This window comes from Oryza glaberrima, chromosome 9 (assembly GCF_000147395.1).
Source record: "Oryza glaberrima chromosome 9, OglaRS2, whole genome shotgun sequence".
In the NCBI taxonomy this organism is placed as follows: Eukaryota; Viridiplantae; Streptophyta; class Magnoliopsida; order Poales; family Poaceae; genus Oryza; species Oryza glaberrima.
Window position 1 is genome coordinate 10,555,931 of NC_068334.1, and position 71,709 is coordinate 10,627,639.

General features: G+C 42.3%; 5 protein-coding genes across 5 annotated transcripts in view; 4 read left to right on the forward strand and 1 right to left on the reverse strand.

The window, feature by feature from the left end:
* The first annotated feature begins 14,382 nt into the window (after positions 1–14,382).
* LOC127783723 (probable LRR receptor-like serine/threonine-protein kinase At1g51810) lies at positions 14,383–26,442 on the forward strand. The gene is made up of 12 exons (XM_052310903.1): positions 14,383–14,579; positions 14,882–15,425; positions 17,414–17,883; positions 20,849–20,990; positions 21,069–21,140; positions 23,917–23,994; positions 24,118–24,275; positions 24,356–24,668; positions 25,129–25,136; positions 25,235–25,303; positions 25,418–25,607; positions 25,796–26,442. The coding sequence occupies exons 1-12, from the start codon at positions 14,510–14,512 to the stop codon at positions 26,157–26,159; spliced, it is 2,478 nt and encodes an 825-aa protein (XP_052166863.1). The 5' UTR covers positions 14,383–14,509; the 3' UTR covers positions 26,160–26,442.
* Positions 26,443–33,890: 7,448 nt separating this feature from the next.
* LOC127785388 (syntaxin-72-like) lies at positions 33,891–35,832 on the forward strand. Its single transcript, XM_052312823.1, has 9 exons — positions 33,891–34,040; positions 34,117–34,242; positions 34,390–34,552; positions 34,766–34,851; positions 35,013–35,081; positions 35,186–35,230; positions 35,314–35,376; positions 35,470–35,546; positions 35,638–35,832. The coding sequence occupies exons 1-9, from the start codon at positions 33,891–33,893 to the stop codon at positions 35,651–35,653; spliced, it is 795 nt and encodes a 264-aa protein (XP_052168783.1). The 3' UTR covers positions 35,654–35,832.
* A 115-nt stretch (positions 35,833–35,947) lies between these two features.
* LOC127785387 (probable protein arginine N-methyltransferase 1) lies at positions 35,948–39,396 on the reverse strand. Its single transcript, XM_052312822.1, has 9 exons — positions 39,072–39,396; positions 38,407–38,417; positions 38,083–38,238; positions 37,512–37,575; positions 37,272–37,414; positions 37,043–37,130; positions 36,794–36,909; positions 36,550–36,700; positions 35,948–36,454 (listed from the first exon to the last, which is right to left on the reverse strand). Exons 1-9 carry the CDS (start codon positions 39,295–39,297, stop codon positions 36,249–36,251), a joined length of 1,161 nt encoding a protein of 386 aa, XP_052168782.1. The 5' UTR covers positions 39,298–39,396; the 3' UTR covers positions 35,948–36,248.
* Positions 39,397–40,327: 931 nt separating this feature from the next.
* On the forward strand, positions 40,328–43,467 carry LOC127785462 (uncharacterized). The gene is made up of 8 exons (XM_052312917.1): positions 40,328–40,675; positions 40,797–40,862; positions 41,486–41,552; positions 41,636–41,736; positions 42,133–42,177; positions 42,257–42,562; positions 42,656–42,758; positions 43,229–43,467. Exons 1-8 carry the CDS (start codon positions 40,511–40,513, stop codon positions 43,309–43,311), a joined length of 936 nt encoding a protein of 311 aa, XP_052168877.1. The 5' UTR covers positions 40,328–40,510; the 3' UTR covers positions 43,312–43,467.
* A 27,288-nt stretch (positions 43,468–70,755) lies between these two features.
* LOC127785150 (uncharacterized) overlaps positions 70,756–71,709 on the forward strand; it is a 4,860-nt gene continuing 3,906 nt past the window's right edge. Inside the window, exon 1 of the mRNA XM_052312572.1 lies at positions 70,756–71,100. Coding sequence (XP_052168532.1) covers positions 70,936–71,100 — 165 coding nt within the window. The 5' untranslated portion in view covers positions 70,756–70,935. The remainder of the gene's footprint in view (positions 71,101–71,709) is intronic.

Genomic DNA, 71,709 nt, shown 5'->3' on the forward strand with positions numbered 1-71,709 from the left:
TGAATCAGGTATATAAACTTTTAACTTATAAACTTTGGGTCTATAAACTTTAGGTGTATAAACTTTAAATGTATAGAAATACTATATATAGAAAATATTTGAATTCAAATTCAAATATAAATCAGATATAATTCAAATTCAAATTTGAAACAGGTCTATAAACTTTAGATCTATAAACTTTAGGTGTATAAACTTTAGATGTATAGAAATACTATATATGAAAAATTTTTGAATTCAAATTCAAAATTGAATCGGATATATAAACTTTTGAGTTATAAACTTTAGGTCTATAAACTTTAGGTGTATAAACTTTAGATGTATAGAAATACTATATATAAAAAATATTTGAATTCAAATTCAAATTTGAATCGGATATATAAACTTTTGGCCTCTAAACTTTAGATGTGTAAACTTTAGGTGTATAAACTTTAGGTGCATAAATTTATTAAAATAGAAAGTAATGCGGTGCCAAAAAAGGAAACCAGGTGGAAGGAGGGAGAGGGAGGAGGGGGGAAGAATCCGATCGCTATGGGCGAGTGAGGGCGATCCCTCGTTCAGTAGCATTTCCGACTAGTATAATCCTTCTCTCTACTCCTTTATTTTTAGTCATTCCCACTTCCACCTTCCATGTTTAGTGATGGACCCAAATAGTGGGTAACCAAAGCGGGCCTTTGTGGACCGGTGGTTTTCTAACCAGTATCCTTAAATACTTTAGCGTACGTACATGGAACCAATGCAAATAAAAAGTGTAGGCCCACCACTGCTTTCAGCTCATTATATCTCCAAGGGGCATGGGAACCCATCAAATCAAATTAAAAAAGATAGTACTCTACCTAGTTAATACTATCTCCATCAGAAAAATCAAAATAAAAATATAAGAAATTGCGGTTATATATTTTGTGTTGCTATATTTTTTATATTTTGGACAGAGGTAGTAAATATTCCTATGCATGCCTGGTCTACTGACAAAAAAGAAACCATTTGTGCCGGTCTCTCCCAACCCACAGTATCTATAGATAGAGTGTCTAGAGGAGAGAGGGCATATTCATTTAGATATAATCTTCTCAAATTAATGTATAGTATTCATGGCAGTGTCTATAGAGAAAATAAATTAAATACCTTCATACATGTGCAAGAATCGGCTATGGCCAAAATCCTAAAAATCATATATATCTATGATGACACGCGGGGAGGCCGACGCAGAGGATCAGGATATTTCAGAAAAATGTTTGGGGAAGAAACAATTTATCACTACAACGTTGAGTTTATTTACTACTAGTTTCTAGTGTCTTGATGCACAACCGAAATCCGCACTATTGGGGAAATCCTCATCTCTCCTGGTTTGTAACCCCTTAGTCGCGGGTTACAAACCGGGAGAGAATCTGGTTTCTTGCCTGTGACACCATTTTCTCTTTTTTTTTCTCATTCAATCCCTTTTTAATTACTGTGCCACTTCAGAATTTTGGTTAGGTGACACAACCTAATAAATTCTGTAGACACTAGCTTATGTGATGGATTGGGACTGCCTTAAAAGGGTCATTAGTGTCCGATTTTGAACGGCAAAATGCCTTAAAGGGTCATTAGTGTCCCATTTTGAACGGCAAAACTTGGTTGCACTGATGATGGAATGAAAACCAACATTCCCAAGATTCCACAAGTAAAAAAGAAAGGAAAGTCACCTGATGAATCCGATTTTATCGAGTGCCGCACCCCAACCCCCACGAGATCCATATCTAGACTCGACAACATCCACAACTTTGCACATCATGAAATCAACATCTATGGATCAAGATCCTCCATAAGTACAACAGGGTCAAGAAGTAGAAGCAACAGATCAACTAAGATACTGGTGTCGTCGAACCTAAGTCGTCGTCGCGATTCGTTGCTAGATCTAGGCCACGGCATCAACCATTTAATGGAGCAGCAGATTAAGGAGGAGAGGGAAAGCAGGCTGGGGAGGGCACGACGATCCATGAATCAAGACGGCATCAATCGGACGATACTAGTATAGAAACGATTTTTTCAGATGAGAGCCCCCTGTGGTAGGTTATATACGGATGGTAACTTGTCACGCCCGTAAAAATCAGCTTGTATTTTTTTGCATACTACTCCTTAATAGGATCACATGCAAAAATCAATTATTGCCAGCTCATTCCTGTCAACTTCTATCGCTCGCCCCTCCCTCCCCGGTGCTGGATTTTTAAAATTCTAGACCTTTTTAAAAACTTATTTTACAAACACAATTAAGAGAAAACATTCTTTTTGAAAAAGACTTAAGAGAAAACTTATTACAGGAATATACCCTTTTCGTGATGCCAGTGTGATACGCATTGTAGTCCAACATGAAAATGCTAATGACATTGACGTCATGCCCCTCGCTCCTCTACAGAAACTAATTCACCGATGTAAAGGGGGTTGACATCAATGACAGTTGCCGAGGACCTATTTGTAAAAGAAATTATGACCCCTTTATATAAGTGACTTAGCTTCCGTGGGTGGGCGATGGGATGACGTCAATGTCACTGCACCGTCATATTGAACTACGGTGCTAATAACGTTGAGGTCACGAAAATGGTCCGTTCTTTTAGTAAGCTTTTTCAGAGGTCTATTTGTAAAATAAGTTTACACAAAGGACCAAAAAGTAAAAATTTATGCTCTTCGGTGAGGTAAAGTAGGAGGTGTGGGACCAGCTAGGTCCAGAGACCCTAATGGTCGAACATGTGTCAAAAAGTCAATAGTATCGTCTATTAATAAAACTAAAAAAATAAAAAAAGTCTAAAAAGTAAAAAAAAATTATCGTAGGAAATACTTTTCAGAATGGTCTATTAATAAAATTGAAAAAATAAAAATTCTAAAAATATATAGTAGTAGTACATAAATATCGCCATCAAATTATTATAATGAAAAATAATTTTTGACAATATATTGTACTATTGCAATGATAATTTTTCTATGACTTATTTTATTCAATATTTTTGTTACAATAGGAAATGTGGTGTGGCCACAAAAAAAAAAGTTCTACCGGCACAAATTTAATTTTTTTGCAATTTGCATAGTATATGGCTATGGTTACTTTTCACTATTTTCTATTGCCACAATCAACGAATTCATTGCAATAAAAAAATTGTCATCTCATAATTTAAATTATTTTTTTCATATGGATACGGATTGGGATAAATTTTATATGAAAATTATAGCTCTCGGCGAGATCTACAATTTTTTGGGTAATAACTTTTTCATTTGAAATATTTTGAATACTGAAATTCAAGGTTAAAATCTCTATTAGGTAGGCTCAAGTGGGAAGATATGTATTTTCTAATACAATTGATGTGTAAGTGAGTTGGTAAAGGATATTTCTTGTGTTTGAATCCTAGCCATGACAAGGTATCAAAAAGAGATAGTAAGGATTATAGTTTTAATTATTTATTACAATGATGTGAAGTTTTGCAATATGATTTTTCGCCACATGTTTTTTTGGCAATATCGAAATTTGTTATCATTAAATAAATATTATTGCAATAACCTACTACCATTATATTTATTACCATGGCTAACGATGATTTTGAAATGGTGGCAATATGTATCTATTGCCATGATGTTGACTTTAATGCTACGATTTTTTTGGTGACAAATCATTTTCCTAGTAGTGATATACTACATCCGTTTCAGGTTATAAGACTTCCTAGCACTGCCCACATTCATATAGATATTAATGAATCTAGACATACATACATATATATGAATGTGGGCAATGCTAGAAAATCTTATAATATGAAACGGAGGAAGTATCATTTAACTAGGTTACAATTATCTTGACTCATGACTAGACCAGGGTTTAAATTCTGACTTATGTCCACAAATGTTACACATATCCCACTACAAACAAGCTCTTCGCGAATGGCCAAAAACACTTTTCGCATGTGGGTGGAGCAACCACCTGACTCAAGGTGTTAGTGAAAATCAATTTTCACCTATGGGAGGCACATCAGCACGTGAAAACTGATTTTACTGTGCCTTCATCGTGAAAAATGAAAGATATTTTTCCAAAAATTAAAATAACAAAAATATTTTCCAAAATTTTTAAAACAAAAATAAATCCAAAAATCCTAGCCACCTTCATCGTGAAGCCACCGCCATCGCCACATCCCACCACCATTGTCGTAGCTAGCAGCCCGCTAGTCACAGTCGACGTCGTCGTCACCATCGTGGAGCCGCAAATAGATCCAGGAGTGGTCGTCAGATCTTCCTTGGCTTTTCCTCGTCCACCACCGGATCCGCCTCCTGTTTCATTGCTCTTGCATACACCACCCTTCCTTTGTCTTCCATCGCAGCTTAGAGGCCGCAGGTGGTGGATGCATGCTTCCTGAGGCCACCACCAATGGATCCATCATTCACAAGCAACGGATTTGCCACTGCTATGACCGCCACCGCTGCATAAAGATTGCCGCTGCCACACAAAGATCGCCTTGCTGCTGTCTGAAGCCTAAAAGCACATAGATGTCACGTAGAGGGGTGTGAATAGGCGTTCCTAAAAATTAGCTCGAAACTTCCTAGCAGTGTTTCACGGTTGAGCAGTGAATGCCACCCGAAACTTCTGGAGTTCTTCTTGGGAACTTTTGGTGTTCTAGCACCTCGAGACTGAAGTCTTGATTCCCAAATAACCCCAAGACTAATAGAAGTGCAATAGTTAGCTACAACAGGCAGATTATAGAAAAAACACAGAGGAAGGCACAGTGATCATACAAGAGGAGACAAGAGATTTTTTTCCCGAAGTTCCTTGGGACATTGAGACCGAATGTGGTTTAGTTGTCCACATTCAAAACGATGAATCAATCCTCCTCTTCTTCTAAACCTGACAATACTTACAGCTCGAGAAACTCTGTTAGCAACCAAAACCAAGTCATCACTGATTTCCTCTAGTTGATCATAGGACAAGGCATTAAAACAGCAAGTGCAGCCTTAGGAGAGGTATCCAAAGAAGATCCAGATGAAGACACAAAAGCAGTAGATTTTGAATCAGTTCTTTTTGAAAGAATAATCATCTCATAAGTTTTCAATTTGGTGTAAAGAATATCCAAAGTCAAGGTGTTCATATCCACCGATTCCTGAATAGAAGTCACTTTAACATCCCAAACTTTCATATCAAGACCATTCATAAAGTGATGAGCAATCTTAGATTGAAAGTAATTAGCATCATAAGAAGCATCAACAAATCTAAGATCACTCAAGATTTTATTGAAACGCCCCAAATAATCATCCAAAGACTCACCAAGATTCATTTCAAATTTAATGTAGTCCTTTTTGAAAACATCTTTTCGCAACTCCTTGATATTTAAAGATCAAGTATGAAAATCATTCAAAGCTTTCCAAATCTCATTAGTAGTTGCAAGATGAGAAACACGATCAAAATCGGAGCGAGAGATCCCATTAAGAATAATATTTAGTGCTTTGAAATTGTTTTCAAAATCAGTATTTTGAGTAGCAATTTCAATACGATCAGGAATCACATAAACATTGGCAACTTTCAACTAGATATCATAGTCTTGAGATGTAATGTAAGACTCCATCATTTTCTTCCAATAATCAAAATCAACTCCATTGAAGATGTGAGATTTGTTTGTAAATTTTTCAGCCATGGCAACAAATCTAAAGATCGGTAAAGATCAAATAGAAAAACACATACCACTTGTAGGATCGAACAAGATCAAACAAACCTACTAGAGTGGGGTGAATGGCAGGATAAACCAAAAACCCAAAATCTTTTGCGGAATAAAAGATTTACCTAGAATGGAATAGATGATGAAGCTTTGTTGCCGCCAGTCGAACTGCTCGCTTGCCGCCAGTTAGACCACCGAAGCCTCGCCGGCCAGACCGCCTGGACACCTATGGTCAGACAGCCGCTATCCCACCAGCTAGACCACGTACACCTGCGGTTAGACCGTCGGGACCCAGAAAACACCGGTAGATGACAAATTTCAAGATGTAGATTGAAACTCTCGACTTTATTGCATCAACTAGTGTTTACAAAGTGCACCAGCAGCACTCCTCACCAAAATCTCGAACTAAACTCGAAACCCTAACTTTCTCTCAACTCAAGTCTCTCTAAAACTGATACAGGGAGGCCACACCCTCCCCCTCTATTTATACATGAGGTAGGTTGTGCAAAGCCCACAAATCTAACACAACTTAGGACTCCTAACCACGTAGGAAACCCACTCTTGCAAGTATCCAACTAATCCCTTTCCTTATCTCTATCAATCTTCCCGAATTCGGACTCCCTTCCAAATTCGACTCCTCCTTCAATATGTGCACACTCCCTCTTGTATACCATATAGATTCTTCATCACCACGTGCATTGTTCTCTAGCCTTTTAGTATCCCGCATGATCTCTTGATCCTTGGACATCAACTTCTCCCAAGTCGACTCCAATCTATCACCGGCAAGCAACACCTGCACATGCAACAACCAAGAAACCATATTCCGAGCACAAATTCATCCCAGCTTGACTCACAATAGTATAACAATAGTATCCATGTGCATAGAAATAATCTAGAAGTCAAATCCCCGAAGGAAACATCCAAATCCAACAAGACAACCCGAAACCGACAACGATCAGGATACTGCCGGTCAGACCATTGGCTTAGCCGGTCTGACCGTCGCAATACCTGTGGTCTGACCGGCAGCACCCAGCCGGTCTGACCGCCATGGGTCAACCGAACACAATCACTTCACAAAATCAACCTTCTGCCAATCTTCAAAATATCATCAGCAAACCACCAATAGTTTCATTACAAAATCTAAATCAATTCCTTCAATTTACAAATTGTTCTACACTACGCCATTGGGTTGGGTCTTCTTTTCAAAAATACCCAAAATACCCTTATGAATATACAAGTTTAACAATCGATTTATCTCATTAGAAGTTTCAAAAAAATATGTAAACTTTTGTGTGGCCTCCTTACTGTTGATGGTCGTTAGTGATCAGTTTCGACCATCAATATTACCAAAATAGAGGAGAACTAGTTATCAATATTACCAAAATAGAGGAGAACTAGTTATGCTTACAATGCATATTTGAGTTAGAATAATAATATTCCACTAGTATTAGGTTTACTAACCTTCTGCAGAGAATAAACATAAAATGGAGGATAATCGACATCAAAACAGACGATCAATCAATCTGACGATGTCGAGAATCAGACTTATGCATGAATGGGCCAAGAACTCAGAAACGACACGTCAAATCGCACCAATAGATCACGTGCGCATACTCATGCGCACATCACACACGCGAACGGCCCAAAATTCACAAGTCTACATAAAGAAGCAGAAGAGGAGGCCACCTGCCGAGATTGGGCCAGAAAGGCCCAGCCCCTCCCTGGCACCGTTGGATGCAGGGTTTCTTCTGGATGGCGTGGATCACTACCCAATGACGGTTGGAGGGCAATTCCGACCATTCCAACTACCACAACCGTCATTGGTAGCCTATTTAAGAAGTTCCTATTCTCACTTACTCTACACACTTCAAGCAAGAGCTCTGTCATATTCTCTCAAGTTTAGTTTAGTAGTCTCAAGCTAGTGGAGTAGGAATAGAATATAAATCAGAGTTCGGAAGTCATCGAAAGAGTTCGGGTATGGCTCCAGTAGCTCTCCTTTCCACTTTTGTAAGATTTGTACTTTATTTAGAATATTCTTCTTTATACAAGTCTGGTATTGAATTACTTTCCGAGTATATGAATGCCAACTTTACTTTATATTCATGTTATACCGATTATACTGCTAGCTTATCTGGGAGATGCATAGGTACGTATATAGTGTTTGCTTATGCAATTACTCTATCTCATGACGATGATATTAGAGTAGTATCTGGTAGTTTAGGCGTGGTGTCTAGATTATGGGGTATCATTATTTGAGGTTATATACTGCGGATGAGAGGTGGGCCGCTAATGATGACTGCTCAGTACGGGTATTCCTCTGCTCGTGTATATAGTCCTAAGTTACTTTCCTGGGTAGGGTACTCCTCCGTATTTAGCCCCAGTTGTATGGTCATGAAAGGCTGTCGTAAGGAACTCGGCAATCAGGGGTGGCTTCTTGAAGTACCAGGAGGGCATCGGAAAGAGGTTATTGGCTAGTTAATCATATAAGTAGAATGTATGTATAATATGTATACTAGAAGTATAGGAATAGATTCTTTTTCTATTTTCTTTTCACTTAGCTTAGATAATTTAATATGAGAATGAGTAATTCTATGCTTGTGTGTCACTCTACCCTTTGAATTATATTAATCCCTACTTAGACTATGATTATTACAAGTAACATATAAATTATTAGTATGGTTCTCTCTACTATAATCTTACCACGGGATTAAATAAATACGTTACCCTTGAAAATACTCTCGGGTGAAATGTTACAATGGTATATCCGTTCGCTTGCGGATAAACTCTATAACCATAATATACCAGGAGTATTTCTGTGCCATTGCTGGGAATTATATTTCGTGTAATGTCGTTAAGAAATACCAACAAGCATTTCTGACACCGTTGCCGGGGATTATATTTCTAATAATGTCGTTAAGAAATACCAACACTTACACAACATGGAAATTTCTATATAAGTATCTAAGTTTTTTACATTTTTTTAAAAATATAACTTATCCACTATATGCTAAATAAAATACTTTTTTTTTGTTTTTAATAAATCATCTTTCATACACTACACAATATATTTTTCTGCTATTATCTCTTCTATAAGCAAATTTTCTCTCATATATCACACAAAAATATTTTTTTCTAAAATCTAAATATACCAGAAAAACCTTGAAATTTGTATACAAACTTCCATGTTATGTAAGGAGGCCACATAAAAAAGTTTTCTTATTTTTTTGAAACTTCTAATGAGATAAATCAATTATTAATCTTGTATATCTAAGGGTATTTTGGGTAATTTTAAAAAGAATGCCTAACCCAATGGTATCTTGTAAAACAATTTATAAAGTCGTCGGTATATTATAGAAAGAGGAGGCAGTGTCGATGGTAAATCGTTGAACTCGAATAAACTCAGTGGTATGGAATAGATTCTCTCTAAATAAAGGTGGCGATGCGCCGAAAGTTGTATTGATTGGATGTTCCTCCTTTTCTTACATGATCTTGGGTTTATATTTATACCCAAGGTATAAAACCTGTCTATTATGGACATGACTCAAACTTTGCTAAAGATAAAAGGAAAAACAAACAAGTCCATATGGTGGACTCTTACTATATCTCTAATTCAAACCGACATTAATATTCTAATTAATATATACAATTGTTGTAAATGGGCTCTATCCTTGTACATTAATATTCTAATTAATATGGTGGACTCAGCTATCTCAATCTTGGCCCAAACCAAGCCCAAGTCAAACTGTATTGGCTATCTTTCCATATCGGCTCAATCGAATTCTATTCTATTTCCAGCTGATGCGTAGTCTATCTTCAATCTGACTTGATTTCATACCAAATCCGCTTTGATTTGTTTCTCCTTTCCCGAGTCTGGTGCCAAATTCTGCTATTAACAGGGGTGAATTTTGTCATATGGTGGGTGTGTTTTCTTACATAATTCACCTGCATAGTCACATTTACTAATTCTAGTTGAAATGGTTAGTAATAAACCCCAACCACTAAGTTTGGTATTATATTTTGTATTATTTTGTGCATGATTTGATGGTTAAAGTTTGCACTTAGGAGGTGTGTACCAACAACTGAAGGCACCCATATCATAGAGAAATGCCATGCAACACCATATGGAGGCCACTATGGTGCATTCCACACACATGCAAAGATGGCAGAGTGGATTCTTTTGGCCCACCATGTATGAAGATACAAAAGAATTCATTCGGAAATATGCAAGATGCAAAAAGCATGGAGGTATGATCGCTCATGATGCGATGCCCCTAACATACAATCTTCAAATGGAACTGTTTCATGTATGGGGCAACGACTACATGTGACCTTTTTCAAAGTCCCATGATTGCGAGTACATCCTAGCCCTTGTCGACTATGTATCCAACTGGGTAGAAGCAATGCCATGCTGAGCTGCTGACGCCAAGCGTGCCTGCAAGAAGTTCCACGAGGTCACCTTCCCTCGTTTTGGAACACCGCGGATGGTAATAAGTGACGGAAGGTCTCATTTCATTGATAAGACCTTCTAGAACTTCTTTCTAAAGCTTGGAGCACAACATAGTATTGCAACTCCATACCATCCCTAAACAAGTGGGTCAAGTAAAAACATCCAACAAACAGATCAAAAACACTCTGCAGAACACCATACATGAGATGGGGAAGGCATCGAAGAACAAGCTACCTGATGTACTCTAGGAATATAGGATGGCATACAAGACGGCCATAGGCATGTTACCCTACCCGCACTTATATGGAAAAACATGCCATGTACATGTCGAGCTGGAGCATAGGGTGCACTAGGCCAACCGGACATGGAATATGGACATATAGGACAAGCCGGATGACACATGCAATTGCAATTGGAGGAATTGGAGGAATGGAGGGACAAAGCCAATCACAATGCCAGAATGTATAAGGAAAGAACAAAACGATGGCATGATAGACGAATCAAGGTGAAGTAGTTCGAGGTAGGAGACAAGGTACTGCTCTTCATCTCTCATGTGAAGCTCTTCAGAGCAAGTTGCTACGGCCATACACCGTCATCGACACTTCCTCACATAGTGTAATCACGCTTTGGAACAACGAAGATAATGCTTTCAAGGTAAATGACCACCATTTAAAAGTTTTCCTAGAACGGGTAGAGTGGTTAGGATGGGATATAGACTTAGTAGAGTTGGTTGATTTTAATGTGCTTTCCAAAGCCCAACATAAGCCTATTGGGCTAGACTATATCCAGCCCAACTCCCTGCCTAAGCCGGGGTGACCTGGGGCCTAGAGTGGTTCGGTTGAACCAGTCTTGCTGGTGGCCCCCTTGTTGTCCCCAGTAATCCACGAAGATATGGGCATAGAATTGTCCACTTTTCAAATCTTTCATCCGCCACATCTATTCTCTTCTTCCACCTCTAAGTTCATCTTTCATCCCTTCTCAATCTCTCCAAATTCCCCAAATCCATCACAATCCCATGGCGGGGAAGGCTTTAATCTCCTTCTCCAACTCCAATTCCACTTTCCACCTTGAGGGAGATATTGAGCTCGTCAATCAGGCATTCCCGATGCTTGAAGATGGCGAACCACGCATTCTAGAATCCTAGGCGATCTTGCCTCCTGTCAGGCGCGGCGAGGGGTCAAGCGGCCACCACGATGGATCGGCCGAACTGATCGAACCCCGTTTTGGCCATTCTGGTTCCCCGTTCGATCGTGTGCTCACCTTTGCTGAGGAGGATATAAAGGGGTATGGCCTAATCGTCAAGCTTCTACCAGAGGCCAACAACGGGCAAAATCGGCCCAAAAATCTGATCAATGCCCGTTTATTCCAGTGGAATGACGCTTCGCAACCGTCCCTCTGACCTGGTGAATGCCATGTTGAAATGGTGATCACCAAGTCGGAGGATGTATGTTGCCACCGGTATAGTCAGGACACCTCGTCCTACTCACCAAAGAGCCTATGGCTTTCCGTATCCATGGTGCGCAAACACCCACAAGATACGGGAAGGTTCTAATACTCACCATCATTCCCACTAAAAAGATGAAGATGGCGGCCTATCAGGAATCCCCACCTATCAGACGCCACATATCTCCACCTCTGATCAAGAGGTTGACAGGAGAGTTCGAGAGTGATGGAGATAAATATCCACATGAGCCTACGGTGGCTTGCTTAGCCTCCTCTATTGCTCAGTTGCCCGCTGAGAACCGAAGGCTTAAGGACAACGTGGTAGAGGGACATGTCGAGCTTGCCAAGCTCAAGGATGACCTTGCTTCCCTCCTATTGGTATTTGGTATGGCCATAGATAAATACTATTAATGGTATTTTATCATCTAATAACAACAACAAAATACTAATCATAAAAAAAATTAAATAAAGTTGGAGACAGAAACTCATGGTTGCGCTGAAAAATAGGACGGAGGGAATACCAAGCATCATTAAACTATTCATGGTACGAATCGGCAATACAAATTGGCAATATCATTATATACCGTCCACACGAGATTGGGCATGAACCGACAATGTTACTTAATATTTTAGCTCAAGCCGAACCGGCATTTTTTTAAGAAACACATTATGACAAACGCAGACATTCACAACGCGCGCACACTCATCCCTATGAAAACACACAAACATAGACCCTACCCCTATGAGCACCACCGAAAAACTGGGCCAGCATATCGAGATTAACGAAGTCACCACGACGGGTACATCACATACCACTGAAAGGATAATTAGGACTTGAACCCGGGTGGATAAGTTCCATCATAAGGAACCTAACTAGTTGAGTTACACTCACTTCGCGGCAATAAGTGATGGTAGATAACAATAGAACAAAGTATGAAACACCCTGTGAACTATCGTGACAGTACAAATTACCCCATGAACCACAAAATTAAACATTTTTAACCCTAAACTATCTATACTGGATGAATAAATCATCTGATCAAATCCGGAGTGGTTTCGTCCTATGTGGCATACACATGGCAATCCAATCAAGGCGAGCATTGAGGGGGCGCAGCGGGCTGCGGGAGTGGCAGAGAGGCGGGTGGTGGCCAGGAGGCCACTACGGGCGAGGGATGCAGCACCCCTCGTCAGCGCGGCAGATCATGAAGGTGGGCTGGTGCCCATTGCCGTCGGCGTGCTGGGCTGGCCTATCTTGCATGTGGTGGCCATGGTGCCCGAAGATGGAGTTGTTGGTAGATGGTGATGCTAAAGCCCTCATGGGCCTTGTAGAAGATGCGGACGGTGGACACAGAGTCGTTGCAGGGTACGTTGGCACTGCCGCCGACATAGGCCTCACCGCCCTAGGGGACGATCTTCCAACACTGGGAAGTTGTGCGCCTCCTAGAACTCCGTCGCTGGTGCCGCTGCCAAGCAGGGGCGGATCCCACGTAATTCATGGGTATTCAGCTGAATACCCATGAATTTTGGACACAAACCTAATATATATTGACCAAAATATATATGTACCACCATATAGTCTATCTAGATTTGTGATATTTATACCCTAACAATTCAATTCCACCCTTTTCTAGCTCTCCTTAGCCCAACAAGATCAATAGTCTTCCTAGTCCCTCCCTTTCTTTTGTAATATATTCATGCTAATTTGATTTTCTTGTTTACATTTTGGTTGTGGCAATTAATAAGCAATTACTTTAATGCCTACTTCCTCCGTTTCATAATGTAAGACTTTGTGTCTAGATTCGTTAACATCTATATGAATGTGGACAATGCTAGAAAGTCTTACATTATGAAACGGAGGGAATAGTTATCTTTGCAAATTGTATATACATCTATATATTGCCCACTTAGTTGTTTTTCTCTACATGTTGTTGTCTAATTGATATCAATTGTCCTACGGAAATAAGTTATATTCCTTTGCTAGCTACTAGTTTCTTCATGGTTTATGACTGTTTTCCTTCATTAGCAATAAATCAGAATATCTTTGCTATATAAAGCTGTCCACCTATGCTATACAATCTCCAAAAATTCCGAATTCTTTGGTACTCTTCACTCATACTTAGATCAATAGAAAATTGTTTGATGCTGATTATAGGAAATTGTAAATGTTTCTATATATTTTATTATATATGTGCACAATTCGTAGTAAAGGTTATGCATCAAAATGATGTATCGTACAGTCAATGCGTCAATAGGTATCGATATATCTGCTATTTTAGAATTCCGAATACCCATCACATAAATCCTGGATCCGCCACTGCTACCAAGCTCACCACCCGGGATCGTGTTGGCTCCTCGTCGACGGCGCCTTCGACTCCCGCCTCCATCACCAGCCATCGGATACTGTCCACCGTGCCACCATGGACCAGTCTCCACCGCCACGCTGTTCCCACAGCCGCTGTTCTAGGACGCCGCCTGGACTTCACCATTGCCCTGGGGGGCTGGCCTCGACGCTTCTTCACCGCCTACACCGGCTGCCCACCGTTGGCCACCGGGTCGCTGCTCCCGACGGCGCCGTCGACTCTGCTGATGTCCTCCCCACCATTTTTTAAAAGAAAAATGCAATCTGGATTGTCACGCATATGCCACGTAGGATAAAACCGCTCCGAGTTAAGCCAAGGGGGGTTATTCGTCCGGTATAGACAGTTCAGGTTAAAATATTTCGGTTTTGTGGTTTAGGGGGGTAAATTAATACCGTCACGATAGTTCTAGGGGTAATTAATACTTTTTCCTTAGCTATATATAGCAGTATACGGTATATATGTACATACCGTCAGAGTGTGTTACTGTGTGTGTATACATAGAGAGAGAGACACACGGCAGGAGCTAGGTATACAATGAGTTGGGCCATTTGCATGTGAAGCGATCCAGTTTTAGCTAATTAAGCACGGCTCGGCTGCCGACGATGGCCTTCATCGTGCCTTTCTTCGCGGCATTCGTGTTAGCAGTGTCTCCGGCGGTCGGACAGCGGCCAGGTTATTTTGTTTCTCTTTCGATCAGTCCATTCATATAGAATAGACGAATAGTAGTTAGATCGAATGATGGAAAATTAATTCCTGTACAAAATACTCAATTAGCAGAACATGAGAGATATTTGTACGTTTGTAATTAAACGCGGCGTTTCTCAGTTCATTTGGGCTTCATATATACATATATATATTCATCTCTTCTCTCCGTGCATATATATATATATATATATATATATATATATATATATATATATATATATATATATATATGTATGTATGTATGTATGTATGTATGTATTTGTATGCAGGTTTCTTGAGCATCGACTGTGGGCTAGAGGCCAACTACAGCGGCGGATACACCGACGACGACGGAAATTACGGCATCGTGTACGTACCCGACGGCGCATACGTCGATGGAGGAAAGAACGGCAGGGTCGCCGCCGAGTATGAGAGCGAGAATATGCGCGCCGACCGGACCCTACGGAGTTTTCCCTCCGGCGTGCGGAACTGCTACACGCTGCCCACCGTCGCTGGTGCCAAGTACCTGGTTCGGGTGGTGGCTGTCTACGGCAACTACGACGGCAAGAACAGCTCGTCGGTGTTGCGGTTCGACCTGCACCTCGGGGTAAACTACTGGAGCACCGTAGTTCCCGACCAGGTGTACTACGAGGCGTTGTTCGTGGCGTGGGGAAACCTGGCGCCGGTGTGCCTTGTGAACACTGGTCAGGGTACGCCGTTCGTTAACAGGGTTGAGCTGAGGCCACTCGAGGATGCGCTCTATCCGGACCACGTCAAGGCCAACCAGTCTATGAACACGTATCTACGTTACACCATGGGGACCATAAATATTGCGTATGTTAACGTTCTTTAAATTTCATGACAGTATTGTTAGTTCTATAAATATATGTGCATGAAACCTTTTGTCCACTGTAGTATAAATCATTTAGGAGATAGTAGTGGTATATTATTGGTCATAATTAAAGCAATATATGTAGTAACTAGAAAAAATGCCCGTGCATTGCAACGGGTAAAAACATTTTTGGAATGCTATACATCAAGTGGAGCTGTAGGTCCCCGATCCCCCCATCAAATCTGGCCAAATCCTCCGCATCAAATCCAGTCAAATCTTTCTCAATCTTTAAAAAAAATTTTGAGGGGTAACAATCTTTAAAATTGGTTGAGGGTTTTTATACACTTGTTCCCCTTTTCATTTTTATTAAAATCAGAGTGACAAAACTCGGGATAAAAACAATAGTTTTTAAAAGGAGATTAAATTCAATGAATTAAAGCAGAGTTAGAAGGGAAAATCATGAGGAAAATGGTGAGGGAGTAGTGGGAAATTGATTTTTGGCAATCAATTGGAGGAGGGAACGCATACAGAGGTAGATCAACGTGGCGGCGACGTTAGTGTTTGGCCGCGCGACGAAAAAAACATGGCACAGATCCTTATTGCGTGCGGAAAAATGCAACTAAAAAAACAGCAACAAAGAAAAAACATATGAAAAAGCTTGGAAAAAAAGGCCCAGAAAAAAGTGAAAAAGCAGATGGAAAAAAAAGCAGAAAAAAAGACGGACAAAAAACAGGCAAAAAGGAAAAAAGAAAAAGGATGAAAAAGGACGGAAAGAAAAAAAAAAGCCCAATACACTTTTTTTTCCGGTTTTCTCCATCCGATTTGTTTTTTAGTCCGATTGGTTTTTCTGCACGCAGTTTTTTTCCCTGGTTTTTTTCCACGCGGTTTAGATTGGTTTTCTTGCACGCGGTTTTTTTCCCGGATTTTTTCCACGCGGTTTTTCCGTCCGATCAGTTTTTTCGTTCGAGTGGTTTTTTTTGCAGCCTTTTTTGGCGACAGAAAAAAAAAGGAAAACTGACAAAAAAAAGGAAAAAACAGCGAAAAAGAAAAAAAAAGACGGACAAATTTTTTTTTAAGGAAACCTTGCGTATTTTTTAATTAGATATAGATATAGATATAACTAACTTCTGAAAATGGAAACGGAGCTGTACGTATGATCTTTCCTTGTGTTGGGAAGCGTGTCGTACAGTCTAGGTGCCCATCGTTTGGCTTATTTCCAAATAAGCCAAAACGGCTTATGAGGAAATAAAAATGAATTTGTAGGTCAAACTTTTATAAATGTGTTCTTCGTGACTTAAAAGCCAATGTTAAAAAAGAAGCTACGTTGAAAATATCTCAAAATAAATCTCAAAATTAAGCTTGAAAATTCAAATTTTGGCTTTTTCTTTAGCTGATTAGGCCATTTGATGGGAGCCATAAAATTTCAATCCTAATTTATAAGATTGCTTGGTATATTCATCCCATTTGGAAAATAATAGCCATGTAAGTTGTTAGATATTGTTCTGGTAAATGAAAAAAAAACAGTGGTATAGAAGGATAATAGAAACCAGTCAATTAACAAATATATTCTCTAGTGTAATTGTACTGTTACTACGTATATTCAATCTGCCCAAAAGTATAAGGGTACCATCTTTGTAAGATTATTAGGGACGGAGTGAAAAAACCTATAATGCCTTCTTACTAAACAAGGGGTTACCGACGAGTCGAAGGATGATTGGGGTTAGTTTGAATGCAAAACAAATTAATGAGGATCGATGTTTCGATGAAGAAAGTAATACTGTGAACAAATTTGTGGAGGGAGTATTTAGAGTGCACCACTTATCTCATACGTATATACCTACGAGGTAAGAGGGCGTGGAATATACTTATTCTCATCCACCCATTAATTCTATTTATCTATTATATGTATTCTTCTATTAACCCTAGTCTTGCTAGCATTACTGATTTATCTTTACTTTCCAATGTTTAATCTTAATTTATATTTATATAGGTATCCTTTGGATCCATACGATCGGTACTGGTTGGCAGAGGACAGTAACCCAATGTGGGGTTATCTTAACTCCAAACGGAACATCCAGCCGGAATCCATCACGGAGGTGCCCTCCGCGGTACTCCAAAAGGCCGTCCAAGTGGCTGGGAACGGCAGGATGCTCAACATTACATGGGAAGACAACACGCCCGATCTCCAGGTCACGGTGTTCCTGCATTTCGCTGACTTCCAGAAAAGCCAGCCCCGTCAGTTCAACATCTACTTCAACAGCTATGACAAGCCGTATCTGTACAGCCCATCGTACCTGGCCGCTGGGGTCGTCTACAGCCCCAGTTGGTATGGTGAGAGCGATGGAGAGTTCAATGTCACTCTTGTGGCCACTGCCAAGTCCGTGCTGCCCCCGATGCTCAATGCATTCGAGATCTACACCCCCATCAAGCATAAAACTCCCATGACCTTTTCCAAAGACGGTAAGAAAGCTGCAAATCTCAAATGCACAACCACACATATAGAACATATTGCTACATGAATTAACCGGATTAAGATCCTCTGCAATCAAATGTACGGTGCCTAGCTTTGTCACTGACATGTGGGCCCAGGGATCATCGGGCCCATATGTCAGTGACAAAGTCCTTCGACTGCGGATGATCCTGGTCCAACTTGCATCCACTGTAGGTATCACCGTTAAACGGTTGAACGGTCCAACTTACATAGTATGTCTATATAATTGGTTATGACCGTGGAGCCATGGACTCAATACACAAGAGATCAAATCATGATATGGTCGTGTGTGTTCATACACAGTACAAAGGCAGGAAATTATTCTTTCTTCGTAAAAAAGGAGAGAATTGAATAGTCTCTCTCTCTCTTAAAAAAAGTAGACTCAATTTGTTGTTCCATGTTGTGTTCACATGCCTTTTAGTTTAACTAGCATGGTGGACTGTGCATATTACATGGCTAACACAATTATATTATATTATTCTCATATAATACTTCCTCCGTTTTATATTATAAGTAACTTTGACTTTTTTCTTAAAGAATTTCTTTTATGTTTGATCAATTTTATAGAAAAAAAAATACAGTAGCATTTTCAACGACAAACAAAAATATCATTCAAAATATATTCAATATTATATTTAATGAAACTTATTTGATGTTCTAGCTATTGCTATTTTTTAAAAAAATTCAGTCAAACCTAATTAAGTTTGACTATAAAAAAGTCAAAACGATTTATAATATGAAATGGAGGGAGTAGCATATATATACTTTCATATTTTATTATTAAAATGTAACATAATTTTAAATTATGTACTAACCTAACCAAACTAACCAATGTGTAATATTCATATTGTATTATATATTAGAGATTATTATTATTATTTATTTATTTGTGAACTTTATTTATTTTTAAATTGTAGTCCTGTATTCATATGGACTCTCACTCCACCTTTAATATTTTTTATTTTTAATTGCAAATTTCATTTATTTTAAAATTGTTTTTTAATATGGAATTTAGACTTTTTCCAATATTCCTTTTTAATTCATAATTTTAGTTATTTTTAAATTGTATTCCTATATATACTCTAGATTGTTCTCCCAATCTTCCTTATTTTTTAACTTCAAATTTTGGTTATTTCTAAATTGTATTTCTTTATGTACTCTAAACTCTACTGTTTTTTTTTTGAATTCCAACTTATGATTAGTTGTAAATACCTAGATGAACTCTAAACTCTTCTTGCAAAATTTCTTTTTTTTAATTCCGAATTTATCTTATTTATAACTGTATTTCTATGTGGAGTCTAAACTTATCTTTCAATATTCCTTTTTCTTAATTTTAAATTTAAGTTATTTCTAAATTGTATTTCTATATGAACTCTACACTTTTCTTCCAATATTTCTTAGCTTTTAATTTCGAATATAATGTTACTTATTTCTGAATTTTATTTCTATATAGACTCAAAACTCTACCATTAGTTTTCTTTATTTTTCTAAATTTCAATTAGTTTTAAATTCCTATATGGACACTAGACTCTTTTTTTGGTATTCTTTATTTTTAATTTCGAATTTTTGTTATTTATAATTTGTATATGTACTCTAAACTCTTCTTTCAATATTCTTATTTTGTTCCAAATTTATTTTTTTTCTAAATTTTACACTATAGGAACTCCAGATTATTTTTCCAATATTCCTTACTTTTAAAATTTTGAATTTTAGTTTTTTTCGTAAATTGTATTTCTATACGGACTCTAACCTCTAATTTTAGTTTTCTTATCTTTTATTTTTGAATTTTAATTAGTTCTAAATTATATACATGTATGGACTCTACTCTCCTCCCTCAATATTCCTTGTTTTTTAATCCCAAATTTCAGTTATTCTTGGACTCTTTTTTTTCTCCGATTAATATGAGAATTTATATGCCATAAGAGCAAACGTGGAATCTATTTTTTCTATTACTTAAATAGATAGATAGATTAGTCTCTTGTGGTTATTCACATTAGTTATGCATTGTTTGCTCAATTAACAAATATCTATCTAGCTACGTATCTATCTACTTATATTGTTAACTAAGATAGCTTGAAAAGAAATCACCATGCTGACTAAAAGGCCTAAAAGTTTCCATAATAATCAGAGGAAAAAAAAAGAGAAATATTTGCACGGTCTAATGAACATTGACCCATAGAGTTATATAAAGTATAGATGTATTTATGAGAAGTTTGAAAATAAAGCTTATAATTATATATAAAATATAATCGTACTTTGTAAGATGTACCGCCTTGGGGATACAGTTTTACATATAAAAAGGGATACAAGAGTTGTGTATTCAACATTTAAAATCGTATAATTAATTACGTAGGAATATCCCTGAGTAGTAGTAAGTATACGAACCTCAAAATTTGGAGATATTTAATTGTACTGTGATGTAACCTGCCATTCGCATAGGTCGATTAATTGTAGGGGAATTCGTCGTTACAACGATAAATTCGTACAATTCAACGGAGACCTACTTCTCTGGTGGCCAGGGGATCCATCGATCTATTTAGCACTATGGGAGTATCTAGCATCACACAACTAAGAGTGAAAAAATATGCAACAGTTGAGTGTGAGGGATGATAAATTGATGCATTAATATATTTGTAATCTCTCGCAAAAGAATATTTGTAATCAAACCAAGCCAATTGTAGGCTACAAAGTGCACTTAAATATGTAAAAAGAAATGCACTGTTTGGAACACGAATTTGTTTTCCTTTTTATCTCAAAGTGCACTACACATTTAGTTTTGAGGCGATCATTTTTGTTATGCTACATCATGTTGTGCATCTCAAATTTTATCCACATTTTTTATGCATCCTTAAATGCACCTTTATATTTGGTTGCACGGTATCATAATATACTGTTGTGTAGCATAATATAATTTTATTTCCTATTATGTACTAGTTGAGGCCATCATGGCTATTAAACTTGAGTACGGGGTACTAAATAAGAACTGGATGGGTGATCCATGTTACCCAACCCAATATGCATGGGAAGGTGTGAAATGCAAAAACTCAAGTGAAAATATTCCAAGGATAATATCTATGTGAGTATTATTCTCCAGATATTACGTATTATATTACAACCTCTGTCTTATGTTTGATTACTTCAAATTGATGTGCAGCGATCTCTCCAACAGTAACTTGCATGGGGTGATATCCAGTAACTTCTCTTTGCTCACAGCTCTCGAGTGCCTGTAAGTGCGTTTCGAATTGCTAGGTCTCTGGTTTTTTTTTTATTGTGTTTGAATTGCTTTTACATGATTGGGTCCCCCATCTGCCAAGAGCAAGTTTAATGGTACCGCTAACTGTAAGCCCATCTAATACTCCCTCCATTCCATAATATAAGCCACAACTTCCATAATATAAGGCATGCATACATACATACAATTAACTAGGACCTCTTCTCTATTAAATTATTACTACCTCCGTTTTATGTTATAAGACTTTCTAGTATTGCCCACATTCGTATAATGTTATAAGACTTTCTAGTATTGCCCACATTCGTATTGATGTTAATGAATCTAGACACACATATATGTCTAGATTTATTAACATATATATAAATGTGGGCAATGCTAGAAAGTCTTATAATATGAAACGAAGGAAGTACTTTTTTAAACCCTCCACCCTCAAGATCTCTAATTATATTTCATGCATGCATTATATTTATTAGGGTGGTCCAAACTAGAAAATGATAATAATTGTTTTTTGGTCTTTAGGTTAAGGGTGGTTGTGCCTTATATTTTGGAATGGATGGAGTAATAGTATTAGAGTTCAATAATAGCTATAAGGTTGTTTTTACTTTTCTTCTTCTCTCTCTCTCACTTATTTAATGCATTTATCTTATAAAAATCTATTATAAATCTACTTACAAACATGATAGAAGATTGGTTAATCATTATTTTACGAGCTCATATGTAATATTATATATTTTTTCCCTTGATTGTCTCTTTTAACACTTTCATTATCTCTTTATATTTAATATCTATAAATTAGAGATACAAATATATATCCATTTTTTAATCCGTTTTAGAGGAAATAATGTGGAATATGATACGAGATGAGTGCTCCGACACTCCTTGTACCTGGCTCTAAATTTGAAGGAAAATATGGGTTAAAATATGAGAATGCATCGACCGTAATTTTAGCCATAATCCGACCGTATCCGCGCCATTTTCACTCCTACTGGCCTATCCCTACCGCTTGGCTCTCTTATGCTCCTCTCTGCTGCTTCTCTCTATTGCGAGGCAGGGATCCAAAGGAGTGAGAGGCTGTGGGGCCTGTGGACTTGGTCTACAGATCATTGAGGCACTTTGGGACTGCACTGCTGCTTGCTACTATATCAGCTTGTTTTCCAGTTCAACAAAGAGTGGGTTTGTGTCGCCCACCAATGCTCGTCAACCTAATGAGAATGTGCTCCGACATTGGCATCGCCTGTAGCTTCGTTTTCCCACCCACATATTGTTGGCTTGATCACCCGATCGACCGTCTCACTATGACGACTACTCCCTATGACCGATCGTATTCAAGCGCGTGTCTACGCCATCAAGGCCATAGTGCCACTGCCTATGGCCCACATCTACTGGCAGGGGCGGATTCACAATGGGGGCGGAGGGGTCTTGAGACCCCACTACTACCCTCAGGACAGTGGAGACCCCCCTAAGCCCCCACTAATTTTTTTTCCATAGATCTATAGGATGTGGGGACTGGAGGTTCGATTTATGCTGATGTAGTTTATTCAGCCCCCACTACTATTTTTTTCTAGATCCGCCCCTGTCTACTGGCTGTTACAGTGCTAAGAGGTACACTTCTCAGTGTAGCCTCACCATCAGTAGACTTTCTGCCACTACATCGATACGAAGCTGTAGCTGTGTTACCCCTTCGGGTCACAACATAGCCGCTTTCGTCGATTTTGCCGTCATTCAAGCCTCGAAATCCTCATCATCTGCAGTGCCCATCTTCTGCTGCTCAGGTTCTTCTGCATCTACATCGAGCCCATTGCCGTGTCATCTAAAGGTTTCCAATTATATCGCTGGTCTAGGATGATGATCCGACTGCCCTTCGGATTGGTTACCGACATTGTTCCAGGCCATTGGTCCTACTAATTCGTCTTCATCTTTGTCTTCCTTTCACCCACACAGTATCGGCAACACTGCTGCATGCATCCGTCTTGAGTCGTCCTCGGGCCTAGCAAACACGGTGCGGCATCTTGTCCTCCACGGTCCAATAGCATCATCTTCTTCGGCGTCATCTTTCTCAACGACTACCATGATCGTGTCACCGTCTTCGTCTTCAGTGCATCATCGCGTACCTTGGTCAAAGGCGTCGTCCCGCATGCCTATAACCATTTCATGGCGCCCCTTGCACCCTACGACTTGGCTAGCTCGCTCATCATTGGCACCCAACTTCGCCTGTATTGACCATGGCTATGCTATGCACAACTTCATTGACCATAGCTTCTTTGTGCCCTTCGCTTTGGCTACCTCGATAATGGCACAAAGGGGTATCATGTTGAGTACTCTCGCTAGTTTTTTCTTGATTCTAAATGCATGCTCACACTTAAACTACAGGGGATGTTAGACTATCTGTTAGTTAGAAATAAACCTAGGATAAGATTAATTTATATGGACTCCATTCGTTATGTCTATATCGTTACTTACTCTATGTATAATTCTGTATATACCGGCCCCTAAGTCTCAATACAATTATCCCAACTACGTTCTATGTCTCCCCTATTCTATTCAACAGTCAATTGTAATTGTCCTATCTAACGAATTTGTCTTACTGCATTATTTTAAGTGGGTTGATACATGATTTTCGACCAAGTTTTTCCCTCCTTTATTAAATCATAGTGGGTTGATACAACATTTTAAGTGGGTTGATACATGATTTTCTACCAAATTGATAATGTTAGATTGTTTCCAGATCAGGACATTACTTAACGTCTAAAGTTCATGTCACTTTCCCCAGAAATTTGTCAGGCAACCAATTGAATGGACCAATTCCAGATTCCCTATGTAAACTAAATGCAGGGTTGCTCGTTTTCAGGTGCGGGTATTCTTGTCTGTATTGTACTCACAACTCATAAATTGAATTACATATATATATTAGGCATGTGATGATTCCTTTTACAACAGCGTGATCACTGAACTAATTGATTTGTAATATCAGTTATGAGTCAAATGGAGATATGTGCAACAAAACAACAAGCCTGACCCGATCAAAAAACAGAGCAGCTATCTTAGCTATCTCAGTAGCAGCTCCTATGCTGGTTGTGATCGCACTTTTTGTTGGGTATTTGATGTGGAAAGCAAAAAGAAAGCCCAATAGTATGTATGCTCTTCACATATTATCTGTATTGAAATATATTAATTATTAATGTTTTTTCATTTTTTTTCTGTGCAACCAGCTTCTGCGTACAATCCTCCCAGAGTGCCAGAACCGATGAATGCTCCAGTAAGTGAAAAATATCACTGGGATCATCTGGAAAAAAATGAAAACCGCCAATTCACCTACGAGGAGCTGGAGAAGTTTACAAATAACTTCCAACGATTAATTGGACAAGGAGGCTTTGGGTGCGTGTATCATGGTTGTTTAGAAGACCATACTGAGGTTGCTGTGAAGATCCATTCCGAAAATTCACGGCATGGGTTTAGTGAGTTTTTAGCCGAGGTACTAAACTCAGTCGACAAGGAAGTTGAAGAAACTGTAGAATACAAATAGTATTTATTGAGAATAAGAATTACTCTCTTTATTTCACATTATAAGATGTTTTAGGTTTTAAATATATTCATGCATAGATGCATGTATGTGCTTTATATATGTGTCCAAATTTATATAGATGTTAAGAAATCTAGATGAGGAATGGGGATACCAAAATATCTTATAATGTAGAATGGAGGGAGTAATATTTTCTTCTAACTATTTCCAAAAAAGTATACAGTAACATTTATACATTATTTGAACTTGAGAAGCCACCTTGACTAATTTGAACAAATGTCAATATCTGAACTAAGATTTTTTTTTTTTGTGGCATTCTACATGTACTTGGGAATACCTGTAACAGAGTATTTAGTTATAGTACTGAGTACTATTTCTGAGTACTGACGGCTAGAACATTTGCTAGTTTGAATTATGTCAATGAAACGATCATACTTTCATTAACTAATTTATTCTATATAGCATTAATTGTAATGTAATAGAATTGCATAAAGTGCTGAAATTGACATGTGAAGTTTTTGATTGGGTTCTATTATAACTATCTGCATTCCATTCCATGCATATGAAGATAAAACTGGTGTGGGCGAATCCTTGAATTGGGCATCGCGTGTGCGAATTCTGCTAGAAGCTGCACAAGGTATACCGCAGCAGAAAGAAGCAAGATATTAGTAGTAAATTTCTCTTAAAAATAAGTGCTAAAACTCAAGCATTCTTCTTCTCACTACTGTTTTTTGGCATGTGATACATTTAGGCCTAGATTATCTGCACACAGGATGCAACAGGCCAATAATTCACCGTGATGTGAAAACAAGCAATATTCTCTTGGGTCAAAATCTACAGGCTAAAATAGCAGATTTTGGGCTTTCTAAAGTTTATGTTAGCGACATGCAGACTCACATGTCAGCCACGGCCGCTGGATCAATGGGCTATATTGACCCACAGTACGTGCTTCTATGTCCATAACATATCTTTTTTTTATATATCTACTTGTTATGTTTGGATTAGTGAATTTTACTTAATTCAGTTCGGAAGATATTGGAGTACTATTATTGCTCATATATGTGCGTCAGTCTCCAGCCTTATCACTTATTGCAATTAACTTATGCTTCTTAATGCAATGTGTTTTTAGGTACTATCTAACTGGTAGGATTACGGAGAGCAGTGATATTTATAGCTTCGGTGTTGTTCTTCTAGAGGTAGTCACTGGTGAGCGTCCGATAATACAAGACCAGGGCCACATCATCCAACGTATAAAAATGAAAGTTGTGGCGGGTGACATCAGCTCCATTGCTGATGCGCGGCTCAGAGGCGACTACGATGTCAACTCCATATGGAAGGTGGTGGAAATTGCCATGCTGTGCACAGAACCTGTCGCTGCTCAAAGGCCAACGATGGCAAGCGTGGTTGCAGAACTGAAGGACAGTTTAGTGCCAGATCCACCACCACATCATGCCGTCGCTATGTCGCCTACATTTGGTCCGTCGGCAAGATGAAGAAGCTGTACGCCTGTACCTCTATATATACCTGCCTTCGGTGCATCTAGATGGTCTCTCAATAATGGGGCATGATGCATGAATCCTAGCTATACATGTCGAGAACGCTATTGAGTCTTGTGATGAACGATGTCATGTTATTAATAGAGTACATTATTCGTGCATGCTGATGTGTGGATTAGCCTACATGTGTGCACGGCCGGAACAGTAATGTTGCATTAATCCTATACCGTTACCGCATGCATTCTCCTCTGTCAGGTTTTTGGTCCAAACCTTCAGTCTTCAGAGATGAGTACTCAAGCTCTTCATCATGTATATACTGGTCCGTATTACATTTTCCAGTCCAGGACCAACACAGCTGGACAAGCTCTTTTAGGATTAATAGTACAGCCAACTATTAGTTCTAAATCAACTATAGTCAACTTAATAGTCAATTTATACATAATAGTTACCTACAAACATATACTACACTATTAATACATAATCACACCTGTCATACATACATTTTGTCTTGGAGTCCGTGCTGCAGCTGGCTACGAATCTGTAGCCCGCTACTCTTCTCTCTCTTCTTTTATCTTCTTGATATGTATTTATAATTGGCTTATAGTATGCTATTGTACTTGCTCTTAGGGTGTGTTTAGTTCACGCCAAAATTGTAGATTTGGTTGAAATTGGAACGATGTGATGGAAAAGTTGAAAGTTTATGTGTGTAGAAAAGTTTTGATGTGATGGAAAAGTTAAAAGTTTGAAGAAAAAGTTTGAAACTAAACAAGGCCTTAAGCTGAAATGAATTAACTGAATCTGGTTTTCGATCAGGTGTACTACTGCAGCATGCACTTCTCAGCTATGAATTCTGAACTATGGCCCTGTGTAGTTCGCAAAACAAAAACTTTTCGCCCATCACATCGAATATTTAGACACATGTATGGAGTATTAAATATGGATGAAAAATCAATTACATAATTTGCGTGTAAATTGTGAAACGAATCTTTTAAGCCTAATTGCGCCATGATTTGACAATGTAGTGCTAAGTAAACATTTGCTAATAACGGATTAATTAGGCTTAATAAATTTGTCTCGCAGTTTTCTGGTGGAATCTATAATTTATTTTGTTATTAGACAACGTTTAATACTTTAAATGTGTATCCATATATCCGTATATCCGATATGACATCCGGGCCTATGCTGTGGACTCTCAAAGTCAAGAAAGGAATCGTGTCAAGTGCAGCTTTTGGGTGTTAGGAAGGGTGGGGGTGGTGAGGTTGGTCCATAAGAGGGGGTGTAGGATGGAAATGCTAATGGGCGATCGATCGCCCTGGGATGGGATAGCAATCAGATTCGCTCCACTTGGTTTCCTTTTTTTTACCGTATTACTTTCCTATTTTAGTATAAAGTTTATACACCTCAAGTTTACACATCTAAAGTTTAGAGATCAAAAGTTTATATATCCGATTTCAAATTTGAATTTGAATTCAAATATTTTTTATATATAGTATTTCTATACATCTAAAGTTTATATACCCGTTTCAAATTTGAATTTGAATTATATCTGATTCAAATTTGAATTTGAATTCAAATATTTTCTATATATAGTATTTCTATGCATCTAAAATTTACACACCTAAAGTTTATAGACATAAAGTTTATAAGTCAAGTTTACATACCCGATTCAAATTTGAATTTGAATTATGTCTGATTCAAATTTGAATTTGAATTCAAATATTTTCTATATATAGTATTTCTATACATCTAAAGTTTATACACCTAAATCTTTAGACCTAAAGTTTATAAGTCAAAATTTACATACCCAATTCAAATTCAAATTTTTTATGTATAATATTTCTATACAGAAATTTTTCTAACTTTTGATTTTTTTTAAAAAAATTTGTGGTGTACTGGAGGAGGAAGGGGGAGAAGAGGGAGGAGTACAAGGGGAGAGGGGGTGAACTGATCGCCGGGCGATCGCCCACTAGATCTCCCCGGTGTAGGATAGTTATTCTATGGGTTAGAATAGATTCCCTAATAATCAGTGGCGAAGCTATAGGGGGTGTTGGGTTGGGCCTGGCACCCCCATTGGTCCACAGACAGTATAAGCCCATCTGCTCCCAACCCTAATTTAAAGACGACCGAAGTAATTATCAGCTGGTACATTAGTACTTGAGAAATCTTAGCTAATTAAAAGATTGGTATTTTTCCATTCGTCACAATATCCGAGCCAATCCGTTTTTGTCCGTCACATCGATGTGAATTTCCCCGCTTCCCTGTCTCAATGCCCTTATGAGAAGCTAACCGAATCGAAAACATAAACACAAAAATTACAACCAAAATTCCCTCGAGATAACCCAATCTTGTAAACATTTCCCCCCGATCCCCATCCACGATTACAGATTATGAAAAATCACACATCCACAGTTGCCCAAATCCCCCATCCACATTTATAAGTTAGGAAAAAAATTCCACATCCACAGGTCAAAGATGAGAAGCACCTTAGAAATCAAGAAGAGGAAATTTACATTGATTCAATTATCCGTCAACGTCATCAACAACAGCAGAACCAAATCATGGATCAAAATTCTTCTGTCATATTAGACATTCAACAAAATAACAGGAGAACCAAACGGACTCACCGCCAACACCATCATCAATCTCCCTCTCAGCCGTGGTCACCTTCGATCCACACCTACCATGCGGACCTTCAATCCACACCTGCCATGCGGCCATCAAGGAGAAGGGGGAGGCTGCCGCTGCTCGTCGGAGGATGAGGCCGTCACCACCACCATCCACTACTAGCTCTAGGCCGAGGCCGTCGCCGCCGCCACTGCTGCGTTGTGGATCGGGCGGCCCTTGGCTTCAAGGCGGCTGGATTCAGTGTCCGCCGGCCTCTAGGTGGCCGAATCCAATGGGATTCAGCACACTCCTCCCTCCCGCCGCGGGATTTACTGGCCACGAGTCCAAAGGCGTCAGATCCGGCGGCAAGCAAATGAATCGGGGCGGCGAGCTGAGGGGAATGACGAGCGGCGATGAGGACGAGGAAAGAGCTCCTATTTTTTGTTTTTTTTTCTCTAACTGCTCATGCGGATAATTATCGGGGGGCGGCGAGGAAACGACGCTCCTTTTCTGTTTTTTTTTTCTCCTACCGCTCAGGCGCTCACACGCAAGCTTCCCACTTTTCTAAGACAATGCATTTTTTTTACTCACTCATGCGTGTTTTGATCATTAAGATCAGATTAGCCTTAACTGTAGATTACTGCTACTGCTTGACACACACATATACTAGCTGTGATGCATTAGCTAGGTTTGTATATGTGTTTTTTTTCACATCTTTTGGGAACAATGATTTACACATTAGCACATTATTATTTTTGCATGTTTAAGAGTACACCTAATTAATTGAATCAAATGTTAATACTCCCTCCGTTCCTTAATACAGGGCGTACCGGTTGCCAACACAAAGACCAATAAAACAGTTTTAATAGCAGTTGCACCGATTAATTTTCTCCTTTCAACGTGTAACGTTTCGGTAACTACGCTAGCATTAACCACCATGCTGCATGCGCCTGACTCCTGCTCTTTCTTTGCACCAGCATGCACATGCATTATCTCACGCGCTTTGCCCGCCTGGCATAACGCCATCATCAATACTTGCATGCACAAACAGTAGCCCCGCCTTGTATTATGGAATCCGGTGGAAAAGCAGTTACGCCCTATATTAAGGAACGGAGGGAGTATGATATTTTAGAGAAAGAGAAGTGATCATCCATAAAATCATCCAAACAAAATCTCTTACAAACCATATCTCTCATACAGGCAACCAAACAAAAATCATATTAACCAGACTAGATAAATGCAAGCAACCAAACATATGCATATGTATCTCCTCGGTCATGTCAAACTTAGCCTGGATGAGAGATGGGCCAGGGTAAGGAGATGCGAGCAACCAAACACACGTGGAGGATGGGTAGCTTTTGTTGATGCATGCCGATGTTTCTTTCATTCAAGGATGTTCTGTCCGAGTACTGATACACGAACTTTTATCCCTCCCTACTTAAAAGAAACGGATTTTTCCAATCGTCACACTTTTTTTCATCCGTCGCCTACACAGACCATGTTGAATTGTCCGATTGAATCATCCAACGGTTTAACTCGCTTCGGTAATGACCCCTCACAGTTAGAAGGGAATTATCCGCCTTGCCATTCACTTAATGCACCTGCTCCTCCCTTGTCCCTTCTCCGGTTCTCCTTTCTCTCAATCAGTGATGGGTTGGTACCGGCACTTGCGTCCTCTCCCTTGACTGCCTATATGTCATCTACGCGTGACACAATCGCTCTGTACGCGAGTCCAGGTATAATTTTAGAAAAAGGAGATCGCATACTTTGCCACGCGGGAGTTGAAAAAGAGCGAGTATTTCAGTTTGCAATAGTGGTTTTTATCCATCCTAATTGTCATTGAAATTTCTTATCAATATTTAGCCTAATAAATATTTTTTATGTCTTTTACCCGTAGCGAAGCACGGGTATTTTGCTAGTAATCAGAAAAAGGGAAATTGGAGAGACCGATGTTTCACCGAACCAACATCCAATGCATCGCCTTGGCTTCGTCATGAAGCCTGGTCGCAGCGATGTAGTCACTGATCGACATCGCTACGCTTCACTTTCGCGCGGCGCGCTCTCCCTCGTCCGGCGCTGATCGCCAATCGACCGATCGCGTGCGTCTCGCTAGGGGTGAAAACGGTACGAAAACAGACGAAAACCTTCGTTTTCATTTTTTTTGGAATCGGAATCGCAATCGGAATCCCCGGATACGAAAACGGAATCTATGACTATTATTGAAACCGAAAACAGAACGGAGCGAAAATGAACCGGCGCGAATACGGTAACGAAAATTTATCGAAATTAAAAACCCCTCAAACTGATAAATCAATTTAATAAATTATCTATGTTTAAAAGAGTAATGTTGTTGATAAATCCCAATGTAGGACAAAAAATATTCTTATGTAATTTTAGATTTGCATAACCAATATTTAAAAAAAACAGCCAAACATCATGGTATTCACTATTTAGTGCTTAAAAAAAGAATAGGGTATTTCAGTCATAAATTTTCTAGTAATTCCGAGAAAATTTTTGGAAATTCTGAGAAAATTTCTGAAAAGTTTCTGACCGATTCCAAGTTCCGACTGAAACTGCCCTTATCATTTCCGATTCCGTTTCCAAGAAAATATTTCTGAATTCGTTTCCGTTTCTGAAAAATTCCGAAAAATTTCCGACCGACATATTCCGTTTTCGAAAATAGGTTCGTAATCTGGAAAGTTTCCGTACCGTTTTTACCCCTACATTTTACCCCTACGTCTCGCCACGCCGCCACCATCCGCCGAGCAGCCGGCTGAGGCCCCGATCGAGCAGGAGCAGAGAGCAGGCACAGCCCATCTACCCAAGCGTTATGTTTAGGGTTTAGGGTTTTGTTCTTTCTCAATATCGCGATGCCACTAATTGGCTACTAAATTCTTGCCGTTAGTTTTCCTAATCCTCGACCCAAATATGTAGAATCATAGAATGAAATCATCGATAATCAATAATCGATTTTGTGATTCCTTCTTGTTTATAATTTCAGCCAGTCACATTAAAATTGCTAAGTGTGGTTAGCCAAGATAAAGAGTCTTGCTTGAGATACAATTTTCTTTTGCATGGCAAAACACTAAACATATATGTTGCCTTATTTTGGTGCTTATGAGATGTTGGAGACTTGAGTTAATAGACGTAGACATATTATACATGTTCACCATTGTAAATTAATTAGCTCTCGATAATAAAGAATGCATATTATACGTGATATATTATACATATGGGAAACCAGATAAATTTTTTTTCAGACTAGAAAAAAATACCCGTGCATTGCAACGGAAGAAAAAAATTACAGCAAAGAACAAATTTGGAGGGTTTAAGTTTCGTCATGATTTGAACAAAGCATATCCTTTACGTGGATTTACCAATTAACTTATTCAAAAAAGTCTAAATCAGCTCTCATATTAGCACGACACATGTGTGGTATCTTCACTAAGCTAACAAATAATGTAGTCGCAAATTAAAGTTTGCATCAAATATCGCAAAACATAATACATCAAAGAAAATATAGGTAGTTCAATTCAATCCTAACATGTGCAATACATTAACTCCTTCACCCAATTTCATGTGATGTCAAACCAATCGATCAGACACATTTATTTTAGCGAATGCATAAGAATACAAGAAGAGGCCATACTCAACTTAGCGGGTTCTCTCTTCCGGTTCACAGGCGTCGAACCCTCCATTACAAAAAGAGCCCAGGAAATGGAAAGCACATGTAATCAACTGCATATGGATTTGAACACTATCCATCGAAGTAAGATTATGTAATCATTTGACTTGAAAACTAATTATTATTGAATTTTAATTACCACTGTTTTGCCAAACAAAATTTGGAGTGGGCCTTCTACTGTTGAGCGTGCATGGCTCGTGCACATGATATGGGCTCGGACTTGTGCGCGGGCGACCGCAGGACCGATCTGGACGCGAATCATCTGTGTGGAATTGTTTCTCTCCTACTCCAGCATGGATGCATGCACCAATCGACCATCGTGTTCTCTCCTATTCCTGCATGGACAATGGACGAAGCGAAGAGTATGAGGAAACAGGATGACGTAATAACGAGCAACACATGAAAATATTCCAGAATACTTGCGTATTTTTTAAAAAAATAGGTAGGTATAGAATTAAATTAATTTACAAATAAAGTAAGTGTGGGAAGAAAATAACATGGTTGGATTTAATTTCTATTACATTCTTCATGATTAATTACAATATCTAGAATTTTCTCGGTTTTTTCAGAGATCAATTGCTAATTTTAATAATACAACGATAATTTTAGTAATTAATTTAAATTAAAAATAAACTAAAAATCCTCTCCTAAGTCTGGGCCAAATCTGGCCCGTTCTTTCTTCCTTCTCGCCCAAGCTGGCCCGCTTGCTCCTCCCTCTTCTTCTCTCTCTTGGGCCACCTCTTCTTTTCTCCCGCTCGGCCTAGCACCCGAGCCAGCCCAGGCCGCTCGAAACACCCGAGTTTGTACGATGCTACCGGAGCCGCATCCCTCTCTGAATCTAGCTGCGCCGTTGCTTCCCTTACCAAATAAGATGTGAAAACGAAATCCCCTAATCCTCCTCTTCCATTCCTCCATGAAATCCCCAAATGTCCTAAAAGGAAATCATGTGAATTTCAACACTATTTCTAACCCGGAGAACTCGGTAAAACCCTAGCTTCAAGAGGAAAGACTCATAGATATGGCGGATGTGATAGTATTCGAGACGACGGACGAAAAACCCACCGGAAGCCATATGTATTTTTTAAGTAGGTATAGATATAGATACAGATGTACCACCTCCCTTGTTACATGTCATGCCCTGTGCTGTCTCTTAAACCCCTATCCTTGAATCCTGGTTTCGCAACTGCTAATAAATATAATATATTTATTATTTTTTTATAATAATTAGTATAATGAAAATAAATTGCCGGGAGTTTCGCGGGTAATAACTGACTTACCTGCCCTTCGGACATCTCTAACCATCTCATAGCCTCCCTCCCGCCTTCCCTCTTCTTCCTCGGCTTCGGCCGCCGTGCTAAACTCTCCGTACAGACCGCTCGCCGCACCGCAGTGACAATCACGACGACGGCGCGAACCCGGCCACTAGGGATAAGGCAAAGATGAGCATGATCGACGTGCTGATCCGGGTGGACGCCATCTGCAAGAAGTACGACAAGTACGACGCCGACAAGCACCGCAATGGCGCCGCCGCCGACCCTTTCTCCCGTCTCTACGCCGCCGTCGACGCCGACATCGACGCTGCCATCGAGGTCGATCGATCATCTCCTCGATCGTATCCCCACCACATTTGGTTCTCGGATTCTGAAATGTGAATCGAAATTCCAGAAATCCGAGAGGGCCGCGACGGAGACGAACCGGGCGGCGGCGGCGGCGCTCAACTCCGACGTGCGGCGCACCAAGGCGCGGCTCGCGGAGGAGGTCGTCAAGCTCCGGAAGCTCGCCGCCAAGAAGGTGACTGTAGATGATCAATCGTTCAATATCCCCCATTAATCATTTTCGTCATTAGTCTTCTCCATTGCCCATCTGTCACATGATTTAACGTCAATTTGATCAAATCAAAGAATTGATGGCAATGCTGATGGAAATCCGGCGATGCAGGTGAAAGGGCTCTCGCCGGAGGAGGCGGCGCTGCGGGGCGACCTGGTCTTGGCATTGCCGGATAGGATCCAGTCCATCCCTGACGGTGGCAGCGGCGGCGGCGGCGCGGCGGATCAGAACGGCGGCGGGAATGTCCGGCCGGGGATCAAGTTCGATTCTTCAGGTTTTGTTGTTTTCCTTAAGTTGGTATTTGTCTTCCATCCTTGGTACTAGTAAACAAAGAATCCTCCTATGAATTTGGCAAGAATTTGTTACAAGAACAGTAAATAATGTGACAAGAATTAATGGCACATTAACATGTTCTGAACTGATATATCTTCAGGGTTTGAACTAATTTGTGCTTGTCATGTACTCATATTGTGTTGATGAAATTTAGCTGAAAATTTGGACGAGGCGTACTTCCAAACCACCGAAGAATCGGAGGAGTTCAGAAGAGAGTACGAAATACGGCGAACCAAACAGGTAAGTTTGTGCCTATCCATGGAACCGAATGTTCACTTGATCAAACGCATTTCTCGACTGAATTTGCATATCAAAATAAATCACCTGAAAACACGATTCAGTTTATTCATTTCACTTTTAAAAGAACTTGTGACAGCTGAGCTGAAAATTTTAATGCACAGGATGAAGGGCTGGAGTTCATCTCTGAAGGTTTGGACACACTGAAAAGCCTGGCAGAGGACATGAACGAGGTCAGTATTGTAGCTAATGCATATGATGCTTCTGCATATGGCCCCATTTTTTCTGCATTCTGAGTGATAAAATTAGAGCTGAAATTGTGCATGTAACCCTGCAGGAACTGAACAGGCAGATGCCTATGATGGATGAGATTGACAACAAGGTCAGTTTGCACCATTCACATAGTGTCTCAATCTCTTATGGTTTAAGTTGATGGGAACACATAATTAAGCACAAATTTTGCAGGTGGATAAATCTAATGCAGACCTCAGAAAGACTAATGTCAGGCTAAAAGAAACGGTCAACCAGGTGAGCAATTGATTCTTCTGAACCATAAATAGTTTAACAACAAATCCAATGCTAGTGATCTTAGGTTTGCTGACAAATATGTCATTCCTGCAGTTTCGATCGACCAGGAACTTCATGATTGATCTTATCTTGATTTGCATCATTCTTGGCATTGCTGCCTACCTCTACGAGTAAGTGTTCATCTTTTCATTGATTACTTCGCTTTTGTTCTAGCATGCACATCTGATCTGTTTCAATCTGTTTCTTTTTTTTCTGATGCAGCATACTCAATCAATGAATCTCACTGGTTCCGTCATCACCTGTTCAGGAATAACATGTTCCAAGATTCCAGGAGTAAATGATTAACTTTTAGTATGGCTCTGTGCAAACTACCTCTGTTATATTTGTTAAACAGAGATGGCATTGACCATGTGATTTCAGAAGGTCTGCTAATTTTTAACTAACCACCACTCCAAGTTTCATCCAGTATACAGCAAGCTTTGCAGATGTGCTCTCAAATAAGTTGAAATGTAAGTGCAGGAAAGAAGAGTCACCATACAACAGTAGAATGAAAGAAAATCTCAAGCATGAATTGTGTGGCAAACTGGCAATACGTCATTGATCCATTTTCATAAAACGTACACAGCAATTGCCATCATCATTGTCAACTCATTCATTACCAATACCACCAGCCAGCAAGACAACATAGTTTTGCAAAATAGCAAATCTCATATCGGCAGGTCAGTTCAATCTATTTTCTACTTATGCTTAGATCCCAAAGAACATAAATAACGTATGTTAATACAGGATCACGGGAACAAGCACAGTTTGCGAAACAAGATACTTGGTCAACCAAAATTTAATGGATTGCAGGGCAGCTGAGCACGCATTGATCACCGCATCTTGTAGTGTTGTGTTCTTGACACTTGGCACCTATGCCCACTTAGGGCGTAGTAGAGCTTAATGTCAATATCTCGGGGATTCTTTTTATTCGGTGTAACGGTCATACTGCCTGTGATGGTTTCCCCCTCACAGATGGTCAGTACATCCTCCAGGTACAGAACAGTTTGCTTCCAGTGAGTGGCTTTTGATCTTGGGCCTGCATCAAGTAAATTATACAAGAATTACAACACAGCATGAAGAAAAGAAAATAGATGGGCGTAATTTGTATGGTTAGTTGAGAAGAGAATGAACCTGTTGAGAAGCCCATCATCTTATGGCATTTGGTGAAGGACACATTGAAATAGGCAACAAGAGCATGGATATAGTCATTACGCTCTGCTATTAACTTAAATGGTACTGTAAAGGACGCATCTCCAGGTGTCATTTTGGAAATATCCATTGTCTGAAATAAATATATTGGAAGAAGATTTAGTCTAAAATATCACCTGAACAAATAATTGCTAAGCAAATTTAACTTGTTTCAAAGCGTTGGTACCTTCAGTAACTGGCAGTTAGTGACAATCTGATTTGCATCCACCGTATCTACAAGTGGCTCCATCATTGCCTGTTTCTTGATACAGCGCATATCAAAGCCATACACATTATTCCAAACTGCAAGATATAGAACAATGCCATCAGAAAGAATTCTAATAACCCAGGAAGAAACAAATAACGCACAGAACTTCTGAAGCAAAATGGATTCATGGCTAATAGTCATTTGCCGTTTTCATCATGCACTACATACATTCAATTTTGTCTTCTTTGTATTCTGCATCTTCGATTGCAGTAAGATGCAAAGAAGCTTTGTCAGGTAGGACAACACCACCATCAGCCTGAATGACATTAACATAATATACAAGTTATATATCCCCAAAATTTTAAATATTGTCCATAGAACAAACAAACCAAGTTTAGTTTTCATAGCCTACAAAACTGGCAAACACTATGAACATTAATGGTAAATAAGCACTTACAAGCCATTTATCACGTGCATATAGAACAGTGTTCAGCATATTCTCGAACAGGAGGAAATAGCCCATCCATTCGGAGATTATTACATCTACTTTTGGGACAGGAAGCTCAATTTCTTCCACTTTCCCTTTTATTACCGTTATAACTGTGAAGATAGAAACAATATTAACAACTTCTCAAAGTCAAACAAGCATGATACTGAATGGTCATCATAGATGATAGTAAGATAGAAAGGAAATCACCATTAGAATATCCATTTGTTTTCACAATTTCCTTTGCCATATCTGCCATTTGAGAACACTCAATCTGTAAATGGAAGAACAGGTATATCAAGTTTGAGGAAAAAACAATATTTGATAAGAACAGGTAATGCGAAATAATCCTAACAAACTACTATATATATAACTTGAAATCCTAAACACCATGGGAACTATACAGGACACCAACAGTTTGGATAATCAGCAGCCAAAAAGAACACTCATTTTAAGTTGTTAGCGAAGAGCACAATAACAGTCCAACAGATAAGCTTGTATCAGCTTGCAAAGAGTCGTTAACGTCTGATACATGTGAATAAAATAGTAGCCTTCCTGCTCTTCCCAAATTCTATTTTATTCCATGTAATAGATAGATGGGAGGCAACTACAACATGCCGAACTAGATTCTAAAGTTGTGGCCTCATCAAATAGTGAAGCAGCAAATGGCTAACAGTCTTAGATTAAAGAACAAGAATGGGATCGTAAAAATAGCTTATTTAGTACAACAAAACTATCACAGCATTAAAATGAAAACATAAAAGTATGTTAACAAACTAACCGCATAGACATGCTTAGCCCCTGCTTTTGCACAGAAAAGTGAGAGGATCCCAGTCCCAGCACCAACATCAAGGACTATTTTGTCCTTGAAAAGAAAGCTATTCTGGGTGATAACATTTTGATATGATTTTGTTCGAACCACATCTTTTAGCATTTCCTGCAATCAGCACGATAAAGTAATTGGCATCTCGACAACACTTGGTTTGCACATTTAGATGCATAAATCATATGCCTAAAGTTAATGTGCACAAAAATTCGGATGGAAACTGGTTTCTTGTGAACTGTGGTGGAACAAAGGATGCTGATTTCTTCCAGATTCACTTACTTCATGAATACCTGCAAGACAAGTACACCTCATAAAGTTACTGCGCAAAACAGAGCAGGAGCATTATAAACTGCGCAAGGTAATAAATGCAATGAATACACAATGACTTTAGGCAAAACCGGAGAACACAGTATCAATGAAAATCTCAAGACCTGTATAGATCAAAAGCTAAAATTATTCAGCAGTGCAAAGTGAAAATCTCAAAAGACCAACTGAATCTGAAAAAAATCTATGTTCAATTGCAGTCCTGATAAATCAACAACAGAAGTACAAAACCAACTATAAATACCAATCTGTCATACAACCACCATTGCCAAAAAACAAAAATGAATTGTTACCACCCAACCTGCTACTAAATGAATGATGCGGTGCCTTAACGGCTAACACACAAAAAACCTTCAATCTTTCGCAGCATTACTGTCAAGAACAACCAAAATATAATGTCTCAACCCAAGTAACAACACTACAGATGAATATACGTTATATTTTAGGCCGCACAAATTCGCACCAGATATCGAACCTTCCCACTAACAACTACAACAGCACAATAATCTAAAAACTTCATTGCCCTATTAATTAGCATTATCATCACCCAAAAATAAAAAAATATCTGCGAAACAGTACAGCATCTCCAAGAAACCGGATCGAGCGCGAGCGGTGCCTACCGAAGTGGGAGTAGGAGTCGAAGTAGTAGTCGGCGCTGGTCTTGTCGCTGCCGATCACCTCCTCCCCTCCTCCTTCTTCCCCCTCCGCCCCGGCGGCGGCGGCGGCGGCGGCCGCGGCGGGGTTCTCCTCCATGACCTCGTCGGGGTCCTCGAACCTCAGCCTCGACGCCGTCGCCTCCGCCAGGCCGCCGTTGGCGTCGCTGCCGCTGCCCTTGCGCTGATCCATCGCTGGGACTGGGAGGGATTTGGGGTGATTGGCTGGCGCGCCGCAAAGCAGGGGAAGGAGAAAGCTAGGGTTTTGGAGAGGGAGACGAGGGAGGGAGAGAGGTTTTATAGCATCCGTGGCATAAATATCAAGTCCCTCAATCCACTCCTACTAGGACACAACAATTACCTTGATGTTCATGACTTTAGGTTTGGGGGATTATTTCAGGGTTATTTAATTAAGTTTTAAGTTGAGGTTTTTTTACCGGAAATATTTTAATTTATATTTTTATTGTAAAATTTTCCATTTAAATTCACTCCTACTAGGACACAACAAAAATACCCTGATGTTCATGACTTTAGGTTGGGGGATTATTTCAGGGTTATTTAATTAAGTTTCAATTTGAAGTTTTTTTTACCGGAAATATTTCAATTTATGTTTTTATTGCAAAAGTTTTTTCATTTAAATATTTTGTTTGAAAACAAGAAATAGTTTCCATTTAAGTATTTTTATTGAAATATTTCAATTTATATTTGGACTAGAAAAATGTCTGTGCGTTACGACGGGTGAGCTATTTTAATCTTATTCTATTGTTATAAGGTTTAATTAAGGTGAAATTTACCGTGGGAATTTGTTTGAAATCATGAGCTGTAATTAGATTCCATTTTAGTATTTTTATTGAAATATTTCAATTTATATTTGGATTGGTTTTCTACTAAATTGATGTCCTTAAAGCTTCGTTTTATGAGATTGTCGATTTAATGCCAATGTTATCAAGTAAAGGTAAATAAAAATTCTTGCATTGAGAACATAAAATTTCAAGTTTACAATTTGTAACATATGGATTTAGACTCCTATGCATTTTTTTAATAATGTTGTTCCTCGCAAATTTTATAATATAATAATAACAGTGAACACAAAAATAAATTGTATCGCACTCTAATAAATAAATAAATCATCAACAATACATGAATATCTTAAAAAGGAAATTTGAACCCTAAATATTTCATTTGTAAATTGATTTCTATTCTATTCAAAAGGCCCAGGTTTTCAAAAAAGCAAATATAGAGCTTTCCCCTTCGCCTCCGCGCCGCCGCCGCCTCTGTCCGTTCCGCCGTGGTTTGCGCCGCCCGTCCGCCGCCGCCGGCGGCCGTACGCCGTGTAGCCTACTCGTCGCTGCTCGAGCTGAAAAGCCAGGGTCAGGGAGGGTGGTGCCCACAGCTACGCACAAACAATGGAGGGCAAAGAGACCAAGAACACCGTCGCCGCCGCTGCCTCCTCCCCTCTCTTCTCCTTCTCCAACTCCAACGCTTCCTTCGGCTTCGGCTTCGGCTTCAGCGCGTCATCCGGACCTCCTCCGCCGCCGCCGCCGCCAGCCGTCGAGGTGCTCCTCTCCGAGGTATATCTCGCCCGCTTTCCTTTTTTTTTTTCTTCTTCTTCTTCTTTTGTGGGCTTATCCTACTACGTATTTACCGGGTTACTTTGATGCGAGATTCGGTCGTTTCTTGGTTGAATTGCAGGAATCGCCCGTCGCGGCCGGCGAATTGGAGCCTGTGGTGATTGATGACTCCCTGTCGATTTACAAGGTGCGTCTGCAGAAATGCTTACATTGTGTTTGTGGAAATGCCTCTGTGGCCGCGGCAAGACTCTGCAGTGCTACTGATTCTATTAGGCTGCTAATAGTTATCTAGTATCTTAGAATGATAAATGCAATTATTACTTTACTAACCATACAACTCATGCTGTCGAGAATGTTCTGTTTATCATTGAACATCGCGCATTGGGACTGCTACTGAGTGAGAAAATTATGAGATTATTATAGCTGTCCATAATGTTCAGTATATGCTTCACCAATGGAAACAATAACAGAGGAAACCGGATGTAATCATGTAAACATTGAGGAATATTCTTATCCTCCCTCCCCTCTGCCTAAAACCAAACAAAAATGAAGAACATTTGTTAGCACTGAAATGGTTCTCTCAGCTATTTGTTGAATCCTCCCTTGGTAAGTCATATGCTCAGAGCGCATGGTGACATTCCACACACCCACGTTTGGTGCAAACATAATGTTCACTCGGTCATCGCTGTTCCAATAACTTCTAGGGAACTTACAATAAATTTCTCTAGTTGTTCTGCTGCATGCTACAGGTCATTGTTACATCCTCCCACAAATTCAACTTAATCTATCTTTTTTGCCTTACTGTTTTAGGGGAGAGCAAGTACTTCTGATGTTTTTGGAGTCAAAAACTCTGATTTAGTCCCAGGGAAATATGAAGGTCAGGACTGAATACATTTTGATCCTTGTAACGTATTTCTTACTGTTTGTCTTTGTAAGCTTGGAAATATATGTGTGCACTAGGTGGGTTGAAGCTCTGGGAAGGTTCACTAGACTTGGTGAAGACTTTAAACTCAGACATCAAAGAAGACCGATTGCTTTTAGAAGGCAAACGTGTATTGGAGGTGAGATACTTCACGCCTAAAAATATTTTGAGTAGAACTGTGTTGTGTTTTGATAGTTAAAGTAATAACAAAAGAAATAAGACTTTACAAGAGTCATAACAGAATAAGGTATATCCAGAATGAGTTTTTTCTTTTTGGAAAGCGAGGTATGTCCACAACCACATTGACTCTTTAAGAAAAAGCTTTATCACATTCTATTTTCCACTTGCTTTTTCAACTGTTTATGTTGAAGTCACTAATACCAGGTTTTCGAGGTTCAATCTCTCTCGATAGTTAGTAACAGCCTGTAGTGGAATATCTAAATAATTAAGTCCTTCAGTTTGATACAAGTAGCTGTAATCTCAGAAGATGTACCCAACTTGCTGCTTACAGTTATCCATCTCTGTGATTCTGTAGCTAGGATGTGGACATGGCCTCCCTGGTATCTATGCTATTCTTAAGGTATTTATCTATATTCCCCTGTGAAATTTTGTAAATGACTCCTTAACTCTATTGATTTCTCAAAAGCTAAAACTATCAGGGTGCTGGTCTAGTCCACTTCCAAGATTTCAATGCTGAGGTCCTTAGATGCCTTACCATACCAAATGTAAAGGCTAATCTATTGAAGGAATCATCTGAAGAAAAGTTTACATCTGGTAGTGTTGGTTTCTTTGCTGGTGACTGGAGCGAAATTGACAGTCTGCTTCTTCGTGGAGATGCTGACCTGGATAAATCAACCAACAGTCATGAAAACGATACAGCGTATAATGGCTATGATATCATCCTTATGGCTGAGACTGTCTATGCAGTATCTTCCCTCCCTAATCTCTACAGGCTCATCAAGAAGGTCAGCATCCACAACATTCATTTTGCTGATATTTTTCTTTTCACTTGAATTTTTCATGTTTATTATAGTTTACTTACCAAAAATACTTTGCAGTGCCTGCGCTACCCTGGAGGTATAGTTTACATGGCGGGTAAAAAGCATTACTTCGGAGTAGGTGGTGGCACAAGGCACTTTGTTCGCTTGGTTACAGAAGATGGTAAATTTATTTCTAGTTTTTTAGTCATTGAGTTATTTATCCATGTACCCCCATAATATTACTCCTGATGACATGCTTGTTTGCAAACTTTGAATTAGCAAGATTGGAGCAATACCTACTTTTTATGTTGCATGAATGTTAAACATTTTCCTCTGTGAAACACTAAATGTTATTTCTTTTAAGCTTATATACCAAGATAGCGTCCATTGTATGAGTTATGTTTTTGTTTCTTTAAAGGCAGACATCAGTTGCAGATGTTTTAAATGAATGAATTTAGCACTCTTTTTGAGGATATGTGCATTGAACTATGCATATGCATATGCTTAACATATCACATGCCAAAGCTATAGACTAGCTATTAATGCATTGTGCTAAAATTCAAAATTTTTTTGGATACTTTATGTGTGTATTACAGTTGCATGTCATTTGGTATTTATGCAGATTTTCACTGTTATTTTGTTGTCATTTAGGGGCCATGCAGTCCGACCTACTTGCTGAAGTTGCTGATGGATCATCGAATGTTCGGGAGGTTTGGAAATTATCGTTCAAATAGACTAGTATTCTGCTTGTGATCGTTGAAGAAACCACAAACATGTACTGGCTCCATATTGGTCGAGTGGAAGCCTTAGTTTTGGTGTTTCTTGTTCTATTAATGTACTGGGTCAGTTCTGAGATAATTGCTACCTCTTTTCAGAGGTCTTATATTGAATACAGGAACATCCTTTTACTCTTTGAAAAACTCATCTAAGTAAGTTTTACTGAGATCTTGATAGTTACCACTGGATTGCATCTCTTCCACTTATCCCCTTCTCTATGTCATTATGAGGTTTACATCATCTTCTCTTGTACTCTCATATTTGCTCTGACAAAGCTAACACTTTTTTAATTACTCTTTGCAAAGATTCTGTGTAATTCCAATGGCAGACAGAACTGATTCACTGACAACTGACACAGTGACAAGTCAGCAGATTAAGGAACAAGAAACAAAACTGTACCCCCGAAAACATCACCTTCCTTATTTCCAGATGAAGTCATTCATGCCATGCTGTCATGCAATGCAACCAGGAAATTTCTCCAGTAATTACAAGATGGGGATGTTCTCCGACAAATGATAAGGGAGCAGCTGTGAATGCATGAGGAAGGGACATGGATGTGAAAGGTCAGGGGTAGTCCCATGTGGCATAAGGAATCAAACATTAGAGCAATCCTTGTCCTTTTCTTCATGTTTCATTGTTGCTAATGTTTGTACCACATTGGGGTCATTCCATGTGCACCATACTGTTCATGCCCTCCATATGATCTGCATTCATCTTGCAGTGTTATATATATCTTTGTCTGTTAGCTAAACTCACCTTGAGCTTACAATGATGGGCTTGCAGGAATCCAGCATCGGTGGTCGGACGGCCAGCTTCTTCCACTACCAGAGGCTGGAATGCCGGGATGACGGTGGCCCGCCGCGGCCATCCAGGTGGCGGTGGCTGCCGGCCCTCGACGGTAAGCCGGCAGCCACCCCCTGTCTCTTCCATGTCAAGAAGCTGAAATGGAGCAGGATCACCTCGGTCCTCCTGCCAAGGAAGGTGGTGGCGGAGCTCTCCTCCAAGATCCGCCGTGCCGGGGCGACGACGATGGAGGGCGCCACCGACATCTGCCCGACCATCATCTTCGCGTCGCAGTGGGGGCTTCCGGTGCTCTCCAGGCCATTGCTGGCTGGTAACAAGGCCAGGTATCTTCACCATGGGAAGGGCTTCTGAGGAAGTGAGAAGCTTTGTTTCTGTGCCTCTCCAAGTTTGATCTCTGCTCCTAGTGAGATGTTCTTGTGTGTCAATATGTGATGATTTGTGTCCGGTGAATTACTTAGTTGACCCTGTAGATTCAGTTGTGTGTTCTATTGTTGTATACTTTTGTGTTGGTCTCCCATCGATCAGGATCTGATCTTAGGCACTTTGCTATAGTTGGCCATGATCAGATCTTCCTTTTTTGTGATAATTCAGTATAATCCAAGTTAATGCCGAGTACATACAGGATCAATAATGTTTGATTGTTGCTGTCCTCTGATGCAAATATAAAAAGAAAATATAGGAAGAAAGAATGCAGTGGCTAGAATTAAAAATAAATATCAGATTTATACCATAAATTTAGTTGAATCAAATCCATCAGTAAAGACTGAATAAGTGTGAATATGTACGAACCAATAATCAGCTGATCTTTTTTCCCCTGGCCATTGATCCGGCACTGCTGCTGGCTCGATCCGATCGTACATCGGTGAGCTCAGAACATCTGCGCGACGCTGCTGGGTCACTTGGCTAGTTGGGTTGGAGAGGCACTAGGAGACACTCGTATCATTATTTCATTCATTCACGGAGAGATTGTAGTATAATTTGTGTTCCAGATCTTGGGCCTAGGGAAGGCCCTCTCATATATTATGAATTGATCTGTTTGGTGACGTTAGTGGAAGTCCCATTATTTGCGTTTAATCAGGCTTATCCAGCTGAGCTGATCGTGACTTAGAAAACGTGACAAATCATTACAAACTTAAAATGTGAAATCAGCGGATGGATGATGTGGAATTTAGCCATTTGGTTTCATGCTCTATCAAATTTTAGTAGTACAAGCGAAGCGAAGTGAGTGTAGTTTAACTAATTAGTTTTCTTATGGTGTAACCAATCCAACCGAGTTCAAGTTCTAGATTTCACACTGGTACTTTTATTTATGGCTAATTATTTTTTATTGATAAACGATGTACCCGTCAACAGTAAGATGTTCATGGTGAATTCATTAATCTCAGTATGTCGGTCTAGTTTTCCAGTCTAGAGCGTTTGTGTTTTGTTTCTAAAAAAATTGGTAGTACAAAGTTTGGGAAACTACGAAATTTGGTATAGTAAAGTTGCTATTATATAATACAATGTGTTTGTCATATAGGAGTAGTTGATTGTAATGGTAAGTTTGCCACATATTTGAGTGCGGTATCTAGTACATTTGACACTTTCTCTGTCTATCCCCATTTTCATTTATTTTCCTCTCTTTATTGAATTTCTTTCACCTATACTTTTCTTAAACTTTCACTTAGATCAACTAACCGTCGAGGAACTGACAAAAGGTTCAAAGGTGAGAAGAGATTATATTCTGTAACAATTCCTCACTCCAGTCAAAGTCTCCCATCCACTATTGTCACCACTACCTATATGGCTATATCCTGTCCAATTCTTTCATAGCCCTCTACCTAGATCTTGTGCTCTCAAGCCTATGCTAATGTGACTTCACATTCGCCTCAACGATACACCTTTACGTTTCAAAATATTACATCCCATACTAAATTGGTTTATTCACATTCCATAATCTTAGTTTGTTTTAGGATAGAGAACGTATGTAAAAAGTAACTTAACATATTATTTGTTAAATGTGAAAATTTATCAAAACCAACTTATATTGTTTTGCGATATTTTAACCGATTTTGTTAGTCCAATGTGACAAGTCCTTTTTTAAAATAAAAAGTGTGTCCAGTTTTAGATTAAGTATTGATTTTTTAGACCATTTATTAAATATCACAAGTCTTTGTAGCCCCATTATACACCGTGAGACATGTACGTTTGAATCGACCTTATTAAGCTTAAGGCTATCTTTTACTTTATGACCAACAATAAGGAATATAAAAAAAATCTTCAAATTCTCACTCCTCGCACCACGCTCACCTCTGGCTGTGTTTAGATCCAAACTTCCAACTTTTTCTATCACATCAACCTGTCATACACACACAACTTTTCAGTCACATCGTACCAATTTCAACCCAAACTTCCAACTTTGGAAGGAACTAAACACAGCCTCTGTCCTCAAAATTTTGTCATGATTCTGACCTTACTCAGAGCTGGTGTCAAGGTTACAGGTAAGGTATACCCTCTACCCTTCGACATACATCACATATCGATATGGTATACTTGCGCGCATACGGACGTTTTTGGCATACGTTAAGGGAATTCATCATGGAGTTCACGGATGGAAGGAGTCATACTCGGGCAGAACTGGGTCGTCATTGTACCGTGCCGGGTCCGATATCTCCGAGTCCTACTTGGAGACCAGTCGACTTGCGATATAAAAGGGACCTCCCGGGAGGACCTAAGGCATTGAATCTCATAGCCAAGACAACCACCACAGTCTACGAAGCCGGAGCCTACAGGAGCCAAGTCGCCGGGTGATCTAGTCGAATCAACTCGACTACGATCTCGTCGATATCATCGAGTTCCGCTTTTCCCTTTGTAATATGTGGTTTACATCATATAATCCCATATCAACTGGATTAGGGCTATTACCTATTAAGGGGTCTGAACCAGTATAATCTTTGTTCTCTGTCTGCTTGATGTCGTATTACGTAGATCTTCGTACCAGCGTACCCCAATACCCTCTATATCTAGTCTACGGGTATCCCCCGTCGACAGTGGCGTGCCAGGTAGGGGGACTTTGTGTTCAAGGTTCTACTACTATGACAGCCAGCTTCGTCGACAACAGCGTCAACACCAACCTCAACCAAGGAGTTCCTACTTCAACAATGCTGGTGTGGACTCAAGTCGGCGAAATCGTCTTCCCGGTTTACACCACGGTGCTGATCTCGGCTGGTCCATCAATGACCGGAAGCGAGAACACAATAGCTACAACCCAGGATGACTCCATGTCGAAGGATCCTCCCGCTGAAGTGGAGAACGGAACATCGACAACATCCGAGCCCGAGAAGGATCCTAGTGCGGCCAAACCTTGTCTTTCTGACAAGAATCACGAGGCGATGAGGATGACTTCCGAGGTCAAGGTCCTGGTGTCCTATCCACAAAACCAGAAAACACACCTTGCAAGCCTGCTGGGTTTTTCTCAACGTCCACGCTAAAATTCGTGCCTACAAAGAGCGTGGAATTTAGCATACTTCTTCAACCCGTGATGTCTATTGTCCTATTCACAAGACAAAGAATCACGACCTCTCAAGCTGCAAGGTCTTTCTCAGCGCCATGAAGACGTCACCTCCTAAGGTCCAGTAGTCACAGATCCCCCTCAGGGATGAGGACTAGGAACAAGGAGCGACGTTGATTTCAGATTGATTCCTTGGGGTAATCGACATCAATCCCCACGAACCATCAGTCTTGCACCTGCTCGAAGACTATGGCTCATCATCAACAAGTACGCCGCGCGAGGTATTGGCTATCGACGAGACCGGCACATCAGCGTGCACTAATGCGGAAGCGAAGAATCAAGTGACTACACCGGCCCAGCACATCAGGGCCGTCAACGCAATACTGAGGGAAACCCCTTACGATCCCGTTCTGAATGACGATCTCGCACGATGGACAGAACGGTTACGGGAATCAGTGACCAACCTCAGCAACGCGTTCGAAGAGGCCGCTGCTGCAGCGCACCTAGAACAGCCACCAACTGGCGGTGCTAATGGTGAAAACCCTAAACAGCGGGAATCGCCTCATCGAGCCACCCTTCCACCTCGCGGCACCGGCGATCTCCGCGATCACCTAAATGGCTGCCGAGAGGCGCGACGCGCACGAGACAACGAGAACCGTTCCCGACATCGCGTCTCTTCACGGCGTCACGATAACGAAGAACGAGGAGGCCGTTCGAGCGAAGACCGAGACCGTGATAACCGCCACAACCGCCACGATCACGACGATCGCGAACGGCGGGTGCTGGGCGATACTGGTCGAGGACGTCGCCATAATGACAACGACGATGGAGATCGGCACTGAGACAACAACGGGAGACGACAACAGGATTCTCGATAACCCGGCCGACGTCCTCGTAATCAAACACCGGAACCAAGTGACCCATCATCATCGTAGTCATCTTCCTCATCCTCATCATCAGATAGACATCCACGAAGGACGTACGATCGCCGACAACCCACCACCCCCAGCGCTGGGTGTAGAGCTTTCAGTCGTTCGCTACGTGATGTCCAATGGCCTGAGAGATTCTGACCAGGAGCAATAGAGAAGTACGATGGGAGTACCGACCACAAGAATTCCTTCAGGTTTACTCCACGGTACTCTACGCTGCCGGAGAGGACGACAACGCGTTGGCGAATTACTTGCTAACCGCATTGAAAGGCTCCACGCGTTCATGGCTGATGCATCTCCCCCTACTCGATTTCTTCGTGGGCAGACCTGTGGCAGAAGTTCGTCGCCAACTTCCAAGGAACTTACAAGCGCCACGCGATCGAAGACGACTTACATGCATTGACACAGAACCCGGATGAATCCTTGAGGGATTATGTTCGGCGCTTTAATGAGTGCAGAAATACAATCCCCGAAATCACCGACGCTTCTGTAATCCGCGCCTTCAAGTCCGGTGTCAGAGATTGCTATACTACCCATGAGTTGGCAACGAGGCGTATCACGACTACTCGGAGATTATTCGAAATTGTCGATCGATGCGCTCACGCGGACGACGCACTGAGGCACAAGAACGACAAACCGAAGACCGGAGGAGAGAAGAAACCAGCCAAGGACGCACCTGAGTCAAGCAAGAAGAAGAATCGCAAGAGTGGGAAAAGGAAAGCTGAAGTGGAGGTTCTTGCAACAGAATACGCGGACCCTCCCAAGCGCCCAGACCCATAAGGCAGCGACACAAAGAAAACATGGTGCCCTATACACAAGTCGGACATACACTCTCTAGAAGATTGCCTTGTCTTCAAAAAGTCGCTCGCAAAACACATGGCATTGGAAAAAGGCAAGCGAGTACGCATGGTCGAGAAGGACGCTGAGGCGGCTGCTCAGGAATCGGACTCAGCATTCCCAGACTCTGATCTCCATGTCTCGTACATCTTTGGAGGTTCCACGGCATACTCCTCAAAGCGAGAATACAAGAAAGTGGAACGGGAAGTTTGTTCGACGTGGCAAGGAGCTGTGCCCAAGATGAAGTGGTTTGAGCAGAAGATAGAATTCTCAGAAGAGGACCACCCCAAGACTGCTGTCATCCCAGGGCGATATCCGATCGTGGTCGAACCCACTATTCGGAATATCAAGGTTGCGCAAGTTCTGATCGACGGCGGCAGCTCAATCAACCTTCTCTTCGCCAGCACCTTGGACGCGGTGGGGATCCCAAGAAGCGAGTTGACACCCACCGATCAACCCTTCCATGGAATCACTCCTCAGTCATCGTCCAAACCATTGGGCAAAATTATGTTGCCTGTGACTTTCGGCCAAGCAAATAACTTCCGAACGGAACAGATCACCATTGATGTCGCTGAATTCGATACAGCATACAATGCTATCATTGGGAGAACTGCACTCCCGAAGTTCATGGCCGCATCTCACTACGCATATCAAGTGCTTAAGATGCCGGGACCGAAGGGAACAATCACTATTCAAGAGAATGCTAAGCTTGGTCGAGCACACGCCCAGCCCACCCGCCACAGCTGAGCCACCCAAGAAAGTGAGCAAAACAAACAAGACGCCGAAATCGGACGGCGCAATCAAGATCGTTCCACTCTCTAGTGCCAACCCCGACAAGACCGTTAAGATCGGGGCATCACTAGGTGAGAAATAGGAACTCGCGCTCATCACCTTCTTCCGCGACAATGCTGACGTGTTCGCTTGGCAGCCGTCCGACATGCCGGGGGTACCCAGGGAGGTGATTGAGCACAAACTCATGGTGCGACCCGATGCCAAGCCAGTAAAGCAAAAACTACGGAGATTTGCACCAGATCGAAAACAAGCCATACGAGAAGAGCTTGACAAGCTTCTCAAAGCTGGTTTCATCAGAGAGGTACTCTATCCAGAGTGGCTAGCCAACCCAGTCATGGTGCGGAAGGCCAACGGGAGATGGAGAATGTGTGTTGATTTCACCGACCTCAACAAGGCGTGTCCCAAGGATCACTTCCCTCTTCCTCGAATAGACCAACCGATGGACTCAATAGCCGGTTGTGAGTTGTTGAGCTTTCTCGACGCGTACTCCGGCTACCACCAAATCAGCATGGCGAAAGAGGACGAGGAGAAGACAGCATTCATCATGCCGTTCGGGGTATTCTGCTACGTTAAGATGCCGTTCGGACTAATAACCGCAGGAAACACTTTCCAGCGCACGGTCCAGGGCGTACTCAGCGACCAACTCGGAAACAATGTCGAGGCCTACGTCGACGATATTTTTGTCAAGACCAAGACAAGCGACTCATTGATTGACGATCTACGGGAAATGTTCGACAACCTCCGACGATATCGCCTCATGCTCAATCCAGAGAAGTGCACGTTCGGAGTACCATCGGGCAAGCTGCTCGGTTTCCTCGTCTCTGGCAGAGGAATAGAAGCAAATCCCGAGAAGATCAAGGCAATCGAGAACATGAAGTCGCCTACAAGACTCAAGGAAGTACAGAAGCTAACCGGATGCATGGTGGCACTAAGCAGGTTCGTCGCTAGGATGGGAGAGCGAGGACCACCTTTCTTTGCCCTGCTGAAGAAGCAAGACAAATTTGTATGGACACAGGAAGCCGAAGAGGCATTCATTGCACTCAAGCGCTACCTATCAAATCCACCTGTACTTGTTGCCCCCCAACCTAATGAAGAATTATTTCTTTATATTGCCACCACGCCATATTCCGTTAGTACTGTCATTGTTGTCAAGAGAGAGAAGGTGCAACGACCAGTCTACTATGTCAGCGAAGCTCTCCACGACGCAAAGACAAGATATTCACAGATCCAAAAACTACTCTACGTGGTAATAATGACATCAAGAAAGCTATGCCACTACTTTCAAGCCCACGGGGTCATAGTTCTATCCTTCTTCCCTCTCGGTGAAGTAGTGAGAAACAAAGACGTTGTCGGCCGCATTGCGAAATGGGTAGTCGAGCTAAGCCAATTTGATGTCCGCTTTGTGCCACGAACAGCCATCAAGTCCCAGGTACTTGCCGACTTCGTAGCCGATTGGACTATGCCTGATAATAGGTCAGACAACCAAATCGACAACGAAAAGTGGACAATGGCGTTCGACGGCGCACACAACAGCCAAGGAGTAGGGGCAGCATTCATCTTGACATCACCTTTGGGAGATCAATTCAAGCATGCAATTCACCTCAACTTCAGGGCGACTAATAACACAGCCGAGTACGAAGGACTACTCGCCGGGATAAGAGCTGCAGCTGCACTCGGAGTCAGGCAACTGATCATGAAAGGGGATTCTGAACTAGTCGCAAACCAGGTGCATAAAGATTACAAGTGCTCTAGCCCCGAGTTATCCAAGTATCTCGCAGAAGTCAAGAAGCTGGAAAAAAGGTTCGATGGGATCGAGGTCCGACATGTATACCGCAAGGACAACATCGAACCAGATGATCTAGCACAGCGTGCGTCCAGACGAGAGCCACTCGAACCTGGCACCTTTCTGGACGTCCTAACAAGGCCATTAGTGAAAGACGCAAGCGACGAAGATAGCCCGATCTCCCTCAACAACAGCTCGGGGGCTACAGAGACAGAGCGCGCCGTTGCCGATATCGAGACCACAGATGACTGGCGCACCCCACTCATCAAATTCATACACAGTGAAGAGTTGCCCGAGGACAACGCAGAAGCCGAGAAAATATCCCGTAAAGCAAAAGTCTACTGTATGATCGGTAACGATCTGTACAAGAAGGCACCAAACGGGGTACTCCTAAAATGTGTCTCGTCGGACGACGGCAGACATCTCCTCCTCGACATACACGAAGGGATGTGTAGGTCATATGTCGCCGGTCGGACATTAGTTCTTCTAGCCAACCGCCCTCAAAGACACCTGCGACATGGTTCAGCGGTGTGAAGTCGACATGGTTCGACAGGGCGGCTACAGGTTCCTATTCATGGCAATCGACAAATTCACTAAGTGGATTGAAGCGACACCTACGGGGGAAATCAAGGCCGACAACGCAATCAAATTCATCAAAGGGATATTCTGCAGATTCGGATTGCCCCACCATATTATAACGGACAACGGCTCCCAGTTCATCAATGCCGATTTCCAGGATTACTGCATCAGGCTGGGAGTCAAGATCTGCTTTGCCTCGGTTTCTCACCCTCAGAGCAACGGACAAGTCGAGAGGGCAAACGGCATAGTACTACAGAGAATCAAGACCCGCGTCTACGACAGGCTCATGTCACATGACAAGAAGTGGGTCGAACAACTTCCATCAGTACTATGGGCCGTGCGTACCACACTGACAACGTCTAACAAGGAGACACCCTTCTTCCTCGTGTACGGCTCAGAGGCCATGCTCCCCACCGAGCTACGATATCAAAGCGCACGAGCACAGAAGTACTCCGATGAGAATCAGGAGGAGCAGCGAAACGACGATGTGAATCTACTCGAGGAACATCGCGAACGAGTCGCCGTTCGAGCAGCCAGCTACCAACAGGCCCTTCGCCGCTACCACAAGAAACGCATCCGAGCACGCACACTTTCGATCGGTGACTACGTCCTCCGACGGGTTCAAAGTCAAGCAGAGCGGAACAAGCTCTCACCCAAATGGGAAGGACCGTACACGATCACATAAGTTCTGCGGCCAGGCGCATTCAAAATTGCAAACGGCGATGGTCGAGAGTTGGCTAATTCCTGGAACATTGATCAATTACGTAAATTCTATGTATAAGTCAATAGTATCCATACTTGTAAGACATCTTACAGCTTCAATAAAGCCTATTTTCAGGTACATACTACAATCAAAGTGTTCATTCCCGATGATCCCTTACCCAGATGACACCTAGCGTTGAAACCTATCCTCATGTCCCTTTACACCGTCTTGACAAGGCCTCTGACTAACCTAAGGGAACTTCGGCTGGGGACGCCCAGAGCAGATAAGGCCTTGTCGGATCCTGTAGAGACGAAAGACCATGTAAGATCTGGTCGTGTAAGAGTTCTCGCCGCGCGTATTAACCAAGCTGTGTAAATCGAAAATTAACTTTCCAACTTCACGGCTGGGGGCTAGGATCAGTGCTTGTTCAACCGAGGCAGGTCAAAGGTCCAAGAGCCTTATCTTCCGAGAAGAATTCTCCGATGACAAGGCTGGGGGCTAGGGAGAGTGTATAACTTAAACGACTGATCGAAGTCGCGAAGTGAGAAGACACTCATACACGCTACAACCAGAGTAAGAAAGCTTAGCTAGATAGATCTCTTTTCTATTTCACAAGTACTTCTTACAATTCCATAAAAATCCAAAATTATATTACACTTTTTCCCTAAGACATTTGTCACAGGACACAGAGACTACCAGGAAGGCCAACGCCAGTCCATGGACTGGAAGACCTTCTCCGCCAGTGGCACCATCGACTTCGCCAGGCCATCTATCTCTGTAGGAGTTCTCCGAGAACGAGAAAACCCTTCGTGGAGAAACTCGAGGTGCAGCTGCGGACGATGATCTCGTATGCAAGCCAATACATGCCCCCCAGCATATCGGCTCGATCGACGACACTACTGCTTCAAGGCTTCGTCGACATGCTAGCCGATGCCTTCGAGATGGGCGCAGGCCCCATTCATCCACGAGATGTATCCAGCCGCCGATTCCTCGGGATCCCCATGGGGTACTCGGAGCTCTCTACAGACTCTTCACATAGAGGTGCAGCAACTCTTCAAATATGAGTTGAACCACACCTCGCGACCCCGGAACGTCTCCACGGCCTGGTCCTTCACTTCCAGCATAGTCCTCTCGAGTTCCGCGACATCAAACTTCGTCCTCCAATACTAGATGCGACGATCCGGGTCAGCAAGCGCACTCTCGAGGTCTGCTCAGCATGGAAACGACTAGGTCAAACTACTCTTTTCTCCCGAGAATACAGCAAATCAAGTCGATCTAGACGGAAGAATAAAGGAGATGAAAACAAAAATAACCAACCTAAGGAAGTCGTCGCCAAGCACGCTCCCACAGACGAATTCTGATTTACATCGCCCTGCGGCACATATGGCTTGAACGCAAGTGCCGGAACGATCACTGGCAACTCAGGCTGCCCGCGCTGCTGGACATCCTCGACATCAACATCTCTACAAACGACAACAAAGTACTTAAGATCAAAAGGCTAAAGAAAACTAGGGTGATGACTGCACACACAAAGACAGTCGGAACCAAAGAGAGTGAAAGTGCATCTAGGACTCCTCATTTATTTTGGTGTTAATGACAACACAATTAGAGGGTAACTAATGCTTTTTGTTGAGATGTATGCAAGGATGAAAAAGGACTGGATGTCAACACAATAAGTATTGCGGCATCTTTTGTGATAATTGTCTTCTAATCCATGTATATCTTGTGTTCTTGAGTATTAGGATGCCGTACTATTAAGAGGGATGCCACATGCATATAATTGGTAGAACACTAGTGCTCAAAATCATTTATTTGAAGTGTTCCTGTTTTATGTCTGTCGGACTATCCGATGTTGATCAGACTATCCGATGCTCAGACTATCCGAAATTTCACAGAACTTTGCTCACTGTCTTGGGTCTGAGTGTTGGCTAAAAAATATCGGAGTATCCGATATAAGGTCGGACTATCCGATACGTCGGACTATCTGAAATTTCTCAGAACTTCACTCTCTGTTTTGAATTGCTTTTTATTCCTTTTGAGTGAGTTTTAAATCAGACTATTCGATGTGATCGGAGTATCCGATGATCCAGAGACTCCGAAATTCAATGGAACTTGAGTCTCTGTGAGAGGATGAAATTCTTGGTTCAAAAATAACGGAATATCCGATATGACATCGGACTATCCGATCGATCAGATTGTCCGAAATTCTCCAGAATTTCGTTCTCTGTCTCTGGCCTGCTTGGGGGTCAAAAACATCGGACTATCCGATGTCACCTCGGACTTTCCGAGGTGGGATGAAAAGATTCTCTCCCAACGGCCACATTTTGGGGGCTTCTATAAATACCCCCAACCTAACCCTTTTTTAGGGTTACCTAACTCATTTCATTCTCATTCACTTTGGGTTGAGCTTGGTGCTAAGGTGCTTTGGATCTTTGAGCTCTTTCTCCCTCTCTCAAATCCCTCCTTGTTCTTTGTGTGGTGGATCTTGGTGGTTGTGGATTTGGGGTTTGAGGGCCTAGTGTGTGTTTCACTCGATCTTGAGCACTAGGGTTGACCAAGAGTTGTGTGGTGTTTGTTACTCTTGGAGGTTGAGGACTCCTAGACGGCTAGGTGTCACTCCCGAGCCACCGATCTACGTGTGGTTGGCCAGGAGAAGTTTGTGAAGGCCGGATCTCGCCTCCACAAGGAAAGAGATACCCCTTAGTGGAAGGAGGAATGCTTAGTGCAACCTCTTGAGGAAAGGGTTAGCAAAGGCCTGGCTCTTAGTGAGCTCCTCAACGGAGAGTAGAATCCCCTCAAGGATTTGAACTCCGGGAACAACTCGGTGAACTTCATTGTTGGTGATATCTCTTCTCCCATTATTTAGCTTTGCTTTTGTGCCGCTATAGATCTAGTCGCTGTTTGCGCCATACTCTTGTTTGTGCACTAGATCTTCTTGTAGTGTTCTTTTAGTGGATCAGACAGTCTGATCCAACATCAGACTATCTGATATTTTCGGATAGTCTGACTGTGGATCAGACTTTCCGACCCTAACTCACTTTTAGCTTCCGCATAAAGTTTTAAATTATCCTATTCACCCCCCCTCTAGGCCTAATTGACCCTTTCAATTGGTATTAGAGCCTAATCTCCTAATTAGGCTTAACCGCTTGGAGCGATCATGTCGGGCCACACGGGGGAAGGCAAAGATGGTGATAAGGGAGCTACGTTTCCTTATGACTATCCAACTACATCCACATCTTATGTGAGTACCTATAGCGGCAAAGCTCCGTACTTTAATGGTACGGACTATGCCGCTTGGAAGCATAAGATGAAGATGCATTTGAAGTCTATTAACCCATCTATTTGGAGAATAGTCGAAAAAGGCTATGTTTTGCAGAATCCCGAAGATCCCACCAAGGAGGACGACGAGAATGAGCACAAGAACGCTCAAGCTGCCAATGCAATACTTAGTGCCTTGAGTGGAAGTGAGTTCAACCGTGTGGATGACATTGAGAGTGCCAAAGTGATTTGGGACACGCTTCGGAACTTGCATGAAGGCACGGATAGTGTTCGTGAGTCCAAGGTGGAGATCCTCAAGGGGCAATTTGAGAGATTTGTGATGTTGGATGGTGAGAGCCCAAGTGACATGTATGACCGGTTGAGCAAGATCGTCAATGAGATCAAGGGACTTGGCTCCAAGGACATGACCGATGAGATTGTGGTTAAGAAGATGGTTCGAGCAATCACTCCAAGGAACTCTACCTTGGTTACCATCATTCGTGAGCGTCCGGACTACAAGACTCTCACACCTCATGATTTGCTCGGACGCATTCTTGCCCATTACATGCTTGTGCAAGAGTCCAAGGAGGTCATCCAATACATCAACCAAAGCTCAACGACAAGCATCAAGAAGGAAGACTTGGCATTGAAGGCAAAGGAGGAAGAAGAAGAGAGCCACAAGAGCAAGAGTAAGGAGGAGATCGATGATGAAGAAATGGTTCTCTTCGTCAAGAAGTTTGGCAAGTTCATGAGGCGAAGCGGCTTCTTCAAGGGAAATTCTTCCAAGCATCACTTCAACAAGTCAAGTGGAAGACATTCCGCAAGAGTGTGCTACGTGTGCAAAGAGCCCGGGCACTTCATTGCGGATTGCCCTCACCTCAAGGATGGTTCCCACATCAAGGAAGATAAGAAGAAGGGTGAGAAGAAGGATGAGAAGAAGGAGAAGTATAAGCATAGCAAGCGGGAACATTATGGCCAAGCTCACCTTGGGATGATTTTCGGCTCCGACTCCGAGTCAAGCTCAAGTGATGAAGAAGGAGTCGCCACATTCGACGTCAAGCCTTCATCACCGCCGAGACTCTTCGACTACTCAAGTGATGAGGATGCTCCCATTTGCCTCATGGCAAAGGAGCCTAAGGTACCTTCTCCTCCCAAATCATTTAATGTTGATCTTGTTAGTGATGAGGAGGATGAGGTTGAGGATGAGGTTATGGATGACGAATTGTTCAAGTCCATAACTAAGAAATCTCTACCACACTTGAGTGAGTTGCTTGGGAGAATCGAGGACCAATATGCAACTCTTGAGAGGCAAGAGGCTTTGCTCATTCGTGAGAAAGAGCGATCTCATGAACTCAAGAGTGAGCTTGCTAAGGAGAGAGAGAAAAATGAGGCTTTGGCACGGCTTTACAAGCAAACCAAAGAGTCTCATGCTAATCTTGAGGTGGCGAACGCTCAACTTCAAGAGAGAGTGGATGGCTTGGACAAAGCATACCTCTCTCTTGAAGAGAAGTTCGAAACCTTAAAGAATAGTGTCTCTCTCCCTAGCGAGCCGTCTTGTTCCAAAATTGTCCCAAGCAATGAATCATGTGTGAGATGTAAAGATATTGATATTGAAGCTTGTGCTACTAACTCTATTTTTTTGAGTGCTTTGCAAAAGCAAAATGAGAAGCTTATGGGACTCCTTCACAATGGCCTACTTAAGTGCCATATGGGTAGTAAGGCCCTAAAGGAGTACCTAGGCTATCAAAGGGACAACTTCAACCATGAGGGTCTTGGGTATGTTCCTCCACCAAAAGGAAAGGTGGACAAGAGTATGATGATCAAGAGGCCCCAAGGTCTTAGCAATTTTGTTAAGGCCAAAAGTATCCTTCCTAATGATTCTGCTTCACATTGTTCTTTTGATGCATCTTATGTTCTTAGGAAGAATGCTAGTGGTCGTGTTGTTGCTAAGTATGTAGGACTAAGGGGCAAAAATTATTTCCATCAAGAGAGTTCTTTGGGTGCCTAAGGCACTTGTCAATAACATGAGAGGACCCAAGCAAGTGTGGGTACCTAAAACTAGAAATTGATCTCTTGTAGGAATATCTCTCCGGTGGAAGAAGTTGGGTGATCGATAGTGGATGCACAAATCACATGACCGGAGAAGAATCAATGTTTTGCTCCCTTGATCCTAATGGCTCTTCGCAAGAGAACATAGTCTTCGGGGACGATGGAAAGGGAAAAGTAATGGGATTGGGTAAGATTGCAATCTCCAATGACCTTTCCATTTCTAACGTCCTCTTGGTAAAATCTCTAAACTATAATCTCTTGTCCGTTTCTCAATTGTGTTCCATGGGCTACAATTGTCTTTTTACCGATGTTGATGTGACCGTATTTAGAAGGGATGACTCCTCGATAGTCTTTAAGGGTGTTCTCAAGGTAAAGCTTTATCTTGTGGATTTTTCCTCAACAAAAGCCAAACATGAGACATGCTTAGTGGCTAAGTCCGACATGGAGTGGCTTTGGCATCGGAGGCTAGCCCATGTTGGTATGAGGAATCTTCACAAGCTTCTAAAGCACGATCACATCCTTGGTCTAACAAATGTACTTTTTGAGAAAGATAGGGTGTGTAGCGCATGTCAAGCCGGGAAACAAATTGGAGCTCATCACCCGGTCAAGAACGTAATGACAACTACAAGACCGTTGGAACTTCTACACATGGACCTCTTCGGGCCAATTGCTTATCTAAGCATTGGAGGTAACAAATATGGTCTCGTTATTGTTGATGATTTTTCACGCTTCACGTGGGTGTTCTTTTTGCATGACAAGAGTGAGGCACAAGCAATCTTCAAGAAGTTTGCAAAAAGAGCCCAAAACGAGTTCAACCTCAAGATCAAGAACATTCGAAGCGACAACGGCAAGGAGTTCAAGAACACGTGCATCGAGAGTTTCCTTGATGAAGAAGGCATTAAGCACGAGTTCTTGGCTCCATATTCACCTCAACAAAATGGAGTAGCCGAGAGGAAGAATAAGACTCTCATTGAGATGGCGAGGACCATGTTGGATGAGTACAAGACATCGGACCGTTTTTGGGCCGAAGCCGTCAACACCCCCATGCCACGCCATCAACCGCCTCTATCTTCACCGCCTTCTTAAGAAGACTCCCTATGAGCTTCTTACTGGTAACAAACCAAATGTCTCTTACTTTCGTGTTTTCGGTAGTAAGTGCTACATTCTTAATAAGAAGGCTAGATCCTCAAAGTTTGCTCCTAAAGTTGATGAGGGGTTCTTGCTTGGGTATGGGTCAAATGAATACGCATACCGCGTTTTCAACCAAACCTCCGGTATTGTTGAGATCGCTCGTGATGTGACATTTGACGAAACTAACGACTCTCAAGTAGAGCAAGTTGACTCACATGTGTTAGGTGAAGAGGAGGACCCTAGCGAAGCAATCAAAAGATTGGCTCTTGGAGACGTGCGTCCTAGGGAGCCACAACAAGGGGCCTCTTCCTCAACACAAGTGGAGCCACCTACATCAACCCAAGCCGACAATCCCTCCACTTCAAGCTTGGATCAAGGTGAAGAAGGCGAGCAAGTGCCACCCTCTCCGATAAATCTAGCTCACCCAAGAATCCACCAAAGTATCCAACGAGATCACCCCACCGACAACATCTTAGGAGACATCAACAAGGGAGTATCCACTCGTTCTCGTATTGCAAATTTTTGTGAGCATTACTCGTTTGTATCTTCTATTGAACCTCTAAGGGTGGAAGAAGCTCTTAATGATCTGGATTGGGTGATGGCGATGCAAGAGGAGTTGAACAATTTCACCCGGAATGAAGTATGGACTTTGGCGGAGCGACCTCGGCAAAATGTGATTGGCACAAAGTGGATCTTCCGCAATAAGCAAGATGAGGCCGGGGTCGTGATAAGGAACAAGGCGAGGTTAGTGGCGCAAGGGTTCACCCAAATCGAAGGATTAGATTTCGGTGAAACTTTTGCGCCAGTAGCTAGACTTGAGTCAATTCGCATATTGCTTGCTTTTGCTACTAACCTCAATTTTAAGCTATATCAAATGGATGTCAAAAGCGCCTTCCTCAATAGGCCTATCAACGAGTTGGTATACGTGGAGCAACCACCGGGCTTCGAGGATCCAAAATATCCCAACCACGTATACAAGCTTCACAAGGCACTCTACGGGCTTAAGCAAGCCCCTAGAGCTTGGTATGAGTGTCTTCGCAATTTTCTTGTGAAAAACGGCTTTGAGATTGGGAAAGCCGATTCAACTCTTTTTACTAAAAGGCATGATAATGATATTTTTGTGTGCCAAATATATGTCGATGACATCATATTTGGTTCTACTAACAAGTCTTTTAGTGAAGAGTTTAGTAGGATGATGACCAAACGTTTTGAGATGTCCATGATGGGTGAATTAAAGTTCTTCCTCGGCCTTCAAATCAAGCAACTCAAGGAAGGAATCTTCATTTGCCAAACAAAGTATTTGAAGGACATGCTCAAGAAATTTGGAATGGAGAATGCGAAGCCAATCCACACTCCCATGCCATCAAATGGCCACCTCGACCTCAATGAGCAAGGTAAAGACGTCGACCAAAAGGTATACCGTTCCATCATTGGCTCACTTCTTTACCTTTGTGCATCTAGGCCCGATATTATGCTTAGTGTGTGCATGTGTGCAAGATTTCAAGCCACTCCAAAGGAGTGTCACCTTGTGGCCGTGAAGAGAATTCTTAGATATTTAGTGCACACACCTAATCTTGGTCTTTGGTATCCTAAGGGAGCGAGGTTTGATCTCATTGGTTATGCCGATGCGGATTATGCCGGGTTCAAAGTGGATAGGAAAAGCACATCGGGTACTTGCCGATTCTTGGGTAGGTCCCTTGTTTCTTGGTCTTCCAAGAAGCAAAACTCCGTCGCCCTATCCACCGCCGAAGCGGAATACGTTTCGGCAGGGAGTTGTTGTGCTCAACTTCTTTGGATGAAGCAAACTTTGAGAGACTATGGCCTAAATGTGTCCAAAATCCCACTCTTATGTGACGATGAGAGCGCCATTAAGTTAGCCAATAACCCCGTCCAACATTCCCGAACCAAACATATAGATATTCGCCACCATTTCCTGAGAGACCATTCCACAAGAGGCGACATAGACATCCAACATGTAAGAACCGACAAACAATTGGCGGATATCTTCACCAAGCCTCTAGATGAAGCTAGGTTTTGTGAGTTGAGAAGTGAGCTAAAACATCTTGGATTCTCGGAATGTGGCTTGATCTTTTGCATGCATTTGTTTTTCATTTACTAGAATAGGTTTGCTTGACACATCATGACAAAGTGAACATTCAATTCATGAATAAACACTAGTCATAATCTATGTGGATAACTTGAATCTATGTGTACGGGGATCTCATTCTCTAATGAATCTTGGTCCTTGCACAATTTGCTATAGATTCGTACATTCCCTCTCTCGAGGGTGCCTAGTTTTTCTTTCTTTTGCTGCATTTGTCCAAGTAATAGTCTAGCCATCGAGTTCATCCTATCAAAATGTTGTTGAAAAATTCTTCCTTGATCCATCCTTTATTGTCTCTGCCACAAAGGATGTCGGACTGTCTGACATCAAGTCAGACTATCCGACCACAATCGGACAGTCTGATTTCAAATCGGACTATCCGACGTGGGGCCAAGGGCAAGGGGACTTAACCTCCCCGGGGTAACTCTTTCTTACCCCTTCAGTCATTTGTCTCAGTCGTTTCTCTCTCCACCCCTCTTCTCCACTCCAAACCCTAGTTCTAGGCCACCAAAAATCTTCGTTTTGGAGTCTCCGATTGCTATTCCTTCGCTTTAGGGTGGTTTCCCTCCCTCAACTCCTTCCAAATCACTGGTTCCCCAGTGATTCTCTTGGTGGTTCTTGAGGTATTTCCTTGTTTTTCCTCGATCTCCCTCATGATGTATTATTTCAAGATTTCCTTCGGTGAATCTTCTTGTTTTAGTGCCTAGATCTAGTACCTAGAAGATCCTTTGATTCCAATGGATATTTTTTGTGTGAATCGAGATTTGTTGGTCTAGGGCAAAAGGTCGTCGGATTGTCTGATATGCCGCCGGATAGTCCGATGTACATCGGATAGTCCGACATCAAATCAGACTATCCAACCTTCTTTTGGCCCAGTCCAAATTTCTCCTTGCTTCACATTTAAGTATTCTTCTTCCACTTCTTCTTAATCTTTATCCTCTATTCTAAATCAGTGTATCCTCATGATCAAGGGTCAGTTCAAGAATCAAGTTTACTCTCGCCGTGGGTCAATGAGTTCTCGAGGTCGCTCTCCCTCTTCCAAGGCTCGTCATGCTATACGGCGTATGTCCGAATCCCGCAAAGATGCCATTGACGCGCAAGCTCAAGCCTCTGACCAAGCAGCTCAAGTGGCTAATGTGGAGCGTGGTGCTCCTCTTCCTCCTCGCCGCAGCCGAGTCAGTGGAGAAGGATCAAGTGCACCTGCTAGCAAAGTAAGGAGAGGCAATCCTACGGATTCTTCTGAGCCGGGTCACAGTAGTGGTTCTCATGCACCATCCTTTGAGGAAGAGATTCAGTTAGAAGAGGACATTGCCGCTCAGCAAGCCGCTCAGGAAGAAGGGCCTTTCTTTATCACTGCTCCCTCTAGAGATCCTAATTATCGTCGGAGAGTCGTAAGGTGGAACCGCAAGTGGACTGAAGTGGAGAAAGAGCGTAAGAAAGATCCCTACAAATTTCAACAGTTGTCCACCGATCCTCGGTTTTGGAACCTTTTTCAGCAGGATTACTATGAGACAGTGATTGCACCTAAGAAGGGGGCTATTCTTATGCAGTGGGTTGATTGGAAGTATATGGAGGAGTTACATGATCCAATTATTGATGAAGTCATTGAAGCTTGTGCTCGGCAAAACTTGAAGGAACTCATGGTGCAAAGAAATCATCGCACAATTCTATGCCACAGTTTACTTTGAGCCCAACAAAGAAAAGACTATTCATTGGATGACAGATGGCATCATATACTCAGTGTCATATGCCAAGTTTGCTGCCATTTTGGGGTTTCTGGCTCGCTCTCGCACCAATCGTGTCAAGATTCATGATGAGAAGCCCATGGACACAAATTCTCTTCACTTCTTGTATCAAGATGTGGACTATGAGTTAGGCACCATCAAAGGTCTCCTTCCCTTCTATGCCTATCTCAATAAGCTCTTGCGCAAAACTCTTAATGCCAAGGAAGGTGATGCTAGCAACGTCCTTGCCTATACAAGAAATTTGCTTTACAAGATGAAGGCTCACCCACAGCTCTTTGACGCCTTTGACTTCATCTTTGAAGAAATCCGGCTTATCTCTATGATGCCTAAGCGAGGACTTGGCTATGGGCCTTACATTATGGAGATGATTGAGATTGTGTCCGAGAAGAAGTTTCACAAGGAGGTGGCACATACCGGTTACCAAGTCCGTCCCATCAAGGCTGCTGCTGTGCCAGCTGGACGAACCACTCGTGCTTCTTCTCGTGCCGGTCCCTCCGCTACCGTCACCAAGCCGGACTCCAACTCGTCCTTGAGGTTCTTCAAGTCCATCTTCAACTTATGCAAGACCATCTCAGTTCGGCAAGCCAAGGAACGCAGAGCAAGGAAGAAGGACACTCGACGGCTCAAGAACCTCCTTCGCAACGCCCATTTGCCGTGTTCTCCTGATGGTTCTGAGGTTGAAGACAGTGGGGAGGATGTGATTGAGGACCCTTTTGCAGCTGAGGCAAGCTCCTCTCATGCGGATCGTGGCAAGGCTCCTATGGAGGAAGAAGAAGAGGAGGAGGAAGGTGACTATACTGAGGAGTCAAGTGAGGAGGGCGAGGATTCTGATGAGGATGAGTGATCCTCTTTTTCCCTTTTGGTGCCTTGATGCCAAAGGGGGAGAACCACCTTTCAACAAAAATCTCTAATCTATCTCCTTTCGTGATGGCTAGTTGAATCTTGGGCTTTTGTGTCTTGTTATGTGCAATTATCTATTATCCATGCTCAATTGTGTGAAATATCTTGTCGTTGGCATATGCATGAGGTTATATTGTCATTTCTAATCTAGTGCATAGATTGAGGGGGAGCTCTCCTATTTCATTTCTTGCATATCTTTAGGGGGAGCTCCACCAAAATCCTAATCTTTTATTACTTCTAAGTGTGTTGTCATCAATCACCAAAAAGGGGGAGATTGAAAGTGCATCTAGGATCCCTCATTTATTTTGGTGTTAATGACAACACAATTAGAAGATAACTAATGCTTTTTGTTGAGATGTATGCAAGGATGAAAAAGGACTGGATGTCAACACAATAAGTATTGCGGCATCTTTTGTGGTAATTGTCTTCTAATCCATGTATATCTTGTGTTCTTGAGTATTAGGATGACGTACTATTAAGAGGGATGCCACATGCATATAATTGGTAGAACACTAGTGCTCAAAATCATTTATTTGAAGTGTTCCTGTTTTATGTCTGTCGGACTATCCGATGTTGATCAGACTATCCGATGCTCAGACTATCCGAAATTTCACAGAACTTTGCTCACTGTCTTGGGTCTGAGTGTTGGCTAAAAAATATCGGACTATCCGATATAAGGTCGGACTATCTGAAATTTCTCAGAACTTCACTCTCTGTTTTGAATTGCTTTTTATTCCTTTTGAGTGAGTTTTAAATCAGACTATCCGATGTGATCGGAGTATCCGATGATCCAGAGACTCCGAAATTCAATGGAACTTGAGTCTCTGTGAGAGGATGAAATTCTTGGTTCAAAAATAACGGAATATCCGATTTGACATCGGACTATCCGATCGATCGGATTGTCCGAAATTCTCCAGAATTTCGTTCTCTGTCTGGCCTGCTTGGGGGTCAAAAACATCGGACTATCCGATGTCACCTCGGACTTTCCGAGGTGGGATGAAAAGATTCTCTCCCAACGGCCACATTTTGGGGGCTTCTATAAATACCCCCCACCTAACCCTTTTCTAGGGTTACCCAACTCATTTCATTCTCATTCACTTTGGGTTGAATTTGGTGCTAAGGTGCTTTGGATCTTTGAGCTCTTTCTCCCTCTCTCAAATCCCTCCTTGTTCTTTGTGTGGCGGATCTTGGTGGTTGTGGATTTGGGGTTTGTGGGCCTAGTGTGTGTTTCACTCGATCTTGAGCACTAGGGTTGACCAAGAGTTGTGTGGTGTTTGTTACTCTTGGAGGTTGAGGACTCCTAGACGGCTAGGTGTCACTCCCGAGCCACCGATCTACGTGTGGTTGGCCGGGAGAAGTTTGTGAAGGCCGGATCTCGCCTCCACAAGGAAAGAGATACCCCTTAGTGGAAGGAGGAGTGCTTAATGCAACCTCTTGAGGAAAGGATTAGCAAAGACCCGGCTCTTAGTGAGCTCCTCAACGGAGAGTAGAATCCCCTCAAGGATTTGAACTCCGGGAACAACTTGGTGAACTTCATTGTTGGTGATATCTCTTCTCCCATTATTTAGCTTTGCTTTTGTGCCGCTATAGATCTAGTCGCTGTTTGCGCCATACTATTGTTTGTGCACTAGATCTTCTTGTAGTGTTCTTTTAGTGGATCAGACAGTCTGATCCAACATCAGACTATCTGATATTTTCGGATAGTCTGACTGTGGATCAGACTTTCTGACCCTAAATCAGTTTTAGCTTCCGCATAAAGTTTTAAATTATCCTATTCACCCCCCCTCTAGGCCTAATTGACCATTTCAGAGAGTTTTACAAAACATGACTAAAGAGTACAAGAAAGCCAAAATCCTACTCTTCAAAAAGCGGGAGGACAGACTCCCCCAGATCGCCGACTTCTTCCATCACATCCTTGCACGCGTCGCTAGCCGCCCCCTGATCCAAGATCTTCTGCAGATCGAGTTTAGGATGCGCCAGCCTCACACACGCAAGGACATGGCATGCCCTAGTATAGATCCCGTTGGACGTCTCCTTTTCGATCCTGGCCGCGTGCTTGGAGGGGATCGCCTCCATCGCCGTCGCCAGCTCAGCAAGCGAAGTCGTCAGCGAGAACTCATCGGGATTCGCCGGGATGGTGGACTTGATACCGCACTCCCCGGCGAGCTGGTGCAGACCAGTGTAGGTGACCCGCAACGAGCCACGGATTTCCGACAAGTTGTTCTCGAGCTCCGACATGCGGTGCTCGAGCCCCTGCCGTTGTCGCTCGTTGCCGGCCACCAGTTCCCTCATCTTCTGGAGGTCCTCGCGAACCTCCGCCATATCACGCGTCAGCCGGTCGATGCATTCATTCGCCGACGACACCGCCGCCGCCCTCGCCTCCACGATCTCGCGGCTAACACCACGAGCACCAGCCTCGAGGAGGCGCCCCATCGCGATCTGGAGCTCTTCCCATGTGAGGACGGCAGTCGGCGGACCCCGACCAGCCGCGAGATCGCTGGCTGGGCCGCTCGGCTTCACCTCGCGGCTCCTGGGTACGACCACGACATCTGTCGAGGCCACGGCAGGAGACACACTGGAAGTCCCTCCGAACCCATCTTGCGTCGCTTTTGCCCGCGCCGCCCTGTGAAAGGCTGCAATTGAGACATGCTGCAAGAGCTCGATGAAGTGATAAAACCTCAAAGTTCACCCACTTACTTCTCGCCAAGCGTCACAAGCCGCTGCCGTCGTGGAGGCGGGGGAGACCCATCCGAGGCCTGGAGTATAACGGGCATGATATGAGGGGGAAGTTTCCCGACTACGCGATGAAGGACCAGGAAAACTTACCGAGGGGGTGGGCGTCTTCCGACGATGTCCGACCACAGAGGAGAATTTCCTCCCCTTTTTCGGAACGTTGCCGCCACTCGTTGTGGTAACAGCGGCAACAGCGTCAGACGCCTCCTTGGCGACTTTCTCCTTCAGCGACGCTACCACCTGATGGTCCACGAGCAGTCCGATGATATCAGTTAGAGGGAGAGCCTACGCTTCATGATGTCATAATGCGATCCCGGAAGAAAAATGCAAAAGGGCTGCTGAGTACACTTACATTGATGGCAGTTTCGCGTTCGGCTACCCCTTTCTCGCAAAGGGTGACGGGGACGTTGCTCGCCGTTGTCGGGCCACTGATCATCAATTGGCCAACGCGGCGCCTCACGGTTGCGCTGTCCAAGCCTGTAAATCGAGACCAGAATTCGATAAGTCGGGAAGAACACACACATAAGGGAGTTAATTTAACTACAAAGAAAAATACCCCGAGGAGAAACCCGGGTCGCGTCCTCCGGTCCAGAATAATCAAAGGCTGGGTGGGCTTGAGCTTGGAGCGGCTGGATCCGCCTACCAATGAAGTCGGCAGCGACTTCATACCCCGACAACCCCCGTACTCGGAGGTCATCAATGATATCGATGAAAGATTGGAGGGATGGGGTCAAGGCGGGTTTGGCGGTCCAAGATGAAATCTTGTCTGGTTGCTCCTCAGGAATAATGAAGACCGGATCCGAATCTTCTATCTGAAGATAGAACCACCTCCCCCGCCATTTGCTGCGAGATGAGGGGCACTGGAAGGGGATGTATCGTGACTTCAGGCCATCCCGAAGTCGGAAACCGACACATCCGGACACCTTTTTAGGCTCCATCCAGCGCAACTCATAGTAAAAGCGGAAGAGGTCAAGAAACGGCTCTACCCCAATATAGGCCTCACAAAGATACGAAAAGATACTTAGGAAGGCGATATAATTGGGGTTCAAATGGAGCAAGGAAAGGCCGTAGAAATTCAAGACCAAGAGAAGAAATTTAGAAGGCGGAGGAAGAAAACCACAGAGAATAAAGTCCTCGATCGCAACCATGCGACCCAGGACAGGCTGGGGTTCAGTACCTCCTACTTCTCTCTCCATGGCCCCGCGACTGGGAAGGGCGCCATCCTCCTGCAGTTTCTTCAGCGACGCGCTGGTGGAGGTAGACTTGTCAAGATCCATTGCCGCCGGAGATCGCCGGAGAAGGGACCGAGATGAGCTAGCTAGGGTTTTTGCGGGAGCGAAGAAGATGAGGAACGCTTGGAGGCTGGAGAGTTTTTTCACAATAGGCGGACTTCAAAAGGGATCCCCAAAACTCATTTAAGTAGCTGTACTTCTGACGGTGCAAATTCCAAGGAAAAGAGAGAGATTGCCACCGGAAATTTCTGGATCCGTTACGCGCGACAGTTTTTTGGACTTCGGTTTAAATTCACTCGTGACCGTTGAGCTTCATCGGGCGCTGTCGATCACTCCTTGTCTCTCGGTCCTTACACCGAGAACAACGACAGCCTCGACATCAGAAGTCATGATCGGCTACATGAGTTCATTTAAGCAGAAGTCGGGGGCCATTGTCAGGGTTACGGGTAAGGTATACCCTCTACCCTTCGACATACGTCACATATCGATATGGTATACTTGCGCACATACGGACGTTTTCGGCATACGTTAAGGGAATTCATCATGGAGTTCACGGATGGAAGGAGTCATACTTGGACAGAACTGGGTCGTCATTGTATCGTGCCGGGTCCGATGTCTCCGAGTCCTACTTGGAGACCAGCTAACTTGCGATATAAAAGGGACCCCCTGGGAGGACCTAAGGCATTGAATCTCATAGCCAAGACAACCACCACAGCCTACGAAGCTGGAGCCTACAGGAGCCAAGTCGCCGGGTGATCTAGTCGAATCAACTTGACTACGATCTCGTCGGTATCATCGAGTTCCGCTTTTCCCTTTGTAATCTGTGGCTTACATCATATAATCCCCATATCAACTGGATTAGGGCTATTACCTATCAAGGGGCCTGAACCAGTATAATCTTTGTTTTCTGCCTGCTTGATGTCGTATTACGTAGATCCTCGTACCAGCGTACCCCAATACCCTCTATATCTGGTCTACGGGTATCCCCGTCGACAACTGGTAATAAACATTAGAACTTGTTTTTATGGACAGAGCAACTACCTACGAGAGGCCCAACTTAAAGGTGATATAAGTATCATACATTGAGAATGCCTTTAAAACACACCAACCAAAAACTCTATTGTAAATCTTGTTTTGGAAACCTCTATCGAGGATTTAAGTATTAAAAGATGTACTTTTTATACAGGAGATAATACTCCCTAAAATAAAAAAGGGTAGACCACCCCATCGTTATCCCCTCCTTACGTGCGGGATCTCTCTCGACTGAGAGTTGGCAGTGCTCAACCCCACCAGTAGAAACCAAGAAGAAGAGCAAGAGGATTCTAAGTTTTGATAGATTGAAACCAACTTTTGACCGATACATCTCTAAAAAATCATAGAGTAAGCTTTAGAAAACCTAATGTTTTATGGTCAAAACTGTAGAAAACCACAAGTGTTATGGCTTGTAGGATATAATCCTAGATAGTAATACCATGGTTGTAAAGTTTCACAGAATCCCACCTTTGTTTGTACTTTAAAATCTAAAACATACGAGTGTATTTAAAATTTTTAATTTATTATGTTATTGGCTAATGTTGATAGTTTACCTCTTCACTACTTTCAAGATTTTAATAAATGCATAATCTTATGAATCGCATAGACCATGAAAAACCGTGTTTATATGCCACGCGTTGTAATACTCGTGGTTGTGTATAACTTTGACTTCAAATAATACTCCCTCCGCCCCATAACATAAGGGATATTAACTTTTTGCTTACAATGTTTAACCATTCGTCTTATTCAAAAAATTTTGGAATTATTATTTATTTTATTTGTGACTTACTTTATTATCCAAAGTACTTTAAACATAATTTTTTGTTTTTTATATTTGCACAATTTTTTTAATAAAACGAAAAGAAAAAATATAAAATTATTTATATTATGAGACGAAGGAAGTAAGATTTTCTAAAATTTCTGTTGCTGTAAAAACATTGAGGTCGGCAAGAGGAGGTTCCCAGTCGGTCAACTCGAGTACGACCTCACTCTACTGGTCACAAGTCACAACTACAAGCACGGAATACCTGCCACTGCCAGAAAGGACACCCCCACATGCCACCACCGGACCCCACCCGTCAGCGACCCCCACCCCCTACAAATCAAACCCAACGTGCGCCAAACCCCACCCCCACGTGCTCCTTTTGCTCCCCTCTCCCCTCTCCCCTCTCCCCTCTCCTCCGCGGGGGTGGGGCCCACTGGGCCCCCACCCGTCAGTGCCCCTTCTGCCGCAGCCATGGAAGGCCCACCCGGCCCGGGTAAGGGGAGGAGAAAGAGACGGCCACACGTAAAGCCGCCGCTTCGTCTCCACGCGACGCCTCCATCGTCTCGCCGCGGAGAAGAAGAAGAAGAGCTCGCACGCGCGCGCGCATCCATCTCTCTCCCAGGGTTCGTGCGTTGATTCGGCGGCGGTGGAGGTGGAGGAGGAGGGGGTTGGATTCGGGAGGTTTGTGTGGGGGTGTGGGGGGGGGGGTGAGAGATGGCGGGGGGGAAGAAGCGGAAGGCGGAGGCGGCGCGGCTGGAGGAGACGGACAGGGCGCTGTACGGGGCGTTCCGGGGCGCGGCCAACTCGCTGTCCCAGCTCTACACGCTCGCCATGGGCGGCCAGAAGCTCTCCTTCCAGGCCGGCGAGCGCCACGCCATGGTACGGCCCTCCCCGACCCTCCCGTCTTCCCTTCTTCCTGTGATGGGTTGTGGGTGTTTGGGGGTTCGGTCTGATGTGATGTGATGTGGTGTGGGCGTGTTGTTCTGGGGATGTTTGGGGATTTCTCGGTTTTGCAGCGGGAGGATTCGGTTTCCCCGGTGAATTTGGCCTTTCTGTGGCGTTTGTGTTGTGGGGAAAGGCTTGTTTTTCGGCTCGATTTGATGGGGGATTTTTGTTCCGATGCGCCTTCTTGTTAGTGAAATTCAGATTCCCTAAGAAATTTGTGTCGTTCGATTGACCCCTCTAGTGATGTGGAAATTTTCTGAAATTTTGGTGAAATTTTGATTATGCTTTCTGAAATTTAGGTGAAATTTTGATTCCTGTATGTTTTCTGCCTGAATCTGGTACCTACCATGCACATATAAATTTCGAATAGTGGGTAAAGACCAACTAATTCTGTATGCAATTTTAGTTCGTAGTGCGTCCCTTGACCTCACCGAATATTATATTCTTCGTGATGCGATGCGCCAATACAATTGATAGCTTCACAAGTGCTCTCGCACTAGTAGTGCAATTCTCGTAGTTGTAATATCATCAGTTGCCTTTTAA

Excerpts from the sequence above, each read along its gene's own strand:
- LOC127785387 (XM_052312822.1), bottom strand. The coding sequence starts at position 39,297 with ATGGATCAGCGCAAGGGCAGCGGCAGCGACGCCAACGGCGGCCTGGCG. Across the intron at positions 37,576-38,082 it reads GGGCTAAGCATGTCTATGCG|ATTGAGTGTTCTCAAATGGC; the intron begins GTTAGTTTGTTA and ends TTCCATTTACAG. Across the intron at positions 36,455-36,549 it reads GATGATGGGCTTCTCAACAG|GCCCAAGATCAAAAGCCACT; the intron begins GTTCATTCTCTT and ends TACTTGATGCAG.
- LOC127785462 (XM_052312917.1), top strand. The coding sequence starts at position 40,511 with ATGGAGGGCAAAGAGACCAAGAACACCGTCGCCGCCGCTGCCTCCTCC. Across the intron at positions 40,676-40,796 it reads TCGAGGTGCTCCTCTCCGAG|GAATCGCCCGTCGCGGCCGG; the intron begins GTATATCTCGCC and ends GTTGAATTGCAG. Across the intron at positions 40,863-41,485 it reads ACTCCCTGTCGATTTACAAG|GGGAGAGCAAGTACTTCTGA; the intron begins GTGCGTCTGCAG and ends TTACTGTTTTAG.
- LOC127785388 (XM_052312823.1), top strand. The coding sequence starts at position 33,891 with ATGAGCATGATCGACGTGCTGATCCGGGTGGACGCCATCTGCAAGAAG. Across the intron at positions 34,243-34,389 it reads GGAAGCTCGCCGCCAAGAAG|GTGAAAGGGCTCTCGCCGGA; the intron begins GTGACTGTAGAT and ends CCGGCGATGCAG. Across the intron at positions 35,082-35,185 it reads TGGCAGAGGACATGAACGAG|GAACTGAACAGGCAGATGCC; the intron begins GTCAGTATTGTA and ends GTAACCCTGCAG.
- LOC127783723 (XM_052310903.1), top strand. The coding sequence starts at position 14,510 with ATGGCCTTCATCGTGCCTTTCTTCGCGGCATTCGTGTTAGCAGTGTCT. Across the intron at positions 14,580-14,881 it reads GGCGGTCGGACAGCGGCCAG|GTTTCTTGAGCATCGACTGT; the intron begins GTTATTTTGTTT and ends ATTTGTATGCAG. Across the intron at positions 24,276-24,355 it reads AGCAAAAAGAAAGCCCAATA|CTTCTGCGTACAATCCTCCC; the intron begins GTATGTATGCTC and ends CTGTGCAACCAG.